This window comes from Symphalangus syndactylus, chromosome 5 (assembly GCF_028878055.3).
Source record: "Symphalangus syndactylus isolate Jambi chromosome 5, NHGRI_mSymSyn1-v2.1_pri, whole genome shotgun sequence".
NCBI lineage: Eukaryota > Metazoa > Chordata > Mammalia > Primates > Hylobatidae > Symphalangus > Symphalangus syndactylus.
The window spans coordinates 60020729-60092817 of NC_072427.2; the positions used below are offsets into that span (position 1 = coordinate 60020729).

The following is a 72089-nucleotide window of genomic DNA, read 5'->3' on the forward strand; positions in this document are numbered from 1 at the left end:
CTTTCCTGGTACAATGATATGTACTCATAAGTTTATGTCGTTTATTAAATCAATTAAGTTAAATGAAACTACCAATTGGCATTTTATTATGCACAACACTGTGAGAATTTTTTTTTTATCCTCCTGTGCCTTTCTATTTCTCTTCTGTGTATTCTTATTGTTTTAGAAGATTGTACCTGCATACACTAGGACTTTTTGCTGAGTAGGCAAGGAGAAACATATATAATCAGATTTTTTTTTTTATGAGACAGAATTTCATTCTTGTACCCCAGGCTGGGATGCAATGGTGTGATCTCGGCTTACTGCAAACTCCATCTCCCAGGTTTAAGTGATTCTCCTGCCTCAGCCTCCCGAGTAGTTGGGATTACAGGCATGCACCACCACGTCTGACTAATTTTGTATTTTTGGTAGAGACGGGGTTTCTCCATGTTGGTCAGGCTGGTCTCAAACTCCCGACTTCAGGTAATCCTCTCACTTCAGCCTCCCAAAGTGCTGGGATGACAGGCGTGAGCCACTGGGCCAGGCCCTAATCAGACTTTTAAAAATTAAATTAAACCCAGTACTGGGAATTCACAGTGCTAGTCTGCTGCCTCTACTGATGCATGGGCAGAGATTTCACACCTTGTAGTTCCCTAGTGGAATGCTTCCCATAGTGTCATGTCCCACCTTTCTAACGCTGGAGATGTAAGGTGTTAGACAACAAGATTGCACTGGAAGAGAAAGCTTAGAAGTTAAATACTCTCTATCATTTATTCAAAACTATTTATTTAGAGCCTACTGTGTGCCAAGAACATGCCAAATTTCTAGTGTTTGGAGACACGTAAGTGAAAAAAATAGACAAGGTCTCTTCTGTTACAAAGCTTATATTGTGATGGGGTCGGGGGAGAGAGAGACATTAAATGAGTAAATAAGCAAAAAGATACTTTTGAAGGGTGGTGAGCTGTATGAAGCCGATAGAATGATAATGTGCTGGATGTGGATACTCAGGGAGGGTGTCAGTGGAGTGGGACTGCTCTAGCCAGGTGGCCTCTGGGCTGAGCAACCTGGGGAGGAACCAGCCTCGTGAGGGAATGAGGGAAGGGCTTTCCCATCGAGGGAACAGTGAGGGCAATTTTCATCTTGTGCCTTTCCCACTGGGTCCTCAAGTAGCCACAGCCTGAGGTGTAAGGCAAGTTCTAAGCTTCCCCAGGTGACTGCAAGACCCATGGCCGGGTGTTTTATTAGGAAGGCCCAAAAGAGTGTGCCTATGTATAAGAGGACATCAAGGAAAAATCAGTGAGGAAGGGGAGAGAAGAGTCACATGCATGCTTTTATAAGAAGTTATGCACTTGAGTAAAATGACTATTTTGTTTTCTTCTTAAGATTTAAAAGAAGGTACTCTTAAAACTGGACGTGAAATCCAAAATAACAAAAATGGCCCTAAATTTTAAGGGGATTTAATTGAAGCTTGCGCTCATCCTGCTTTGCCACTAGAGAGCAGTATTGCCTATCAAATGCACCACAAGGCCCATGCTGCAGGCTGACATTTAGACAGAGAAAATCAGTGCCACAGGTAAATCTCTTCTCTCATCTTGATTTCCCGCTCCTCCCCTCCCCTCCTCATAATTCCACCCCTTAACTCCCTACTGTTTACCTATCACACACATAATCTCAGTGTTGTGGATAAGCCTTAGGTTTAGAGAAAAATCTCTGTTTTTTTGTTTTTGTTTTTGTTTTTTTTCCCGAGTCTCCCTCTGTTGCCAGGCTGGAGTGCAGTGGCGCGATCTCAGCTCACTGCAACCTCCGCGTCCCGGGTTCAAGTGATTCTCCTGCCTCACCCTCCCGAGTAGCTGGGACTACAGGTGCGCGCCAGCATGCCCAGCTAAGTTTTGTATTTTTAGTAGAGACGAGGTTTCACCATATTAGCCAGGATGGTCTCGATCTCTTGACCTCGTGATCCGCCCGCCTTGGCCTCCCAAAGTGCTGGGATTACAGGGGTGAGGCACCGTGCCCAGCCTAAATCTCTAATTTTTTAGCTAAGAATAAAATTAGCACATTTAACCATGTTGGAAGTATTTTGACTCTTCCCTCAGCTGGAGTGGCCAACAGCCCTGGGTCTAGGTAGCATTTGGAGCAGTAGTGGGTTCCTTTTACCCAGTTCTTTAGAATTAGACCCCTTATCTGGGGGAACGGGTTCACATTTTTAGCCTAGAGAGCAAGGAGTGTTGTTCCTTCCATGTGTTGTTAGATCGGCTGTCTGCTGGTAGGTTGGTGGCCAGCAGAGACCTACCCTGCCCGATGTGGCCTCAGTAGGTGCCAGGACCTTGCTTCCTCCTTCCTCAGCAGCCCAAGCTCCCGCTTCCTGAGTGGAAGTCTTGTGTTCTATGTGTTGGTGCCTTTTATGAAACAGTATGCAAGATAATGGGTTCACCAAGAGAAAAAGAAAGAGAAAGGGGTGACAGAATTTTAGCCATAGCCACACAGGCAGAGCAAATGAAAGAATTTCAAATATGGTGTAAGAATATATTCCAAAAGAGGTAGGAATTTATAATATGGTCCCTGCTTTCTTCCATAGAAAGATTTGAGGCATGCTATAGCAAAAATACACATCAAAATCACACATCGCTTGGAACATAATTTATTCATCCGAATTATATTTACTGCCCTACTTTCATGTGCTAGGAGCTAGGTCTATACCTGAACAAGATGGACACAGACCCTGTTCCTATGCAGCTTCTATTGGAATTGAGTAAGGTTACAAATGAAATCAGAAATCACACAAGAAAGTTTGTGTCTGTTGGGGTGGTTCAGAGCTGGAAGGAAACTTAAAATGATCATCTCCAATATTCTTTATCTTATAGATGAGGAAATAGTGGCTCAGAAATATTGTAACTGATCCAAAGATGAAACAATTTTTTCATCTGAGCATGAAAATTTGCTCTGAGGAAATAGGAAAATACCTATTACCTAGGTTTCCTGGCTTTCGGTGCTTGATTAAGAGAGAATAGTTAGGGAAAGGAGACTTCTTTGGGGGGATGCTAACTTATGAAAAAAATGATCATATGGATCCTTATATCACAGACATGAAGAGACAATGAAACATTCTTAATATGACTATATAAAATCATTAGCCCTTCATGAAATTGAGCCATATAGTATTGTGTTGTATTTTAGTGAAGAGATTTCTGTATGGGTTTAAACTACTGCACAGTTGAAGACTGTAACTTTGTTTAATCTAACTTGACATAAGAATGTAACCAAAAAAATCTGGAAAAATGTTTAACTCTTTTAAAGTCCAGCATTGAGCAGCCACTCAGCCAATATGATGACTGAAGCTCTTCAGATGAAACCACTGCCCCCACTCAGCTGTCTGGTCCAGTCAGGTCCTTTTTTAATAGCATGTTTTGGGGTCCTAAATTATCTGTGTAGTTGTCTCAGTAGAAGGGAAACTGACAAGAAACAGGGATATTTGAATATGTTGTTCTTACTTTTATTAGAACATAAACTCCTAGAGCTGGAATTGTATCTTGGATTTTTGGTTCCTCTGGTAGCACACTGTGCTCAATAAAAATTAATCCATCAATCAACAGGACAGAAAATCCCATCCTGCCAGAAGCATATACCTCTTGTTTGTCCCATACAAAGCCAATTAGAGTGTTAGGATGTTGTAATGGAGACAGAAACTAAGGAAAGCAGTAAAAATAAAAAAATGCCCCAAAACATCAGATAGAAAATGTAACTGGAAAAAAACAGGTAACGGTGGAAAGCCACTACCCAATTCCATTTTCTCCTTGACACTCTCTTTCAACTTATCCTCAATGTAATAAAAGTTTGAGGCCGGGTGCAGTGGCTCACGCTTGTAATCTCAGCACTTTGGGAGGCCAAGGCGGGGGATCACGAGGTCAGGAGATCGAGACCACAGTGAAACCCCGTCTCTACTAAAAATACAAAAAAATTAGCCGGGCGTGGTGGCCGGCGCCTATAGTCCCAGCTACTCGGAGAGGCTGAGGCAGGAGAATGGCATGAACCCGGGAGGTGGAGCTTGCAGTGAGCCGAGATTGCGCCACTGCACTCCAGCCTGGGCAACAGAGCGAGACTCCGCCTCAAAAAAAAAATAAAAGAAAATAAAATAAAAGTTTGACTGCAGGGTGGCATCTTGGACTGCCCCCATTTCCTGGTCAGGGTTGGGCAGGGGAAGCCGTCTGCCTTCTTAACAGCTCACCCAGAGGGCAATCACTGTGGCACTCCCAGCAGTCTTGCCATCTACCTGACGCCCCACCAGGGCACCAGCTCCTGAGTTCTCCTTGCTCAGCTTTGCTCGGTCAGAAAACAAGAAAGACAATTCATCTGGGAAGGGATAAATAGGCAGCTGGCAAGAGAGAGCAAGCTAGTTACTACTGATAAGGGAGGGTGGATGTGGGAAGGAAAGCGAGACAGGCAAATTGGGAATTCTTTGTGTCATGAACCCTCTTGAGAATTGATTAAAAGCTACCAAGGCTTTCTCCAGAACACAACCATGTGCATATGTGCACACAATTTTGCATTCATTTCATGAGTTCCCATCTCACTTTCACACAAACATACCTCTTGTTCTAAAAACATAAACTCTAGAGGCTATAAGCTTCCAAATCTTACTAACCAAGAAATTCTGAGAACCTTTTTAATCATGTCAACGTTTTAATATTAAGGATTCTCCAATTGTAGTCTTATATGTTTCAAATATAATCAGTTTCAAAAGCAATTCCTAAAACACTAAAAATGGTCAAAATGGACACTTATGGTAAAAAATACTTGTTACCAATGTTTCTTCTCATGTTGCAAAGCATACTGTATTTCAAGTTTCTACATATGCATTTACATAAAATTATTATTTTTTTTGAGATGGAGTTTTGCTCTTGTTGTGCATGCTGGAGTGCAATGACGTGACCTCAGCTCACTGCAACCTCTGCCTCCTGGGTTCAAGTGATTCTCCTGCCTCAGGCTCCCGAGTAGCTGGGATTACAGGCGTACACCACCACAAGTGGCTAATTTTCTGTATTTTTAGTAGAGATGGGGTTTCGCCATGTTGGCCAAGCTGGTCTCGAACTCCTGACTTCAGGTGGTCCACCCACTTCGACCTCCCAAAGTGCTGGGATTACAGGTGTGAGCCACCACGCCCGGCCTATTATTTTGTTTAAAGAAAAAAGACTTCCAAATCTTGGATGGCAGTTGGGCAGTGGGGGTGTCAAGTCGCCTGGTAGTTGACTATTCAGGGCTCTTTTAGGGAAATAAAAAACACAAAAGTAAACAAAACAGTTTTGTCCATCTACCAGGCTCATATACTCTGTGTCCTGAAAGGAGGGGGAACATCTCTAAGTTCAACTAAAAATATGCTATATGCAAGCTGGGCGCGGTGGCCCACACCTGTAATCCTAGCCCTTTGGGAGGCTGAGGAGGGCAGATTGCTTGAGCTCAGGAGTTTGAGACCAGCCTGGGCAACATAGCAAGACCCGTCTCTAAAAAAAAAAATGCTAACTGCAAATTGCACATTCTGCAAATGGTTCAGCGTAGGAACAGAAGGCTCTTTCTGATCTTTTTTTTTTTTTTTTGAGACAGAGTCTTGCTCTGTCACCCAGGCTGGAGTGCAGTGGCGCAATCTCGGCTCACTGCAAGCTCCACCTCCCGGGTTCACGCCATTCTCCTGCCTCAGCCTCTCCGAGTAGCTGGGACTACAGGCGCCTGCCACCACGCCCGGCTAATTTTTTTTTTGTATTTTTAGTAGAGACGGGGTTTCACCGTGGTCTCGATCTCCTGACCTCCCGATCCGCCCACCTCGGCCTCCCAAAGTGCTGGGATTACAGGCTTGAGCCACCGCGCCTGGCTCTGATCTCTTTTTGAAGGTAGGTCCAGGGCCTTTGGCTTATCTTCTTTTCGAAGACCATACAGGAAGAGGTTTTCAAACAAGGATGGAGCAAGAAAGCAGCGGCACTTGGACCACCTGCAGGCAAAGACACAGGAGAAACTCCACCTGCCCTCAGAGAATGTGGGAGAGCAGAAGGGGCAGAGATAACCGCTGGCAAAGGGAACATGTGGGAGAAAGTAAGGGGCAATCAATAAAACAGAGATTAAAAAAATAATGTGCTTTCCATGCCATGAAGGAAAGTCATGATGAAGGCCCAAGTTAACTCCCCAAATGCTTTCAGGGATCACAGAAATGACACTGTCAAATACAACATTAGTTTTCTGAAGCCTACGGGCTGAATTTTATTTATGTTAACTCCCATTTAAAAAGATAGCATATTCTACATCAAAGGGAAAAAAACTTTTCCTAATGTATTCATTTCTCTTCTGAAGCATAAGAGCTGTCGCTATATAATGCTTTGTGGTGTTTTCTCAACTATACTTGCTTTTCTCTGTATCAGGAAATGCACAGTAAACAGGCTCAAGCCTGGGTCTGCTGCTTCTCAATGCCAAACTGGCAATCGTTTGATTGTGTGTGTGTTTTTAAATGCATTGTTAGTTTTAACTAAGATTTATATATGTTCCATGAATAATGTTTCAAAGCAGGAGGGAAAAAAGAGGATCAGGCATCGCTGTAAAATCAGTTCCTGGTAAATTGTGTAAAAGTGCAAACCATAAGCTGTCAAGAGGATTGGACTGGGGTGGCCTTTGGGGAATGATTCAGGTTTCTGTGGTGACTATTTTGTTCTCCCTGGAAGTTCAGTTGGTGATTTCCTGGGTCTGATCAAAACTTCACCACCTGGTGAAGATAAGCACTAGCTGTCTACCAGCTTTCTGGATATGGTTTTCCTGGCTGTGAGAAGAGACTAAAATTACCATCTTTCTGAATTGCTGGCCTTCTCGTTGTTCTCCAAATAAACTTTGCTCATTTCTGAGTCTGAGTTAGTTTGAACTAGTTAGCTAGTTCTTTTCCGAGTCAATTTTAGTGTAAACACAGTGGATAAGACCATGGACTACTTGGCAGTGGGATGGCCTGGATTAACTCCCTGGTCTGCCATTTACTGGCCCATGTCTCAGTTTCCCCATCTGAAAATGGGGATAATATGATTATCTACCTCACGAGGGTATTAGGAGCAAGTAAGTAATATGTAAAAGTTATTTAGAATAGTACCTGGTACATAGTGAGTTCTTTATTTTAGAGTGTTTGCAATGATGATGATTGTTGTAGTTGTTATTTTTCTGGTGACCTCATTGCAGTTTTTTTCTCTGGGGAGCTGACCTTGTTCTGACATGGCTTAGATGGAGCTGACCTCACCTGCCTCTGTTCTGTGGGTGGACACATAGCCCAGACCTGACCAATCAATGAATTCTATCCTCCCAGCTACAGTGATTGCCTCAGGGATAGGAAAATGATATAAATTGGTCCAATCAGGGGATCACAGGAGTGTGTTTAGAACCGTTGAGAAAGAGAGCTTATCTTTTGTGTTGGGGTAGTTAGGGAGTAGGATGTAAGCCAGAAGATGCGAGGGGCTACTGTGTGCAGTCAGGCTGAGACTGAAACCAGTGTAGAGGAAAGCAGAGCCAGGTGATGAAGGGAGAAAGAGGAATCAACTGAAATTATAGGACCCCATGGCTCTAGCCACGCCTGAAGCCCTAGGACCACTCTTTCTGCACAAGTCAGTTTGCGTTGGGTTTCTCTCCTTGACTGTATTAACTCAGGCTCCCCTATGACACAATCTATCTCCTCTACTCATTCATATGCAACCCATCCTTTGAGGCACTGTACAAAGCCCACTCCTTCAGGAAGTGACGCTTCCTTTTCTAAGTTCCCATAGTACCTACCCTCTGGGCCATCAATCTAGTACTTATTATTCACTTTAGAAAGTATACCTTTGCCAATGCAGCTATGGCATCTCTTCAGTGCTACAGATGGACTCCGTGTTTTACTGTTTGGTGATCTCCATAGCCATTTGCACATCTGACATTTTACAGCAAACTTGCCAGTATTTATTATTTTAATTTCTTCTATCCTCTTATATCCATCAGAAGTGGATTAAATACTTCGGTACACAAAGAAATGTAAGCATAGGAGTACATGAAGTAAACTGAAGATGGGGCAAACAAAGTTATATTGTTCATGTAGGTAACTTTCAAGTGAAGAGCTCACTCAGCTCCTTGTCACCTGTGAGAAGCAGCAGTAGGATGCGGACTTGTTTATATTTGTCCCATCAGGTTGTAGGCTTCATAAGAGCAAGGACTAGCTCTATTTTTTAAACACTGTCCTTAGTGCTTGGCTCAGTATGTGGCACATTGTATATGCTCAGTAAATACTTGTTAAGTGAAGGCTGTGTGTTGTGGTACAGGGGGCTTCCATTAACAACTAACCCTTACCAACATGTAAAGGAAATGAGCTAAGGAACTAAGAAAGGAATTGCTAGTTCCGTGAAGCCAACACCTTCTTCCATTATTCTGAGCTCTTTCTACCATCACCTCATTTCTCCAAATTACAAGAATAAATTTAGGCATTCCCTAGGATGACAGATGAAGTGTAACGACAATAGTATGTTTGGAATTTCCAGGTCTGTAAGAAAATTGGTATGAATTCCAGATCCAACAAGGAAAGGCTTACGATCTTCAGAATGAGTGAGTGGAGGAATATGAAAGTTGAATCACAGGTTTATAAAAAGGCACTGTATTGAAATGTTCATTATATACACAAAAAATTCTGGGTTTGGATCAGTCTTATTTTCATGGTATCATTACACAGCATCAGTTCTATAGAAGCTTTATGTACTGTAAATTGAAGAAAATACATGCCTCTTTTCCTGTAAACTAGTTGATTTTCTCCCATAGAAAATATGAATATATTAGTTATTCCCTTTCCCAGCACAATATTTTTTATTCATCCTTTATTATTCACATGTCAAAATTATCATCCTAAAAGCTCATTTTATTAGGTCAATAGTCTTGAAAACATTGTTGCTCCTTCACCATAAAATGCAAGGTAAATCAGACAGCCAAGGCCTTCAATAATTTGACCCCAATCTACCTTTCCATAGCTGAACTTTTCCCCTGTCCCCCATACAAACCTCTAATCCATTTACCTTTGTCTATTTACTGTCTCTCTCACTTGATTCATACCTTTGTTCTTCTGAATCTTTCTGCCTATTCAAACATGTGTTTTCTTTTAAGTAACATTCTTTAATCACTCCAACTGGAGGTAGGCTGTAGCATTTATGACCTGCATCACTAGTTCCTTGTGTTGTCTCAGCATTTCATGTGAATGTGTTCTATGTCTTTTGCTGTAAACTTTTTAAAGGCAGGGATCACACCTTAGACTTACTGCTATTTTTCTTTCTTTCTTTTCTTTTGAGATGGAGTCTCACTCTGTTGCCCAGGCTGGAGTGCAATGATGCAATCATGGCTCACTGCAGCCTCAACCTCCCTGGGTTCAGGTGATCCTTCCAACTCAGCCTCCTGAGTAGCTGGGACTACAGGTGTGTGCCACCATGCCCAGCTAATTTTTCTGTATTTTTGGTAGAGATGGGTTTTCAACATGTAGCCCAGGCTGGTCTCAAACTCCTGGACTGAAGCACTCCAGCTGCCTCGGCTTCCCAAAGTGCTTGGATTACAGGCGTGAGCCACTGTGCCTGGCCCCTCTTTGCATTTTTCTTTACATATAATATAAATTATTTCAATGACTATTATGGTAATAACTCTGGTAATACATAGCTAAGGATTTTCACTGTTCATGTCTGGGGAGGTTTTGCTCTTTCTCAGGCAGTAATGCCAAGTGCAATAAAGTTTTCAAATTTATAAATATCCTTCATGATTGAAGTTAATCAAAATTGCTTTCCAAATTTTCTGTTTCACAAAGAGCTTAATCAACTGAGAGCTTTGCAAACCAATAAGCAAAAGACAAAATACCTAACAGAAAATTGGGAATGGGATCTTTATAACTTAATAAATAGCTACTAAAATATGAAAAGATGCCAATCTTTACTTAAAATTAAAGGTGAGGAAACAAAAAATGAGATTCTGTCTTTCCACTCTGAGACTGATGAAAATTTTTAAAAATTAAAATTGCCAGTTAGCAGTGTGGGGAAAGGTATAGGGAACTAGGAACCTATATACACTGCTGGTGGGAGTACAAATCTGGTATAATGACTTTGGAGGGCTATTTAGCAATACATGTGAAAATTTAAAATTCACCTAATCTGGCCAGGTGTGGTGGTGCACGCTTGTAATCCCAGCATTTTTAGAGGCCTAGGTGGGTGGATCACCTGAGGTAAGGAGTTCAAGACTATCCTGGCTAACATGGTGAAAACCCATCTCTACTAAAAAATACAAAAATTAGCTAGGCATGGCGACAGGTGCCTGTAATCCCAGCTACTCGGAAGGCTGAGGCAGGGAGAATTGCTTGAACCCAGGAGGTAGAGTTGCAGTGAGCTGAGCTTGTGCCACTGCACTCCAGCCTGGGCAAGAGAGTGAGACTCTATCTCGAAATAAACATAAATAAAATAAAATAAAATAAAATTTACCTAATCTTAGATTGAAGAAGTCTACTTTTGGGAATATATATATGTGTGTATATATATGCATATATATATAAAATTATTTAAATACATAAATATATGTATATGTAAAAAGTTGTCCATTGTAGTATTATATATAATAGCAAAAGACCACCTAATGCTCTTCAGTAGGGGATTAATCCGAGGTTAAGTAGCAAGCTGTGGTGGGACTAGGATTTGAATCCAAGCTAACTCCACATTTATAAATGCAACGCTTTACTGCTGTCAACTGAAATAGGGCCATTTTCTTAGAAGCTCAAAATGTTCTATTAAACGTTGTTCTGGGTTTTGGCCAGAAGGAAGAGTAGTTAGAAATATGTCATAAACATTACTAAAGTCATTAAACCAGTCAGTAACAGAGACAAGATTAGAATTCCCATGTTCTTGAGTCTCAATCTATGAAGCACCCTGCCATTTCTCATCTCAATTTTGAGTTGACACACATTTATTTAACTTAGTTGCATGTCTGTAAAAAAAAATGTTCTAATGAATCTTTCAAGGTGTTCTGCTAGCTGCTCTGTTTTGAAGTATATCTGATGCATGATTTAGATATTAGATTGATTAAAAACACGTCCATTACTTCGGGGCCTTGGTGGATTTTTAAAGGAAGAATATGACATATTCAAACCAGCAGTTAAGATTCTCCACAGGTCTCCCGCCGGCATCAGCAGTGGCGGCGGCGGGTGGGAGATGGCGGAGTATCCGGCCTCCATCTTTGGTCCCGAGAAAGTCAATTGTTCATTTTATTTCAAAATTGGAGCATGTCTTCATGGAGACAGGTGCTCTTGGTTGCACCATAAACCGACATTTAGCCAGACCATTGCCCTCTTAAACATTTACTGTAACCCTCAAAACTCTTCCCAGTCGGCCGACGGTTTGCGCTGTGCCGTGAGCGATGTTGAGATGCAGGAACACTACGATGAATTTTTTGAGGAGGTTTTTATAGAATTGGAGGAGAAGTATGGGGAAGTTGAGGAGATGAATGTCTGTGACAACCTGGGAGACCACCTGGTGGGGAACGTGTAAGTCAAGCTTTGCCCTGAGGAAGATGCGGAACAACCGTTGGTTTAACGGACAGCCGATCCACGCCGAGCTGTCACCTGTGACGGACTTCAGGGGAGCCTGCTGCCGTCAGTATGAGATGGGAGAATGCACACGAGGCGGCTTCTGCAACTTCATGCATTTGAAGCCCATTTCCAGAGAGCTGCGGCGGAAGCTGTGTGGGCAGCGTCGCAAGAAGCACAGATGAAGATCCCGATCCCGGGAGCGTCGTTCTCGGTCTAGAGACCGTGGTCGTGGCGGTGGCGGTGGCGGTGGCCCAGGCGGCGGCGGACGGGAGCGTGACAGGAGGCAGTTGAGAGATCGTGAAAGATCTGGGCGATTCTGAGCCATGCCATTTTTACCTTATGTCTGCTAGAAAGTGTTGTAGTTGATTGACCAAACCAGTTCATAAGGGGATTTTTTAAAACAACAACAACAACAACAACAACAACAACAACACAAAGATCGGTTTCTGAATAAAATTTGTAGTGATAACAGTTAAAAAAAAAAAAAGATTCTCCATAAATAGGTCGGGCGCGGTGCCTCACGCCTGTAATCCCAGCACTTTGGGAGGCCGAGGCGGGCAGATCACAAGGTCAGGAGATGGAGACTATTCTGGCTAACACGGTGAAACCCCGTCTCTACTAAAAATACAAAAAATTAGCTGGGCGTGGTGGCACACGCCTGTAGTCCCAGCACTCAAGAGGCTGAGACGGGAGAATCGCTTGAACCTGGGAGGTGGAGGTTGCAGTGAGCCGAGATCACACCACTGCACTCCAGCCTGGGCGACAAAGAGAGACTCTGTCTCAAAAACAAACAAACAAACAAAGAAATTTAAAAACCCTCCATAAATAGTGGAGGGGTGGCTCACCTTTTGATGCCAGATCAGAAAGATGCTCTGAGTGGTGGGAGGGTGGGAGGAGAGTGAGGGACCAGAAATTGCTTAGTATGTACAAGGTACACTATTCGGATGATGGCTATGCTAAAAGCCCAGACCTCACCACTATGCAATATATCTATGTAACAAAACTGTCTTTATACCCACTAAATCTAGAATTTAAAAAAAGCTCTGAGGAGATAAGTAGACTTGACCTCTCTAACTCAAGATGCAGAAACAGAGCTACCACAGTCTTGCTTCCATTCCTCATGGCTCAAAACTTCAAACTTCTTTTGCAAAGGCAAGCAACTGATTCTTCTCCTGCCGGGCTTGAGTTATTAAACTCCCATTACATTTAGACAAAATGCAATTCTCAAAATAGGATGCAAGCACAAGCGCCAATGTGCCTAGTAAACTGATGGAAGGAAGAATAATTGAAAGTACAAAGATCTTTCAAAATCAACATTGGGTACAACAGATTCATAATTCCTTTTAGAAGTTAGCTCTGGAATGGGCACTAGATGGATAGAACATAAGGGTTCATTTCTGTCTCCATGACTCTGTTTTTCAATTAAGTTTTAGGACTTGCCAAAAATATTCTTGGGTTTGGAAGAGAAAAAGGTAAAAAGGTTGCAAGAGTGCAAGATTTCAAGATTCATCTTTGAAAGCTAGGCTAATATATCAACCTGGATTAGTCTGCCAAAAATATGAAAATATAAAAACATTATAAATTAGTCAGATGTCCATGGCTGTAATCTGTTTGCCTGATGCCAGATGTACTTATGATAGGAAAAACAGGTGGCTTAAAAATAGCTAGAAAATATTAAGTACTTATATAACACATTTTTTTGTTTTAAGTATCAAATGGGTTGTTATCTTATTAGGGTTTCCAGTAAAAGAAGTGCCTATGATTTAACTTGGACCAATGGTAAGTTTTCCCATTTTAGGATTTCAGTGTTCATTTAGGGAACTATAATACCATGTAGTACAAATCCTTTATTAAATCAATGCATTCATTATCTGAAATAAAAGTTTTATTCAATCACTGTGTTTTGATAGACTAGACTATCACACACAGGCAGGAGATAATGGATTGAAGACAGTGTCCTTGAAGGAGAGGAGCTCACACCTCCTTTCTTATACATTCCCAGGAGACAGTCCATTTCTGAAACCATCAAGATTTCAGAAGGCTGGCAAGGACTGTGAGCCAGCCCTATGTGGTATAACAAATCAGCACGTGAAGGAGCTAACCATGTAACTAGTGAGAGGAAAAAATGAAATCACTTCTGCTTAAAATCTCTTGATGTCGTCTTTTAACCTATTTAAGGTGATCAGCTCAGGTGGCTTTATGGCGACCCAGCCATGTGTATGGTAAGGAGTCACTAGAAGCCATCATCAAAGTTAGTAAATCTATTTCTGCTGTCTGCAAGCTATACTCACTTAGATTGATCTGCCCATCTCTCTTACTGCCCAACAATTAGGGAAAGAGCAGGAAGTGCTCTTAGGAGAGGGAGGAGAAGGAATATGAGGGCTACTAGGCAGATATGCACAAACAGAACACAGATCCAGAAAAAAGATGCTAATTGGTATTTTTACAGTTGGTATGCAAGAGGGAAATCAAGGCCCATTTAAAAAAATGCTCACTTTCTGAGCCTGGCGTGGTGGCTCATGCCTGTAATCCCAGCACTTTGGGAGGCTGAGGTGGGTGGATCATGAGGTCAGGAGTTCAAGACTAGCCTAGCCAAGATGGTGAAACCCTGTCTCTACTAAAAATACAAAAATTAGCCAGGCACGGTGGCGGGCGCCTGTAATCCCAGCTACTCCAGAGGCTGAGGCAGAGAATTGCTTGAACCGGGAGGTGGAGGTTGCAGTGAGTGGAGATCATATCACTACACCCTAGCCTGGGCAACAGAGTGAGACTCCATCTCAAAAAAAAAAAAAAATGTTCACTTTCCCATAACTGCCTATAACTTTGTGCACTGCTAGGGTCTTACATACTTTTGTGTTTTGGATGCTGGAATAGTCATCAACATATGCTAATTTTGATACTGATGATTTCTAAACTCTTCTGGCAAGAAGGCATGATTAATAAAAGTAAAAAAAATAGAATAAAATGGATTCATATATATGTGTGTGTGTATATATACATAAATATATATACACACACACATATATATAATGTTTAGAACTGAAATCAAATATGTATTTGTGTACGCTAAGAGAAAACCTTGTTAGTTAAATATTGATGTGAGGGTCTGTCACTTAGTGGCAAAAATTCTTCAAATTTCAAATCTTAAAGATCTCTTCCTCAGTTGCGGGTTTCTCGCAATCGTGTGCTGGATGCATACACTACTACAAAGATCTCTGGGAAATGCTCTTTGGCAGCGGGACTTGGAAATTATGATGAAAAAACACTCACTAGCACAAGTTGTGTAAAAAGATGTTGATGCTACTTTCTGAACATTTAATAGCTGTTTGCATTTATTTATACACATAAGTGGCATCACCATATTAATATAAACTGTTTCTATCAAAAATCGAAGGAAGTGAAAAGGAGAAGAGGGAGATTCCTAGAGAAAAAAGGGAAGCACACAATCAGCAGCCTCTACCTTCCAAAAACATTTCAAAAATCACCCTACCCATCAGGAGGATTTTAAATTTTCCTACTTTATAAAAGGAAGGGAAATAATTCTCGATTGGAGAGAAAGTGACCTTATGATCAAGCCACTGCATTGTTTCCCCACTTTCCAACTTGTAAAGAGGACAAGACATAGCTACCCACCTTCTGAAGCAAGGCAGGCCTGAGGTTGCACTTGCTTCATGTCCGGGTCACAGTCAATGTCGCATCTACTGCGTCTTCCGCTTGCAGCTCAGATGCAGTCCTGAAATGCATTGGATGGCACATGATGGCTTTTTCTGGGTATAGTATCAGAGTGATTTATAAGAAAGGAATCAGAAATGGGTTGAGTCTTGCAGTGCACAGTGTCTTCATACCCCTGACTAAAATGCTAATAAGGGAACTTTGCAGGGCTGTAAAACAGCTCTTAGTCATACTGTAGTATATACAGTGCTCCCCACTTTGGCCTGGGATTAAGATGCTTTTGAAAGGCTGGGCATGGTTGCTCATGCCTGTAATCCTAGCACTTTGGGAGGCCAAGGCAGGCAGTTCAACTGAGGTTGGGAGTTCGAGACCAGCCTCAGTGTTTTTTTCATATGAAAGGAGCCATTCACATCAATGGGTGCTTTGCAGGCCCTGGGGTCAGAAAATAGGCAGACGTACAAGGCAGTAGGTACCCGTTTCCATTCTTAACTAGGCTAGCATTTTTCCAATTGAAATGCCCAACACATGCACCTTTAAATGCCTTACTTAGGCTTTGAATGACTGCAAAAAACAAGTTTTGGTTACAAATTTAGTTTTCCTGTTTTCTCAGTGCTAGGGAAGGAGCACGTTCTTCTTCTACTGACAATGAGGCTCAGCTCTTGACAATTTAAACTCTGTAAGAAACTCTAGAATTTTGACGCACTGTTGTATTCGCTCATTAAGGAACAAAGCCCCTTTCCTAAATAAATAGACTTGAGGTCCAGATCATGAAGGCCTGAAGGAGTAAAGTTAGGTGCAGAAGAGCCGTCTTTTGAAGAAGTTCACCATGAAAATAGTGCACGGGCACAGAGTGGCTGCAGCTATTGCTTGTGAGGATAAATGAGATAACGGATACTCATGGGCTGAATTGTGTCTTTTCCCCACAACCCCTGCCCCAAATTCACATGCTGAAGTCCTGACTCTCAGTACCTCAGAATGTGACTGTACTTGGGGATAGCGCCTTTAAAGAAGTAACTAAGATAAAATAAGGTCATATGAGTAGACCTTAATACAATATGATTGATATCCTTATAAGAAGAGGAGATCAGGACAGAGTCTGCACACTGAGGAGTGACCGTGTGAGGACACAATGAGAGGAAACCATCTACAAGCCAAGGAGAGAGGCCTCAGAAGAAACCAAACCTGCCAGCACCTTGATCTTGGACGTCCACCCTCCAGAACTGTGGGAAAATAAATTTCTATAGTTTAAGGCACCCCATTTGTGGTATTTTGTTGTGGCAGCCCTAGAAAACTAACACAGATTTGAAAGTATTGATAATTTATGAAGTATTATACAAATGTTAGTTATCTTTATTATTATGTGATTATGTTGCACTGGAATAGTGTTATTATTCTAAAAATAAGACTGAGGGAGCAAGACATATCATGAAGGAGCTAGGGAGTGGAAAGTGACCTGGATGTTAAAAAGGAACGTAGTTGAGTAAAAACAGATTGAATGCTCAGTGCTTGGTTGTACCAAGAAGAGTCAAGTATGCATTTTGACCCCTAGCAAATGTCAACATGATAAGGAAGATGCTGAAAGAAGCTCGGGGAGTGGGGGAAAGGCAATTACTTCTTGTTGGGTGTGATGAGTGGAGGTGGGGAAGAGGGAGTTTGCAAAGTTTTCATAAAAAGAAAGTAACATTTAAGGTTCAAAAACGAAGACTTCCAAGTCAATGAAGTGAAGGCAGAGGAGAAAGCAAGTTCAGCGGCACTGTTACATGAGTGTGCCATGTTCCTGGGAAGAGCACACACTGTGCGGCAGGACATGAAACAGAGGGGACAGTGCTAGGGGGTAAGGCTGAGAAATGGTCGGCATCAATTTGTGAAGGGCCTCGAATGCTGTGTGAAGGGACCTGGACTTTACCATATAGACAATGAAGAAGAAAAGTATATATATGTTTTATTCTCGCAATAGTTCTTTACTTTCAGATTTTATCTGTTTTTCTCACTTTCATCTTCATACCTTTACCCAGACTTCAAGTGCTGTCTCTCCCAGTCTACTGGGTTCCATCAGCCAAATGCTCCTTTAAGTCCATCTTTTCTGAAGACTTAACTGATTTTCTATTGAGTCCATTGTTGAAAGCTAATCAGTAACCTGCAAGCTTTGTCACCAATTTGATGGATCTTTTAGGAAAAGTCATTTTAGCAATTTGTTAAGAACTGACAATAATGGTCATTTACAGAGGTCTTGTCAGCCAAAGTGTGATGGGCCCAAAACACAGATTAATTGGGAGAGTAAAATGTGTCTAAAAGTTGACATATACCCTGTTGTCTAGTCTGGGCATTCTCTCCCTCTCTGTATCTGAATTAAAATAACATCCATCAATTATGGAACACGGCCAAACAGTGAAATATAAGTTATGAGATTAATTGGAAATGCATGCCAATTCTTGAACAAGTTTCAAGAGAAACCTTTATTGATTCATGTTTATATATCACAGAGAATAATGAAAGTCACATTCACCCTTTACTTAAAACAAACCCTCATCACATCTACTTAAATAGCTCTACAGAACATTTTGACTATGGTGGGTAAGCTGTAACACTACAGAATATGTATCTCACCAATTATCTGGTGAAAAAATTGGCTGAATGTCTAAAAAGGCAGAATGCTCTCATGTACCAACTTGTAAATTAGAAGTAAATGTACATGCCTCTGATTTCAAACTCTATCCTCAGTACACTAATAAAATGCTTCCATATTGGCCAAGAGTTAGTTTTTATATTTTTAGAATTTATTCTTCTAATAAATCTAAAAAATTTAATACATAATTTTAGTTATAGAGATGAAATTCTTAGAGTATCAGTATAAATGAAGTGGTTAGGAATAAGAACTTTGGTGTCAGATTACCGAGGTTCAAGTCCTGGCTCTCCAGTTTGTAATGTCCTTGCCCAAGTCATTTTTAATCTCTTTGTACCTTAGAGAATTACCATGAAGATTAAGTAAGGTAATGCAGGTACAATGCATGCATAGCACAATAGTGGGTAAAAACAACAAAGTGCTATATAGAAAAAAATTATTTTCTGCTAGATGCTGGGTCTCTAAATAGATTTTGAAAGCGCTAGTGTACACCTGTCTCTTTCCACATGGAATGAAGTGAGTTGACAAGGAAGTCATACAGAATGCCTAATATGACTCCCATCTACAACTATAACTCCTCTGCCAGTGGGCAAGAAATGATAATGCTGATGTAATTGATAAGTCACAACTGCAGAAAAATCACTTCATTTACAAGTTTCAACAAGTGGCTCAGAAGAAGTTGACTTTTATGCAGCTCTAAGCATGGAGGTCAGGGAGTTTGTGTTGACAGAGAATACTTTTGAACCTTTGAAGCAAAACAGATGTTCATACCTAGGCAGAAAGGTTTATTTTGGGTCTTACCATTGAATAAAAGAGGTGCAAAGTGTAATATTAAAATTCTTAGTCCAGCTTTGCACCAGGAGACTATGCTGAGAACAGTTGGAGCGAAGATCTCACTCCTCAAGCTGGGTGGTGGAGTTGTTGTTTGTTGATTGAAATGTTAAACCAGCATGCCGCATGGATAATTTCTCCTCTGGGTAAATGGGTCACAGATACCAGAAGCAGTGCAGGTGCCATCATGTCCATCTGTGCTTCCAGCAGTGTCTGGAACTCTTAAGAGGCCAAAATAGAAAAACAATGAGTTTTCACTGTTGATCTTGAACAGAGCAGGTACACAATCAACAGCTGTTCCACAAACTCATCTACCACTGCAAAGTTGGTTTCTTTGGGGGTGAGATGTGGATAAAGATTCTCCTGTCTTTCTGACACTCAGCACCCATTTTGTCTGGTCCTATGGTATGTTTTGCTTGAGGAATTTTCCATTATCACATCAAATAAAACTAATGTTAAAATATTTGCCATGTCCTCAACTTTTCTGGTTTTTCATTTTAGCAGAAATTCTACTTATAATATGATTGAAATGAAAATGCCTTTCTCTAATTCTGAAAATGATATTCAGGTTATGGTTGTCAAAAATAAAGAAATGGAACTCTAAATAAACATTTAAGACAAAATCTAATGATGATAAAAATCAGCAATATCAGAGGGCACTTGCTGTTAATTTGATGATGTTAATCGGAGAGGTGAGGCATATGATATGGCACCTTATAAACATTGGGCAGGGGAAAAAGTATATATTTTTATTAATAAATAATAAAACCACAAGAAGAAAACAAAATTCTTTTCACAATACCGTTCAACTTACAAGTTCAATAAAAATTTCTCATATGGCAGTTTCCTGTCTAAACTGAGAACTTCTCTTGTAACTAAAACTGTCATGAAGTTGCCACATTAGACTAATGATCTTTAGTTATAATTGGATAATCAAATTTTAAATTGTCAAGAAATGGAACTGAAATTCATGGAATTTGCCAAGAGAATAACTCTTTGATACACATTTGACAATCTGAAAAATACCACAAGCTTCTACTGCATTATCCAAGGGCAAAGCAAGCACTTGAATATTCTTTTTAAAAGCATTTCCCTCCATGATCTCAGGATTAAAAAATATCTCAGCCACGTTTGATGAATTTGTAATACATTTGCTTCAAGTTTTCTCTGGAGTAATTTTATCAGAGATGATTTTTCATGAATCCTGTCCTTGGTATAGGTTAACTTACAGCTAACTTCTTATTGTAATGACATTTAACCACATACTCACAATGTTGCCCAGTCTCCAATTATTAACTAAGAATATGGAAGAAACAATTCTTGAACTGGGTGAAATTTGTAATTAATAGGAATTAAACATTTTTAATGTGTGTGGATTAAGAAGACTATCCTTTACTGAATTTATTTCACATTGAACTGTTGACATTAGAGGTGATATTGACAAAAGTGGGGCTAATCAATATTGAACCCTAAGGGTCAAAGGACTTCATGTTTGGTATAATAAGCAACTTAGTTTAGGTATTACAGTGTTTCAGCAAAGTAACAATTATTAAGGGTCAGGGGAGCTTTCCATTATAAACTGTAATTTGGGAGGCTTACATATTTCCAGCCTCCAAAGGAAAGTGATTGTATGATCAAGCAAGATGGTGGCTTGGAAATAAAGAGAAAGTGAGTCATTACATTTGATTTTGAGGAATTAAATTATTTCCATTTTTTAGATTCAAAACCTTTCTTTTCTTACCATCTCCATAGATCTTTAATGAAATCACTAAACCCAGGGAACTTTGGATGAAAGGTAAATCTCATTTAAAATTTTAAATGGCTGGAAATCTTTTCTTGTGAAAATTGTCTATCACATACAAGAAGTCTATAAATTATAAATACTACCGAAAGGAGCTCTGTATCAATTCAGCTAGATATGGTTCAATGAAACATCTTCTACACTTTCCATTTAGTCCCTGTGTAGAATGTTAGCACCATATGGAGATCATTACTCTTCACTCAAACATACTTGATCATGTTTGCCTACTCAATTGCTTAAGATTTCATTTTTCTGCAAGTATTACTGTTTATTTAACTAAGAAATAATGCTTTAATTATTTACTTAAAGTTTTGTGTTGGACGCATTGTAATTTGAACTTCAGAAAAAGCAAACAATAAGGTAAATATAATATATGCCAAATATTTTATAAAAAATAATGATGAAATAAAAAATAGGTAACTTCTTAGAAGTAGATATTGCCTGGCTTAGAATTCAACAACATAATTCATTCCCTTATTATTTTGTTAAATTAACATGAAAAAGTTTAAGATTATGGACTTTGGGTTTAATAAAAATTGCATATCTGAGCACAGAGGAGGAGGCCCTAGAGTACTAACTCCAGTACTGTCTGTCTATACTGGGCCCAAATAAACAAAACTTCTGAATCTTCAAGTCCTTCCTTGGGCAGACACTAAGTGCTCTGCCCTCTTGTGACACTTCTTTTTGAATTTAGAATGTATAGATACATTCAAACAACAGAAGTGGGCATTGATGAGTCGATGAGTCAGGGAAGAAGCCATGCACTTTCAGTTTCCATTACATTAAACAAAATACTCATTAGTGCTTGGCATTTTCCCAAACAGACACAATCAAGGTGTCCACTGAGGGCTCATTGTGCAGTTAAGAAGTTTAAAAAGACCTTCTAGACATCAGCTAGGGACAATTAAGAGATGGGTTAAACTACTCCGGGGTAAGAAGGCTGGAATTACCGGAAACAAACACATGTAGAAAATCAACTGCAAATAGACAAACCACTTTATTTTTAAGATCAGTTAGATATTCAAAAAGAGAAAGACTAAAGATTTCTCTGCTTAATAATTATTGCCCTCCTTGATGAAATCACAATACACTTTACTATGGGAGTATTCAGGTACATTAAAACTAAGTCACGTCTAGATATGTGGCAGAAAAAAAAACCTGATGGAAATCTGTCATCACAACATAATTGTTCCTATCCTTTACTCAACAAGCGAACTAAGTGCTACTACTACTAACAGGTCATAATAATGTAAGTTAGCTCAGAAATCCATATCCATTAAAACTGTTGAAACATGTTTTATGCTAAACATCCACCCCCAGATCCTCTTAGAACAGCTTCTAGAAAACATTACTGAGAGCAAATACTTGCATGTAGATCAGATCAACTAAACTGTTTTTTCCAGGTGTTTCCTTCTTTCTTTCCTTCATTCTCTTTCTCCTTTTGTCTCTTTCTGCCATCCATCCATCCATCCATCCATCCATCCATCCATCCATCCAACATTCATTAAGTACTATCTGCCAGGCACTGTGACACATACAAAGCCTACAAGAGTGAACAGGACAGACAAGGGTTATGCGCACATGAAGTAATAGGCTAGCACATGCTGTAAAAGCTTTTATATGACCTTTGTTGCTGTTGGTATTAAAACAACTACAGCTGAGAAATCTTAATTCAAGACTAGTATCATAAGTTAAACTTCAAAAATCATTCATGTTACCTGTTCACTCTCTGGGTAGGGGAATGAGAAGCAATGCTTTTCATATCAAAACTTCTCTTATTATTTCTTATTTTTATTTTTTTGAGATGGAGCCTTGCTCTGTCACCCAGGCTGGAGTGCAATGGCATGATCTCGGCTCACTGCAACCTCTGTCTCCCGGGGTCAAGCGGTTCTCCTGCCTCAGCCTCCCGAGTAGCTGGGATTACAGGTGTCCGCCACCACGCCTGGCTAATTTTTTTGTATTTTTAGTAGAGACGGGGTTTCACCATGTTGGCCAGGCTGGTCTCAAACTCCTGACCTCAAGTGATCTGCCTGCCCTGGCCTCCCAAAGTACTAGGATTACAGGCGTGAGCCACTGCACCCGGCACCTTCTCTTATTTTAAGGTGACATTTATCTTTGAACTTTGGCTGATGCAATCTAATTTACCAGGAAGTTCTAGGAACAAATGTTAAATATAAACTGTTTCTCAAAAGGATGCTGTGGAATCTTTTCACAAGGAGTGTACGAAAGAATAGGCAAAAGGAAAGAACGCGTACTTAACATGGAACATGGAAACCTCCTTGAGTTTGCCACAGTATACTCTCCCTGCTTTTTAAGTCAAAGACGCTATTCTATCAGTACTTAACACGGATCTTTAAATCCCAGAGCTAATAATGCTTCCCAGCTACAGCTGGATGCATCTGACAAGCAGCATGTAGTAGGAAATCTCACAGGGGATAAGGTTCCTAACAGTCAACTAAGGGTTCAAATCCCAAAAGAGATGCCCCTGGAGTGCAGAGCACTTAACCCTTCGACCAGGACCAACATGACTATTCACAAATTATTGATGCTGCTAAATCCCTGGCAGATTGCAGACAGTTCTTGTATCCATTGAAGCTGAAGCATATGGCCACTAATGAGATAGATTTTTTAAAAATACATATACACATTCAGTCTTTGCTACATGAATGTAAATCCACTGAAATGCTAGAAGGTGATTGAACTGGATGGAACACTGTTAAATACATGCTTAGTCTCATGTTATGGATCATTTCCATTGACATCTATCTGCATCCTCAGTACAGTTTAATTAAAGCTGTCTGGAACAAGTCTGCCCTCTAAATGATCAGCAGTGCAATGAAAAGGTGAAATTTGAGGAGGCTTGAGGCCTTTTCTGTAAAGCATTCAAATGACTGTCTCTGTGGTTGAAAACAGCAGCAGAGAAGAAATTCATTTTCAAAATTAGCCAGCCATTACACATTTTTTTTTTTTTTTTTTTTTTTTGCAAAAAAAAAGCAAAGCTTCTTCTGATGTCATCTTGAAATACCAGAAGCTGAGTTAGTTAGTTATAGCCGATCTTAAGAACTCAAACTGGACCATGTTCTGGTCCCAAATAAACATGTTTTTTTTGGCTTGAAAACAGTAAATACTGTAGCAAACTTTCTTATTAGTATTTTATTTTGCAAAACAAAACCCTCAAATTGAACAATTTTGCATAAAATAATCCCTTAAGATAATTTTGCAACTAGATGGCAGGAACATCATCTGTTAGATATTTTCAAACAATTAAAATGTTTATTGAATCTCTGATGTTTCCAGCACTTAAGGTATCAGGGGAAAAAGAATAAAATGTGGATCTAGGGCATAAGAAATGTGAGACATGAAAGACTGGATTTTAAATTTATTAATTTATATTTATTTTCTGTGGCATTTTCCTTTGTTATGATTTTATTTAAATATATGTAGATCATATTTGTTCTTTAATTCCAGAATTAATGGTACTTTATAAAAGTATCAAAAAGACTGTCATATTTAAATATTTTTTTCATTGGCTTTTCCACACAAATCCATCAGTTATGGTGTAGGCTTTTTCTTTTCATTTAATATTTATTTGATATCTACTTCATATAGGACATTGAATTACACTGTGTGCCTAACAGCCACTACCTGCCACCACAAAACAAAAATAGTCTCTCCCTGTCTATTATAACTTGTTCATCCAGGATGGGAAAAACTTAAGAGTAGCACTAACCCAAAAAAGCATCCCTGAATTCACTCCATTCAGGAGTACAGATGATTTTAGCCCTGATGTCTCATAGAAATTAGTCAGACCTAGAAGATATTATATTGAAGCAAATAAGCAATATTTATTGAGTGCTTTGTGTGCATTGGCACTGTGGTGGGAACTCTGGGGAATAGGATTCAAGTACAAGCTTCCTCAATGAACTTACAAACTGGGAAGATAGACACATTGAAAGTCACCAAGGAATGATAGAGTCAGGTGAGAAAAGCTGGAGTGATGCTGAAAGGCATTTTGAGGAAGATGAAGCTTGAGCTGGGCTTTGAAGAATGAGGCCAGAGGTCCAGGCCAGAAATATCATAACAGGCACATAGGGGCTGAAGGGCCAGGTACAAAATTGCCTGGCCTGGAGTGGATGCTTTGTGTTGAGAACAGCTGGGGTCTAATCAGAACAGAAACTACTTGAGTTTATTTTAAATAGAAGGAATTTAATACAGGGAATTTACTTTAACGGTGATCAAAGGCTGGGATGATGAACAGGAGACAGTATAGCAATTTAGAGACGAGCAAATTCAGGAAGCTGCCAGTAATGCTTTGGTTGGAATGACAAGGGAGAATACAGAGTTTCTGGAGCTCAGAAACTAGGGTCACTTAGAGGATGATGGAACTAGAGAAGGCTTAACCAGTTGGATCTGGAGCAAAGGAGGAATAAAAATGCAATCATTTCCAGAGATCTGCATGAAGCAGAGAGAAGGAGAAATAACTTGACTTCTGCCACCCCCTAATCTCCCACCAATGTCTCCTATTTGCCAGGCCCAGTCTGAAGTTGACAAGGAGCCTAGGAAAAACATCCTGCAGGGGTCAGCTTCCCTATGATACAGAACAGAGTAGGGGAAGGCGAGGACTACGTATGACAAACAGGCTAATGATTAAGAAACAGAGACTAATGCAAAATTAGGTAAGATTATTATAGTAGGATCCTTTTATATAATGGGTTATGAATGTCAGGGAGAGGAATTTAAACCAAATAGGCTAGAGGAAGCCATCTTAGGTTTTTGAGAAGGGGGAAGATAGAATGAAATTGAGATTTCAGGAATATATGGCCAGAGTATGAAAAAAGATTTGAGGCAGGGTGACCAGTTGGGAGGTAGTTACAGATTGAAGATGGCCACAAACTGCTTGAAATTCCTCCCCTTGAAAGGTGGGGTGTATTTCCTTTCCCCATGAATCTCAGATGGTCAATGGAAGAAGTGACACTGTGCTGGTAGGCTTTAAGAGGACTGGGAGATTCCATTTTGGTATCTTGGAGTCCTGAATTGCCATATGAGAAGTCTAACCATCCGGCAGAAAAAGATCATCTGGAGAAGCCCAGAGAATATGGGGCAGACAAAAGGGCTCAGCTGACTCCAGTTGTCTAGCTGTTGCTCACCAAGGCACCAGACATGTGAGTAAAGCTGCCTTAAACCCTCAAGACAGGCCCAGCTACCAGATGAATTCCAATGACTGACTGTTGTTAAGGAATCATTCAGCTGAGCCTTGCCTAAATTTCTGATCCACAAAATAATGAGTTATAATACAATAGTTGTTGTTTAAATTCACTAAGTTTTGGGATATTCTATTATGCAGCAGCATATAACTAGAATAGAGGCCATGCAGTAATATGAACATATCACGATAAATCCCCAAATTAAAGTTGTAGTAGGAATGGAGAAGAGGCACATTTTTTGGAAGAGATCCTGAGTTTTTTTTGTGTTTATAATGGGTTGACAATTTTTTTTTTCTGAAGATGGTCACGTAGCAAGTATTTTTGACTTTGTGAGCCAACATATCTTTGTTGCTACTACTTGACTCTGTCATAAGGCAAAAGAAGCCACAGAGAATATGTAAATGAATATATGTAGCCGAGTTTCAATAAAACCTTATTTACAAAAACAGGTGGCTGACAAGCATTGGCTGTGGGACATACATTGCTGACCTCTGGTTTATAAGGTTTGAAGTAGGGAGGAAAATTCAACTGGAGATATGTTACATCTAGATAACACAGAGGAATGGAGCTTTGTGACGTGTCAGGGTGGGAGTATAGATTGAAGAATAGCTAAATATTCTGGAAGAGGGACTACAACATTGGTGTTATATCTTTTTAAGGTTGCTTCTGCTTTGTTGTTTCTTTTTTACAAAATAATATTTTAATAATATATGAACATGAACATGAAAACAATGTAAACAGGTTAGAATTTTTGATGTGATACTACAAATGTGATTTTGATCGTACACAACTGGTAAAATTCTATGCGAAACGATTAACAAGGCATATCATAGGAAATCACTTTGCCCAATATAAGCAGTTCTCAGCACATATTCAAATGCACACAAACATGAAAATCGGAAATAAAGGAATGTTAAAAAAATAACTTGCGCAGACACAAATAAAACCACCCCACTAGTGTATGAATGATGCATGTTTTTATGATCTTAATGACATTTAAGGATTTAAAAAATGCCACTGATCTCACAGTTTACAATATCCAAATCTTCAAACCTGCTGGAAGAAGTCCACAGCGTAGCCTGGAAATTGCATCCATTGCATTCTCTCGTGCAGTTACCTGCTTATGGGCTGTACCTTCTGCCTTGATATGTAGTAACTTTTCTTGAAGGATGGAAACTTTCTTTTGCAGAAAATTAATCTGTGATTTTAGGGAGGAGATGGTGTCTTCAAGTTCTTGTCTTAGGGATGCTGGCATCAATCCTTTCAATTTTGTTTCATATTCTCGTCGTATGTCAATTATCTTTTTTTCATAGGTGTGTTTTAAATGAATTTTCTCCATTTGAAACTTATTTTCTTGATCCCTTAGTTGTTCCTTTGTTTGAATTTGTGATTCTTGTAACTGCTGTTTTAATTGACAGACATACTGCTGTAATTCTTCAATCATACTAGATGCCTTTGTTAGCCTCTGAATATTCTTCTTATAAAGAGATGACAAGAATTGCTTCTCCAGCCCCATGTTGTTATCGCGAGTGAAGGTTTCACTGTGCTTATTCACCAGGTTTTGGAGTTCTAAGGGGTTGTTGGTTGAATACACTTGTGCTAACTCGTGGTATACATTGCTAAGAGGCTTAATGAATCTACCCACAATTTGAGATGTATATTTTGGTAGCTGTTGTACTTTGCCAAGTAATATCAAAGACACTAAAATATACTTTTTATATGATTCCAACATGATATGACTGACCGCCATGGCAGGAGTAGTTATAGCCTGTTCATAAAAGTAGAGAGCTCTTTCAAAGTTCTTCAGCCCAGTATAGATCATCCCTCCATAATAATAGTAACAGAAAAAGTGCTTTGCATCATAGGCTCCATTCTCTTTACAGATATCCATCATATCCACGTCAAGATACGGAAGGGCAGGCTTGAAGCATTTTGCTAGCAAACAAAGCTGGCAGAGATCAGCATGTATTGAGGTCAGCTGGTTTGTATTCAGCTGCATCTTGTCTATGGCTTGCTTAAGGATGACAATTCCTCGCAGGGGCTGTTTTCTTTCCACAAGTGCATTTGTTAGCTGATGGCATAAGCCCAGCAAAAGTGTCTGTTGCATATCGAATGTGCTCCCCATTACAAGTACTGATGAAGAGCCGAACCTGTGAGAATAGCGTTTCCAAGTCAGGAACACTGGGCATAGAAAACTTCACAAACAAAACAGCAAGGACGCCCAAGGAGTGTTCCTGTACATCCAGAGCCCCGAGCACAGTGTCCAGATGGGATAAGTTCTTCGCAAGGAGTTCCCCACTTTTGTTAATCAGTTCACAAAGCTGTGTCATTTGCCCTTGAGCCGAGAGCCGTGGGACACTGTTCACGAACTGTTCCAGGGCAGACGCCATGTTTTCCCCCCGGGCGGCCCAAGTGGCGAAGGCAGCACACTCGGGAAAAGGCTGCCGCTCTTTTGTTGTTTCTTTTAAGTGACATTAGGATAGTTAGTAAACGCACTAGTGGGCTCAGGAATTACTTTAATCTATAAGATGGTTCCACTGAGCCAGGGAACTTATAATATGGGGACGATCAGAGAACAACATTAAGCAGACTTTCAGTTACATCTAGGTCTGCTCTCAGTGGTTTTCAGATTTGTACAATTTCAACCCAATATATTTTATGAGTAAAGTGGACTATTCTAGAACCATTTTTTTTTCTGTGTGTGGCTAATACCATTCTAATTTTTAATTTATATCACATTCATGATTTATTTGAACAATTATGAGTTTGGCAATATTTCTTGCTCATATTTGAAGAGCATCTACAACATTAATCTCAAAGTATTTATATCCTAAACTATCCTGAGAATTCAATGGTTATTTTCCATAACTTATTATATATTGAAGGCATTTTGTCATGCTATTTACTGTTATGTCATGGGAAAAAAGCGTGACCTTTGAAGAAATAAAACAAGCAGTTTTTTAGTTCTCCTGCATATCTGTTAAGTTTACGGATATTTAGGCTTTATAAAGCTTCTATCAGGCTGCTAAACAATTTAGACTCACACAGCATGTAAATTCTATCAAACAAGGGCTCTTTACCCTTTCACCTATTGCCCTACATGTGCTTGGCACAGTGGTACAACTATTCAGAACAAACACTAATAGTCTGCTTAAAATCTTTAACATAAGTAATGCAGGCATGCTAGAGGATTCTAGTGAATATTGAAAGGGGTTTTTACCCATTTAAGGCAGAGAATGGCTTGAACAGTTCTGTCTGGAGCCAGAAAAAGAGCAACTTGGTTCAGAGGTGAAGGCTTCTTATAGTTCCTGTATTTGATAAAATACAGGCCTTGTAGCATTCCCTCATAGACCTGTGACCTCAAGCCCTGGCCTTTAGACTTTTTCCCTCCTTGAGAATGAAATGATTAGTGAGGTCCTTCTATTAGATATGTTAGCAGTTTCTGCAAAAAAGAGGATTTTAATAATACTAAATTGCAAAGAATTATGAGGCAGGGCTTACTCCTAGATACTAAGACAAGCCCAGTTGAAGCTGACTACATAAGCTCCTATGCAGGGCCATCTGTTTAGTTCTAATAGTATTTTCTTTCTTTCTTTTTCTTTTTTTTAAAAAAATCTTTGTAGCTTGTTTTCAAACCCTGTCTGGGACACCTGCTCAATGTGAAATGAGACTGGCGAGTCTCAGTTCATTTGTGGCTGGCTGAAATTTTCCATCTTACTTTCCAGAAAAATGGTCCATAAGGAAATTAAGTGAAAAGAGTTAGACGTCACACATGGATTCACGTGTAGGTGTACTGAAGGCCTAGAGAATCTTCCTGTGTGAAAAGTACAATATAAATTCAACACTGGTTCATTGGTTCATCCACTTCTCCTCTCAGCAGCTCTCTAACACTTGAGGTCTCTGATACCCTGAAGAGGATGCAACTTTAGGGACATCTTTTTACTATTTTAAGCCACTGCATAATTTGAGCTGAGATTGTAACATGGTTTGAAATTGGCTGTATTTGCTGCTTCATTTAAACAGGAATGGTGTATGAAAATAGTATAAGAGGTACATGTTCTGTGCTTTTCTACATTATGTAAATAGATTCTACATTATGTAAATAGAGATTTAAAGTTTCTCTAAATAATAATTGAAGAATATTCATAGTTTAAGAGGAAACAGATTAGATGCCTTCAGACCATATATTACCCAAGAGAGAAGGCGGACGACCATAATTTATTATAACCCAAGGCAATATTACCCTAAAGTGGTATGAATTTTGATTTCAAAAGTCAATAGGGTCTTTTCCATATAAATTTAAAGCCACCAAAAATTTCACTGAATTTACTAAATACACAATTAGTTTCTTGTTACAGATAATTTCTATTGATCCAAATCTGGTTTGTCAGCATGGACTAATCAAAATCGTCAGGGATTGAGATCTGCATGGCTCAAGGGATCAGTTTCTAGGCTAGGAGCCTCTCACCCCCAGGTCACTATTTCCAATGCATAAAGGAGTTTTGAAAGGCCTATTTAACAGCTGGTGTGAAACCAACCAGCACTTTCAACTAAGTCTCCTGCATAGATTCATTGTCCCTTATATTAAAAGACATTAGCACCTACTGTCTGAGGGTATATGTAAGGTGAAAAATGATTGCATTGTCAGCAATCTTAGTTATTATTCATAGATATGTCCGTATTTATAATCTCCTATGGTAAGCAATAGCAGTTGCTATCTTCAAGGCCTGCTGTATCTAGTTATAAGATATTTATCTCTGTATGACATTTTTCCTGTAGTTGAAACCAGCTGATCTCTGATAGGCCAAGCTATTGTATATTCTTTCTTTTCTAGAATAAACTGTAGAAATATTTATTTTCTAGACAATGTATGTGTGTGCAACTCCTTTCTTTGTTTGCCTTTCAGGTCTTCCCTAAAGTGTAGGTTATAAGGTTCTAATCTTTTATCACTACATAAAAACTTCAGGCCCAGGTCTTCGCCAGGCTTCCCTAAAGAAAATACTGTCCCTGGCAGTTCCTGGGTTAGATGATTGTCCTTCACTTGCTCACAGTCTTTAGGAGGCTTTTAACCCCACCTGGGCATCCATAATGATCTATTGGGTAGATCTATGGGGTAGATCAGAGTAGTACATATGCCCTGCTCTGTGGCCACATATTTCATCACCCTAGGTCAAAGAAACCATCTGAAGATTCTCTTCCCTTCAGCCCTCAACCTGTAAAAGCCCTTAATAGCCTTGTTAATTCAAGGTGAGTCAGGCAACCTGGTCTTCAAGAGTTTTCTAGTTCTAGTCCCGTAGATTTTGTTGTCAGGGACCAAATAACCTGTTTCTTTCCTGTCTTTGTAGAAAAATGAATAGCCTTTTACTATAAAGATATTAGCCATTCTCCTAGTTAGGAAAGAAAAAAAACCCGGTTGCCCTGAATTAAAGAAAAGAGGTTCAAGCCATGTTGGATCATGTATTAAGTTTTGCTACCTTGGCTGGGCGCGGTGGCTCATGCCTGTAATCCCAGCACTTTGGGAGGCCGAGGTGGGCGGATCACCTGAGGTTGGGAGTTTGTGACCAGCCTGACCAACATGGAGAAGCCTCGTCTCTACTAAAAATACAAAATTAGCTGGGCGTGGTGGCGCATGCCTGTAATCCCAGCTACTTGGGAGGCTGAGGCAGGAGAATCACTTGAACCTGGGAGGCGGAGGTTGTGGTGAGCCGAGATCACGCCGTTGCATTCCAGACTGGGCAACAAGGGCAAAACTCCGACTCAAAAAAAAAAAAAAAAAAGTTTTGCTACGTTTTCTTTACTAAGGTATTTTAAACATATGGTTCTTCTGTGAAACTATACATCTAGGAAGCTCAACATAGTGACTGGTGCCTATAGTGACTGTTACACTGTGAATGCAAGTTCACGATTCTTATTCATATAAAGCATGAAAGGCCGAGGCAGGCAGATCATGAGGTCAAGAGATTGAGACCATCCTGGCTAACATGGTGAAATGCCGTCTCTACTAAAAATTCAAAAATTAGCTGGACATGGTGGCAGGTGCCTGTAGTCCCAGCTACTCGGGAGGCTGAGGCAGAAGAATTGCTTGAACCCGGGAGGCGGAGGTTGCAGTGAGCCGAGATCGTGACATTACACTGAGCCTAGGTGACAGAGTGACTCCGTCTCAAAAAAAAAAAAAAAAAAAAAAAGGGAATGGGGGCCGGGCACAGTGGCTTATGCCTGTAATCCCAGAACTTTGGGAGGCCACGGTGGGCAGATCAGTTGAGGTCAGGAGTTCAAGATCAGCCTGGCCAACATGGAGACACCCTGACTCTACTAAAAATCTACAAAAATTAGCCAGGTATGGTGGGGGGGCACCTGCAATCCCAGCTACCCTGGAGGCTGAGGCAGGATAATCACTTGAACCGGGGAGGCAGAGGCTGCAGTGAGTTGAGATCACGCCACTACAATCCAGCCTGGGTGACAGAGTGAGACTCTATCTCAAAAAAAAAAAAAAAAAAAAGAATGAAAAGCATGTAGTGTTTTCTGATCTATTCTCAGAGGGGGTCATGGTGATCTTTGGATGTTGCGTAGAAGACAGTATAGTTATCTACTACTGGGCCATGTCCATACAATGAAGCCAGCTTGGCAGAATGTCTCAGTGATAGAGGTCATGCCCACAGGAATTGGTGGCTTTGTTACTAGTTATCCATACATCTGTGACTACTTAATTTCAAGTACCTTTGCTGTGGGATCAGAAAGGAAGGTGTGGGGGATCTAATTAAACCAAGAAATTTGCCTTCCTGGATTCCAGATGTCAGGGAAGTAGCCCAAGATAATTATCTTCCAACTCCAAATTGTTGACCCAAATTGCTCGAAACTGACTTGAGTGCTCCTGGCCATAAAGCTAGAGGTGTGGGAAGAAGGAGAAAGCTCCTTTGGTTTCAGGTAAATGAGTGGAGTTGACCTAGCTAAGTGGCTTCCTTCTCAGTACAGGGAGGGGGAGGCAGACAGTTACATTCATAGAAGGTCTTAGTTGAGGGCAAAGAGCTGCTGGAGTCACCCTTAGGGGATTTACTGTTGCCCTAGAGAAGGCCATCATTAAGTAAAAACACTGAATTCTTTGGAATTTAAATTTTTCCAGTGTCCTCATAGCACCTTGTATACATTCCAATTACATCATCATAGTGAACTTCAATCATTCACCAGTTTTCCTTCCCAATGAATAATAAAGGCAGTGACTACAGATTATTTATCTTTACAGAACAAGGATAGAATCTGATATATTACCTGCACTCAAGAAATGTGTGACAAATGAATGCATGGGAAAACCCAGAGAGGAACATGACATGTTCCATACTTCTTTTTTTTTTTTTGGAGACGGAGTCTCGCTCTGTCACCCAGGCTGGAGCGTAGTGGCGCGATCTCGGCTCACTGCAAGCTCCGCCTCCTGGGTTCATGCCATTCTCTTGTCTCAGCCTCCCTAGTAGCTGGGACTACAGGCGCCCACCACCACGCCTGGCTATTTTTTTTTTGTTTTTGTGTTTTTAGTAGAAACGGGGTTTCACTGTGTTAGCCAGGATGGTCTCGATCTCCTGACCTTGTGATCCACCCACCTTGGCCTCCCAAAGTGCTGGGATTACAGGCATGAGCCATTGTGCCCAGCCACCATACTTCTTTCTTATCCTATTCCTTCCTTTTGGTGATGGTGATTTAGAGATGGAATCATTACATTATCCGTGTAGTAGAGTTGGTAAGCCCTCAAGTGCCCTGTGCTTAATTTGAATTCTGATTTTTAATACTTTTTAGTTATGTGATTTTGAACAAGAATTAAATCTCTTCATCTGTAAAATCAGAATAATGCTTATTTTATTTGGATGTTGCAAGGATTAAATAACATACAGTTCTTGACACCTATAAGTTACATTATTAGTAATATCACTGCCATCAAAGTGAGAATATGTCCAGCTTGCTGCTGTTGAGTCTCAGTGAGAGGGAGAAATCATTTACGGCATCAAGTAAGAGTGCCTGATTTATTGTCTTGGATCATGCTAAAGAATGGACTAACCCCCAGTTATTGTGCATCCCCTGGGCGATTCGATTTACCAGGTAGAAATATGTGTCTTCCCTGTTCTAATTCCCTTTAGAGAAATAAAATCTGATTATTTAGTCAAGGAAATTCCTTTTTTCTTCTGGGTGGCCAAGGTGTGTGTGTGTGTAGGGGGGAGGTGGGTGGAGCCTGATATGAACCATGTTTCAGTGTCCAGCAATCCTGGGGGCACTGAGGAAGAGTGTGAGTGCATAAATATGGGATGCTGCCATTCTGAGCAAGCCAGAGAATGCACCTAGATTCCCAGTGTGGGCTAGAAACACAAGGGAAAGGAGGCACTGATTAACAGAAAGTTCTGGAAGAAATCTGACATTGGAAGGGTAGACTTTCCAATGGAGTGAATATGGAGGACGCCTGGAGAGGAGAAAACATCTTAGCCTAGAATCTTTGCACACAGTAGCAGAATGGTAGTCTGCTAAATAGTAGAGGTAATAAGTGCCCATAAAACCAATATAAGGTAAGAAAAAAATATTTCTAAAAACATTAGACGATCTCTAGAGTCTAAATTTCCCTGGGGGAAATGTAGTTATTTCATATTTACTAGGTTTCCTTTCATCAAAAAGAAACATTTACTTGAGTCTACATTACCTCTTTTTTTCTTAGTTTATTTGCATTTATAACTCTGCTAAAATAAATTGATAACTTGGAAATACACAGGTACCATTTTTTTCTTGCCAGTGGCCAGTTCTAAATTATCAATAAATAAAAGAACTTCTCATACCCAGACCTTGATTTGAAAGATACCCTGAAGATTTACAATATGCTAAACCAGGGAAAAACTTGGGAGTAATCAGTACAATACATTTTGCTCTCCATCATAATCAGTTTTTCAGCCTCCATGTCGATAAAACTTTTTCTCCTTTTTCACAATGGTTTACAACTTAAATAATTTAATACAATAGCTGTTATATTTTTATTGCAAGCTTATAAAACCGGTACCATAAGTCTTTTCTATGCAATATATTACCAAAAAGTGACAGTGGAGAAGGGGAACTGATGATTACTAAAACTGTAATTCAATCTTCAAGTTCTGAAGATGTCATAAAAATGTCTTCTGCTTTACTTGCATATGGCAGATACTATCAGGATGCCTCAAATGAACTCTCCCTGGATATTCGATCTCTCCTTAGGCATTATTTCCTATACAATAAAAAAGAGACTTCACAATGCAAATGCAACTGTGATTCAAGCCCAATAGTTCTGTCAAATAGGATTTTCTTTTATGAAGTTTCATCTTAGAATTAATTTTGATATCAATGCCTGTCAAGCTGTGGAAATTGAGCTGAATGAAGTGAGTCTATTCCTCTTTGTGCTGACTTGTAGGAAGTGGTAATTAGAAAAAATGCAGAGATTTTGTACTGTGCTAAAGAAAATTTAACTCATCATTCTACATATTGTCAATCTTGTCCAAAGTATAGAAGTGGTACATAGCAACATTCTATAAATGCCTATTTTATCATATGTTTTTTAAATCCCCTCTTTACTACTTTTCATCTTATATTAGTTGCATGAAAATTATTTTCTAATTCTGACCAATTGCTGCTATGATCTGAAAGGTCTGTGAAATTAAATAACAGATTCCGATAGTGTTTATGATTAACAATGTTCTGCAAAACTTAGGACACTAGCATGGAAGAAAACGTATTTCATTAGATAAAGAGGATGGTTGGTTATTTGTACATTCTTGCCAACTTCTCATTCAGCGGTCTCGTCACATGTGTACTGACTTCAGTCTAAAACAAAGAGGCATCGAATTCCCCAGATCTCTTCTTTGAATGTCCAACATATAATTAAGCTAATGATGTTGCAAATAAAATTAAAGAACTCTTATCTTTCTATTAACAGAGTCACTTTGCCTTCTGTATCAATGCTCTAAAGCGATACTTTACAAAATCCTTTAAAAATCTTCCTAGGATGAGAATAAATTAGTTTTTATGGGGAGGTGGAGGAATTGAACTTTCATAATATGGCTGCCTGGAGAGCAACACATACAGTTGGAAGGTAAAATTTTCCATTTATCCCCCAGCCTGAGAGAGTGCAGGTGGCGCTCTGTGGGTTTCTGCACTTTGTCTCCCAGCCAGTGCAGCCCTGGCCGACTCCACAAGGGGTGAAAGGTCACAGACGCTATGTGAGTGGTGTTTAATTCTCACCACAACAGAGGCTGCTAATCACATAACATTAGGGTGAATTATGATAATTATAAAAAGCTGAACAGAGAGATTCAACAATAACAACAGCACGACCACAGCTGTGATGGTAGTGATGAAAAGGTGGTGCTTTCACGGCCGATGGTAATGGGTTTGATTGAGATTCTGGAAACCTTTGGTGAAAGACACTTTGCCCCTTGCAGGTTAGCTTTTTCTAAACCACCTCTATAATAAGTAGAGTAAAAATAACCCATTTGAACAGTTTCTAGTGTTGGAAGGAGCTCAAAACTTTCTCCTCTAGCATGCTGAAGTCCTATTTATCTACAGAGTAAGAATTTATTTCAGAGTCACTGCTTTCCAGCGGGTCTCAACTTGTACAGCTGTTAGCTTCTGAGCCTTACATGAAATTTTAATTTGTCTGATCCCATTTTACTCTTCTACATATGTAACCGCCTGTAATGGATTTTATTTGCCCTAGGAAAATTTGGAGAACAATAAAGAAGAGCCTATTTTTAGGAGTTTTCAAATTCAGGAAAAATTGATTGCACATTTTGAAATAGGAAAAAGTCAGGCAGTGGATATGAAGTGCAATAAAGAAAAACTAACTGATATAGTTAGTCCCTACTGATTAGTTTGCTTTTCACATTTTGGGGGCAAAGAAAGCGTCATAGCCTTTTGTTGCTCACCAAATTGAAATGCCTTGCAATATTAGTTGTTTTACTGAATCAAGAGAGGCAGAGATATTTAGAAGCCATGAATTGCAAGGGGAAGTTGGGCCACCATTAGCCCCAAAGTTTAGCGTTAGGGCTGGCTTCTAAGTAGCACTTACTAACTGCACTCCTTGAATATACAGAAGATGCAGAATGTTTAAAATAAAAACACAGGGCTTCAGCCATATTTATGTATTTATTTATTTGAGACACAGTCTCGCTCTGCTGCCCAGGTGTCGCGATCTCGGCTCACTGCACTCCTGGGTTCAAGGGACCACTTCCAGATAATTTTTGTATTTTTAGTAGAGATGGGGTTTCACCATTTTGGCCAGGCTGGTCTCGAACTCCTGACTTCAAATGATCCACCCGCCTCAGCCTCCCAAAGTGCTGGGATTACAGGCGTGAGCCATCACACCAAGCCATATTTATAAGCTAATGGTAGCACACCAAATCTTACTAGGAAGTGAAAAAGTGTCCTGGTTGACAAATAAATGAAATGATACATATACTCTATGCAGATAATGCCATAAAGCAAATAGTCTCATATGTTCTAGGTAAGGCATCTGGGTAGTTTTTAAAGACTTTTTTTCTTCTTAAAATATGATGCAATGATCCAGTGTAGTGCTAATGAAGGTGGTAAAATCTACTATAAAATCTGAGTCACGAAGAAAAAGTTCAAAACTCTTTAACACAGTTCAATAGAAGAGGCACCAAGTGCCTTTAAAATACCACGTTATCAAGCCCAGCTGCTATGAGGCTGGATAATTCCAAACTAGGGTCTAGGCAATTTATCCCAGTTGCATACTAGTAGCCCACCTATTCTGGCTGATTTGATATTAGCTTGCAAAGGCCGTTTTGGGCTAAATAGTGCTGGAGCTTACAGTAAGTTCATTTTAAACTTTCAGCTGACATGAAAACATTTATATTGAGAAGTTACATAACTACATAGGCAAATAGCTACTTCAATGCATGCATCTTTATTTGATTCCTGAACCACAAGAGGTAATGATGATGATAACCATAATAATGACAAAAACTAACAGTATTTAATATCTACAGGCACTGTATTAGGTATATTGACTGCATTATCTCATTCTCACAACATCCAGAGGCCGCCTTTTGTTATTACACCTATTTTACAGATGAATAAATTGAGGCTGAGAGAAGTGAAAAAACCGACTTTCTGAATTGGGTGAAAATTTGGGCCGTACTCAGTATCAGAAAGATTCTGGGACAACAAACGGAATCATCCTGCTCTGCTGTGATTATTGGCTCTTAGCAGCAGTGCAGCTTTAGGAATGAATACAGTGCACGAGTTCTATAAATGTGCCTCTTAATAAGTTAATAAAACAGAGATAGTCTCATTGCCTCTCCATCAAAGTTTCAGGGGAAAAATGAGAATATTAAATGCAGTAGGATAGGGAAGATCTGCTCCATTTGCTCTGCAATGATAATCTTTTACAAAAGAGGATTTTTATTATTAATTCTTTGCCTTCTGGGGATATTATAATTTTCTAGAATGTAGAACTGCCTTAAGCACAGTAATTTGCTGAGCTAGACTGAATCTCAAAATGTTTCAAACGAGCTGATAAACAACTGCATAATTAGCCATTAGTAGATCAAGTCTGTATGTTACTGATATCCAGATGAACAAACCAATGGGTAGGCAAATTGTAGATATAGTTTTAAAAACTAAGAGCCTGTGTTTTATTTTTACATGCTTTGTAACTTGCTCTTTAAAGAATTAAAAACCACATTTCATTTGCCCTTTAAAAAAAGAAATTTAGATTATTCTACCAAATAAATCCTTAGAGATTTAATCATTAAATACATACTGCCATGTATGAATAATGAAGAATTTGTGTGATGAATGCAACTCATGCTCAAAAAATGACTAGATGGTGGGATTTTTCTTTTCAATTAAAACTGGCCTCAAATCTGTTGCTTGCATGGGTAATGCTCTTTCATCCTCCTTTTGAGTTTTGGTTTAAGTCCAAAGTATGAAATACATTTGGCCTTGATTATGAAAATAAAAGGTTTTGCCTGTTCAAATAAGAAAAGGAAAATACAGCCAGTTTTTAGGCTTAAACGCACATACCTTATTCAAGTGGCTGGCATCCAGTCCAAAATGTATCCATGTTACAGTTAAACCTCTCTTTCTTCTCATTTTTCAAGAACTTCTCACTGGATCGTAAAACACCTGAGCTGGAATTTGTCATGCAGAGTTACAAGCTAGGTGTAAGGTTTTTGTTTGTTTGTTTTAATATTAAAATCAACTCAGCAGTTTCGAGGACCAAATAAAGAAAAGAGGAAGATTTAATTTAAACAAGGTTGTACTTTATGTTCTGAACTCAGAGGTCACAAAGCCAGACAGATAAATGTGCCAGCAGAAAGAAAAGCAGCAGCAATTTTCCTGAAGATTTACAAATTAGAGAATTCATGTTTTATCTTAAATGGCTTAGGTGTCCTCCTGTATTGGGGGCAGACCAGGTATAATTTCCTGAGATTCTTTGCAGATCAATTATTCTGATTTTTGTCTATTCGTATTTCAGATGTCAGAGCATAGTAAAATGCTAATTTGAAATTGTCCAATGGGCACAAGACGATGTGTGAGCCTAGCTAGAGAATGGATTTGTCACATTTAAAAAACTATTTTGACCTTTGACAATTTTAACAGCCTCTAAAATTTGTATACGCTTCTTATGCTTCCCATTATCACTGATCCTCCATTTGATGCCAACTAAAAGCCTTATGTAAAATTTTACTGTTGTTGGGCTCAAGTTCTGCTATTATTACAATGATTATTTATCCACAATCTGATTTCTATTTTAGTCTCAGCCTTAATTTATTACAGACCTTGAGTCCCTGTTACTGTTTTTATATTTACATTGATTCAACTAGCCCTTTCATTTTATAAATTGGCATTCATTGTATTTGCATATTTGCATAGTTGCACAAATAGACCATTTATATCCTCTACATTAGAGGCATAAGGTCATCTAGGTTCTCAGTCCAACAAGGAGTGCCAATTTCTTTTTCCAAAAGTGTGCCGGCTGAACTCAGGTCACAATGAATAAACAAGACCTTTGATTCATAAGGTATCAGCAATAATTGCTTTGGTGTTTTTTGAAGGCACTGGAAACGTTTTCAACTATTTTAGAATGTTCTGACTTTGTCAGGAACATTTTGCCTTCATGTATTTGATAGGTAATCTTATCTGTATATTTTGTATCCTTTTGTTCTAAACTCATAAAAATGACACCAGTATTCTACAACATCCAAGATACCTCATTAGGATTTTATTAATGAAGCTTTTAAAGGCAATTCCTCCCTAAAAGGGAAATTACATTTGGTTCAGAATAAATGAACTTACACAATTAAAGATCTGAGTTGATTTAAGGCTATGCAGCTGAGAAACTTATGCAGATTTCAAATTTGGAGCAATATACCGTCATGGCCCCAGATAAGAATATTCTTCCTAATTTGATTATACTTTCACAACATGCAATGCTATATTTTCAGAATTAGGTAAATACAGAAATATGGGTCATTACTGGGTTTCAGTTTTATGCATAAATAAAATGTTAGGGAAAAAGTTTCACTGAATTTTATTTTAATCCTCTGTCACCTCATCTCTCTGATATTATTATAAATCCCACTGACATGATTATAAAGCAAACCACAGTTTTGCTATTAACAAGACATACAAAACAGCTTGTCTGGCATTTGATTCCTATAAAAACTTTGAGGTCAAAAGTTATTTCTCACAAATGCATAACTGTAATGGATATTGAATACTTGGGCTAGGCTTTTGATCTGGAAGGATTTTGAAAAATCTTTATAATGGACAATGTTTGTATTTTTACATTAAAAGACTCATAAAACCAAATGAAAACAATTGACAGTGCTATAATCAAAGGAGGAAAAAAGACCTCCAACCATTTAAGTAAGTTGTTTCCTTACAAATATAGATGGAAAAATACTGCAAAATAAACTACCAAAATCAAAAGTTAACAGACCATGATCATAACTGTCATTTATTTCTGACTTGTATGAGGAAATAAGCAAAATGTACAGGCAAAGGAAAATGCAAACCTAAATTCTGATGAACAAATTTCACAGTAGATAATTCTTCTGCTTTTGGATTTTTGCCATCAAAATACAGGTAATAATTAAGAGTCAGAGGGCATAAATCACCAAGAAAAATCAATGGACAGTTTCCAGAGAGAAAGAGAAGAGCACATATGGCTATAGATATCCTGGACTGGAAACAACGGAACTTTTGCAAGATATTTACTCCACCAAATAAGTTATTTTTTAAATTTATTGTTTATTTATTTAGTTTTCGAGATGGAGTCTCTTGCTCTGTCACCTAGGCTGGAGTGCAATGGCGTGATCTCGGCTCATTGCAACCTCTGCCTCCCGGGTTCAAGTGATTCTCCTGTCTCAGCCTCCCAAGTAGCTGGTATTGCAGGTGTAAGCTGCCACGCCCGGCTAATTTTTTTTTTTTTTTGGTATTTTAGTAGAGATGGGGTTTCACCATGTTGCTTAGGGTGGTCTTCAACTCCTGAGCTCAGGCAATCCACCCGCCTCAGCCTCTCGAAGTGCTAGGACTTTATAGGTGTGAGCCACCATGCCTGGCTGCGAATAAGTTATTAAACAGTGTGTGTGAATTTTGTTTTAATTATTTTACTAAAACCAGCAGTGAGGATAATGATTACTTGCATTTAAGCTTTGCTGCATTAATCCTTTTTTTTTTTTTTTTTTTTTTTTTTTTTTTGAGACGGAGTCTTGCTCTGTCGCCCAGGCTGGAGTGCAGTGGCGCGATCTCGGCTCACTGCAAGCTCCGCCTCCCGGGTTCACGCCATTCTCCTGCCTCAGCCTCCCGAGTAGCTGGGACTACAGGCGCCCGCCAACACGCCCGGCTAATTTTTTGTATTTTTAGTAGAGACGGGGTTTCACCGTGTTAGCCAGGATGGTCTCGATCTCCTGACCTCGTGATCCGCCCGCCTCGGCCTCCCAAAGTGCTGGGATTACAGGCTTGAGCCACCGCGCCTGGCCGGCAAGCTGCATTAATCCTATAAAAATATTCATGTTGAAGTATGGTGGTTCCATAAAAAATTAAACAGAATTATCATATGATCTAGCAGTCCTACTGCTGAGTATATAAACAAAAATAACTGAAAGTAGAGACTTCAACAGATTTAATTTTTTTTTGAATTCAACAAGTATTTATTGAGTACCTATTATGTGCTAGATATTGAGACACATCACAGAACAAAACCAAGAGTCCTGCCCTTGTGGGGCTTACAGTCTAGCACTTACTGCCAGGTCACCTGCAGGCTACCTGGAGCCCCGGGCAAGCCACCGCACCTCTGTTCCTCCGTCCGTAGCTGCCTAATGGGAGAATAAGCAGACCTGGCTCAGACGTTTATCACGTGCCTGGTGTACTGCAGATGTCAAACTGGATTCCCCACAACCCACCACCCAGACAGTAGGTAGGGCTGGAAGTTGATTTTTAATGATAAAGTACAATGGAGGGAGGGCAGAGGGGCTAAGCCAGCTGTCTGGGGAGCTGTGGTGGTGATGGGTTGGCTACACAAATTGCTGCTACTGCTGCTGCTTCTTGGTGGCCGCCTTGCTGGCTAGGTCCTTGGCCTTAGCTGCCAGGGCCGTCTCCTTTGCCTTCTCCTTGGCTTCCCTGGCTGTCTTAACAAGTGTTTTGGAAGCGGCCTCGCCTTGCAGCTTCGCCAAGGTATATTCAAAACCCTTCAAAGTCTTGGTCACGTTGCTTTTGAACTGGGCAAGACCAAATTCCCGGACAGCTCTGGAGACACCACGTAAGCTAGAGGAGACCCACGCTTCCCGGCGGATTTCGGTCCAGCCACTGTTGTCAGAGTTCACACAGTCAACACATCGTTCCTCCACCACCATCGGCTGGGCGTAGTTGATGTTCCAGGTGAAGGTGGTCATGGTCTGATTCTGTGGGTCCACAACAGAGTCCTCCACTATGTATGTACACCGAGTGAGCAACATTGGCAGGAAACAGTCGCTCGGCCCAGCGGGGCATCCCGTCGGTCTTGGTGAGGAGTCGCCGGGACAGCAGCTTCTGGTCAGGGGTCACCTCCCGGTGTACTATGTCTTCCGTCAAGATATGTTTGCCACAGGGATTCGGGTACCGCTGCCAGAAGGCAGCGAACACTTGGTCCCAGGAACTCCAGAGCACGCTCTGGCCCAGGAAGTACTTCACCATCGTTCGCACCCGCTCAGCGTCAGGGGTGTGGAGCCCGGGAGTCACCCGGGGGCCGGGCCGGGCGGGGGCTCAGCGCACACCCGCCGCCAGGCTCGTAGCTCGGTCACCTCCGCACCGCGCCCAAACAGCTGCCGCTGCCGCCGCCATGAGTTCAGATATTTATTTATTTTTTTCTGGTCAGTAGACTGGACTCAAATGAACAGGTATTTGTACATCAATAGTAAGATTATTCACAATAGCCAAAAAATAGAAATAACCCAAATGTTCATTGGCAGATGAATGGATAATCAAAATGTAGTATATACACGCAATGGAGTATCATTGAGCCTTAAAAAGGAATAAAATTATAATTCATGCAATAATAACCTTAAAGACATTATGCTAAATAAAATATACGCCACACAAAATGAGGAATATTGTATGATTCCATTTATATGAGGTATGTAGAGTTGCCAAATTCGTAAGAGACAGCGTGTGGAATAGTGGTTATCAGGAGCTGAGGGGAGGCGAGGACTTTGAGTTATTGTTTAGTGGGTACAGAGTTTCAGTTTGGGCTGATGAAAAAGTTCTGGAAATGGATAGCTGTGATGGCTGCACAACAACATGAGTGCACTTAATGCCAGTGAATTATACACTTAAAAATGACTAAAGTTGGTCGGGTGCGGTGGCTCACGCCTGTAATCCCAGCACTTTTGGAGGCCGAGGTGGGTGGATCACGAGGTCAGGAGTTCGAGACCAGCCTGGCCAACACGGTGAGACCCCGTCTCTACTAAAAATACAAAAATATTAGCCAGGCATAGTGGCGGGCGCCTGTAATCCCAGCCACTCGGGAGGCTGAGGTAGGAGAATCGTTTGAACCTGGGAGGCAGAGGTTGCAGTGAACTAAGATCACGCCACTGCACTCCAGCCTGGGCGACAGAGCAAGACTCCATCTGAACAACAACAACAACAACAACAACAAAAGACTAAAGTTACACATTTTATTATATTTTACCACAGTGAAAAATCACAAAAAACATTCACGTTGGGTAACAAAAATTATTTAATATTCAAGCTTTTTAAACAGTGGTAGAACTCTGAAATTTACAAAGATTTGGAGATCTTTGTGAATTCCGAATTTTATAGGTATGAAAGTGTTCTGACTTTATTCTAACTTCCAGCTTTCTCTCCCTTGATAGTTCTTTCTTATACATATCCTCCCAACACACAAAAAACAAATTCAACGTCCATTGACTTTTCTTTTCCATAGTATGCATTTATTGCATTGTTAGGGACAGGAGAATTTCTCCCTGAAATGGTTTTCTTTTGCTTTGCCTAGAAAGTTCTGTGAGTTCTTTCATGTTACACATCTGATCTGCCAACCAATTCAACATGCTACTATTTAATCTATTGAAAATTTCTATTTTCAGGCTAAAACAGATTATTTCTCTGAATTACTTTCCTTCCTCTTTATTTCTATCAAGAGCTCTAGCAGTTGGCTTTCTTCTTTGAGCCAATTTTTGCCCATAAATCATCATGACAGTTACTATGAGAAACAAGTAAAAAACAAAGATGAATAGTAATGAAAGTGCTAGATGATAAGATATGAATACTGGACAGTCAGCTAGTTTCATTGGCTGGTTAAATGATGCTTCTTGAAAGTATCTGTGATTCTAACTCTTGCTTCAGGAAAATTACAAATCAGCACTAATATAGGTTCATATTTGTAAAGTTCTAGGAACAGTATCTGAAACATAGTAAATATATAATTTTAAATACAAAATACATGTTGGGGTCTTTAGCAAATCAGAATCAATATACAAAGATCATTAGACCTAAAAAATACCAAAGCTGAGTTTATTGCTGGACAGACACGGAGGAGCTACATCACTGAGATGCAAGTTAGGGGGTCTTCCCAACCAGGAACTGAAAGGCTAGATGTAGGGCAAAAAGAGAGAGTATAACAAACAGGGAAAGATTCTGAGTTCACATTTCTGATTGACCCATAATGTGGATGGTTAACTCTTCTTACGATTAATATATTCGGGTTCCATGGCATCCATACTGAGAAAACTGGTTTCAAGTAAGTCTGGGTGAGTTGCATAAGATTCAGTGGACCTAGGTTCATTCGACGGATGTCTTAAGCATATGAACATGCTTGAAATTTAGTGTGTTTCTTATAACCGAAGTGTCCCGAAAATGTAAAAATTATTAACATTTAATTTATGATTGCTGAGGATCTATGCATTTTTCCAATAAAAATATTGATAGAATAACAGTGAGAAAGTAGCTAGGGATTTACAGATGCTCTAAAAAAGGATATGAGGAGCTTCTAAAAGCTTTCGACAGGAGTTTCTGAAGTCTGCTCTATCTTTTGATGAACCCACATAATTAAGAAGTTCCCTGGTAAGAGAAGCCATGAGCACTTAGGAAGAGTAGAATTTACTCAGTGGGCTAACCCTATTTAATTGAAATTGCAACAATGTTATGAGGATTTAGTAACATTTCTCTATCCTCCTAGAACACCAGATAGAAAGTTTCAGTGTTTCATTCTGCAATGTACAGTAATTTTTGTGTGTGTGTCAACATTCCCCAGCTTTACTTCAGGTCCCTGAGCTATCTGTCTAGAATACATGCTCAGTAAATACTAGCTGAATGAATACATCAATATATGAACAAACTGACATTTCTCTTTCCTTTATTCACCTACAAACAGTAAGTAGGAACTGACCTATTTGTTCCTTTTGGACTGGCACCAAAAAATCTAGTTTTTTTCTGAGTGGAATGACCATTTCACAGAGGAAAGCTCCACAGTCAGAGAAGCCACAAAATAGAAACTGATTGAAACTGGAGAGTTAGGGGGGAGAAAACACCAAAAGTTGAAATGATGGCATTAAAAAAATTATTAGAAAAGTTAAGATATGTCTAATAGAAGGAAGGCTTCCATGGAAACAAAAAATGAATCTACTGTTTTACCAGCTTTTTCTGCATAAAGGATAGATTTAAAAATTATGCTTAGAAAAATAATGAGTAAGACTGTAGAGATGGAAACATTGCATTTTATATATTTAATTTAAACATTTTAAGAGAGTGAATTAAGGCATTATTTTCCCATTAAAGAATGTCTCCATTTTAAGCTTGGGGGAATAGCAGGTTTTTCTTGCCACCTGGTAAGTGATTCTTATGCTATAGCCATTAGAAATTCCCCCATCATCCCTGAGTGGGTAATTATTACTTGAAATAGCTCTTTCAGAGTGATTATTATAAAATATACCTGTCTTCTGTTGATCTACTGCTTTATTTATCTCATGTTAAAAGATCTTTAGAAACGCTTCTATCATTAATGGACAAATTCCATTTTACAGATACATCCATTAGTTGCCAGGAATAATTGTGATCCGATTAAAGTATAACCATTTAAGACAAATTCACACATTAAATGCTTACTACTGTACATTGTTAAAGACTTAAATCTTCAGACCCAGTTTTTTTTTTTTTTTTCTTGATAGAAGACAATGAGACCTCAAATAGTGGATGGATCTTCTCTTGTCGAGACTGGAGGAAAAAAGGTCTAAAAAATAAGGATATTGCTTGAGAAATCCTTCCAGAAGGGTGCTCAAGGATCAATGTAGATATTATGAAATAACAAAGTATTATAGATCTCTTTGAGATGGAGGGAACCTCATTAAAAAGAAAAACAGAAAGAATAGATCTCAAATGGGTGTTTAAACAAACTATTTCTTATATCCATGAGGTGATTCTCAGAAAGATTAAACCTAATTTGTTATTCTCATCATAACTATTTCCATGTGATTAAGATCATGAATAGAATTTGTTTTCACAAGGGGCAGTATTAGAGAGGCAGAAAGAGAAACATGCTAATATTTAGCAAAATTTATGCATTAGATTGTAAACACCTTGAAGGCAGGGGCCTAATTAATTCCATGCCTCATCCTCAGAGCCTAAAGTTGATTTTAACAAATGTTATTACTCAATAAATGCTTGCTGAATGAATAATTTAAATTAGCACATGACAGTTTTCCTAATCTCAGTGGAGAATCCATAACCTTCAAATGTGCTAAATTCCAAAAGGATTTTGAGGCAGATTGCAACTTAAAATACATGTCTCCACAGAAAACGATATCATGGATGGTGCTGGGGTTGGAAAATCAGCACATGAAAGTCATTTAATCCACAATGTAGCAGAAACATTACATATTTGAAATGAACAAGTAGCAGGAAAATAATACTGAAGCAATAAAACCAAAGAGAGAAATCATAAAATTAAATAAAAAGTTAAATTTTTCTTGTCTCTCTGTGCTTGGAGAGAAGTAGATTTAAGTATAAGAAGATGAAGAGATATATAGAAATTGTCATGGAGAGGCTTATATTCTCAAGGAATTTTAGAAGCTGATGGCTCTTAAAAATTATGTAGAATTTCCCTTCAAAACATAACCCTACTTATTCATGATAAAAGTCTTTGATAATACTATTTTAATGCTTATCAGTCGAGAATAAAATGATTTTTTAAAACTCAAAAGTGGAATGGTGAGAAGGGAAAAGAAACAAGTGAGGAAAAATCAAGTAAAGCAACAACAAAGATGAAAATATTATAAAACATATTAATCTAGTACTCCCTGTGCTCCAGACACAGAGGATAGATACAAAAGTGGATAAAAACAGTCCCTGCCCTCAAGAAACTTCAAGCATAGTAAGGGAAGTCAAACTCATAAAAAACTAAGTGTAATAGTCATTATAAAAACTACAAAAGAGGTAACTGGGGTACAATAGGGCCAACAAGAAGGTGGCCAGAGCCTCCTGAGACTGTTGGTGAAGCAGGCTTGTGGTGAATCTTAAAAGAGGAGGAGTTTCTTTGCTGGCAGATAGAGTGAGAGCAATTCAGGCTCAGGGAAAAGGGTGAGCCGAGGAAAGTGTGCGAAGTGCAGAGGCCGAGTGGAAGGGAGGTGATGGACTGGGACATGGGAATGGAGGGGCAGGCCGGGGCTGGAGCAAGAAAGGGTTCTGTGGTCCCCATGGGAAGCAGCCTGTCTTAAGTCTACAGACCCCTGGAAACTTAGGGAGTTTTAAGCATGGAAATAACATGACCAAGTGGACATTTTAGAAAGGTCACTCTGACATTATTATGGAGGATGGGTGGTAGGTGTGAAATACTGGTAACAGAGAAACCTGTTAAAAAACTTCATGGGAATGAAAACTGGGAGTAAGTAGCAGAGTTAATTATAGAGAGAACCAGGAGAGCCATTTGGTCTGTATTCATACTCGTGAAGAGCCTCAAATTTAGATTCTTGACATTATCTTCTACTGAGGTTATCCACTGTCATTAGAATTCATTGTTAGGATGGAACATTTAAAATATGCTAAAAATGTTGTAACCTTGCTTTAATATGTCTTTAGTTTTTAATACACTGAGAGTCTTGATAATAAAAAGGATCCAACAATGGGGAGGAAATCTCCATCTGAGAAAACTATTACCTTGCTGTGCCTGGTTTGTTCTAAGCCTTCTTCTCAAGATAGAGAATGGCAGGACTAGAGAAGAGATGACAGCTAGAAAGTTTCCATAACTGGCATCAATTTAGGTTTTTGCAGTTGGGTAAAGAGAGTGTGCATCTCTTTACTTACAAGTTTTTGATGTTTGCAAGATGGGTGCTCACAGCTTTGGAGTGCCTGAACTGTTATTAAATAATTCTCTCTTTACCTACTTACAATATAGACGAAGGTGCAGGATTTGAAATATTTAGTAAAAGGTATTATGCTTCTCTAAATTGTTCTCAATTTTCCCGACATAGAAGATTAACTCTGAGAAATGACCCAGGGTTAATTGTTTTTAAACTAAATTATTGAAAGTGGCTCTTTTTCTCATATTTATGTCTCTGGTACTCTACTTTTTAAGACTTTATGAAAAGCATTATAATCATCTGCAAAAAAATCATTTTGTGGTTGTTGATTATAAAAAATGAAATTTAATTTTTGCTTTTTAAACATATTGGATTAGCTATTGTTGAAAGGAAGACTAGATATGCAGCACAGTTAGTTAGGGGCTATTTATTTCCAGGTAATCACAGCACAATCACCCTGATGAATAAAGTAAATAATAATACAGCAGATTTAAAGAGAGTTGAATTTTGAAGTTTTTAAAAAAGGATTCATTCATTAAATGCAATTGGTTTTTTTTTTTTATTTTTATTTTTTTTGAGACGGAGTCTCGCTGTCGCCCAGGCTGGAGTGCAGTGGCGCGATCTCGGCTCACTGCAGGCTCCGCCCCCCGGGGTTCATGCCATTCTCCTGACTCAGCCTCCCGCGTAGCTGGGACTACAGGTGCCCGCCACCTCGCCTGGCTAATTTTTTGTATTTTTAGTAGAGACGGGGTTTCACCATTTTAGCCAGGATGGTCTCGATCTCCTGACCTCGTGATCTGCCCGCCTTGGCCTCCCAAAGTGCTGGGATTACAGGCGTAAGCCACCGTGCCTGGCCAAATGCAATTGGTTATTAGCCCTTTGCTAAATGATTAACATATGTCTAAACTTAATAATTATCTATCACTCACGAAGGGTCCGTACATATATCTACAAAAATAAAAACACACCTTCAGGACAAAGTGGCATAATTATAAGGCCAAACTTGATTGAAACAAAATATCACAATTTAGTCTTGTATAAATTCAGACTGTAAATAAATCTAAATTATTCCTTCTGAGTTCAGTTGTCCCTGACATGTAGAAAAACCAGGAAAATATATCTCTTTTCAGAAAGAAAACTTTTTTTTCTTTTAGTGCACGACTAGATCTTTATCCATGTGTGAGAAAGCAATAAAAATGATAGCAGTATTACAGTATTAAAATGAAGAGAGAGGGTCTTCATATTTCTAAAGTTAGCCATCTCATACAAGTCAAGGACACAAAAAAGCTCTTTCTTTTTTGGAGTATTTGAGTCAATGTTTATATCCAATGCTCTGATCCTCCTGGTAGGGATATCTTCTTTCCTCTTCCTCTGCATTGGACAGTCCCTAAACAGCTTGGGCACTGAGGGGACCAAACAAAAGAAGGCACTGGTAGTATGCTAATTAGTGCTCTGAGACCTGAGAGAATCTAAGTGTCTTCGAGAGAAGTCAGTTTACTCCCTTCTTATTGCGGGGTCAAGCTTATCATAGTTCTGGTAGTTGGCATTGAAACGTGATTATCTTATGCAGATACAAAGTTGTACACAACTACTTTTTGGCTGAAAGCATAAAGAACTTCAAGATCCTTATTTTAATATTTGATTGGGATTTGTTCAATACTAATTATTAGCATGCTTTAGAAAGTTCAAGCTGTTTTCCTCATGAGGTATCAGTTTCCTGACCTACAATTCCTATAAGGAAGATGGCCTAGAACAGTCATCTATGAGGCACATTCTGGTCCTCTTTTATGTTTAAATATGTTCTCTTCCTTAATGTTTTGATCTCATCAGACATTTTTTTGTGGGGGCGGGGGTAATGATGAGGGAATTGTTCCTGTCAAGTATGCTGCCTTACTTTGCTTTTTTTTTTTTTTTTGCAAGATAGACTCATAGCTTCCTTGATAGGAACAATGAAGTAATTGGTATTGTACCTCCCACTTAATTAATGCGTGACCCAAATTTTGTGGCATAAGTTTTCGATGAGTAGTTTCATTTTTTTCTGCCCTTTTAAAAAATTGGGGTCAACATGACTTCTTGTTCAAGTGGGGAGAAAACAGAAAGGCCCAGTCTAAAGAACAATTCACACAGAATCTTCTAATACAGTCCCTTTAACTTTGCAGTAAGCTCAAATAAAAAATCAGAGCTTCCAAAATGGTTGTAGTGAAGCAAGCAGTCTCCTGAGTGTAGTTGTAGGCATGTTCTAGTACTCACTTCTACCAGCGGGCCCCTCTTCTTTGACTTCTTTTCTCATATGACAGTGGATAACTGAAAACTGACAAGAAGAATTTGGGGTTTTATGATGAAAATTCTGTAAGTATATGTTAAAGATCTATCCATGGTGGGAAGGGATAGTTTACTTTTGGGTATTCAACTCACTAGGTATTCTAAACGTTAGGTTTGCCATAACACAAAGGCACAGAGGCTAACATGTGCCAAAAGTAGTGCCATGTTTAAAGATTTCTTCTCATGAGTAGCATTTACTGGCCTCAGCCCATCTTTACATTAAAAAAAATCTGCTAAGTATGGATTCTATATTCTAAAGCCTAAGAATTATAAATAAAATCCGAACCACGGAAAACTGAACAACTTTCTAAGATGTTTACCAGAGACATGTGCATTCAGATCTTTCCTCAAATTAGATCTCTGGCATTCCTTTCTTGCTTTCTAGCATTGCTCCAATGCCATATCTGTTTCATGGCTGGGAGGAAGCCAATTTCAAGGATTTATTGCACAAAGAACTATTTACTGAGGCATATGGAATGCGTTCACTACAAAATAAACAGGAGTAACATGTCTTTAATATAGATTTTGACAATAAGAAATGAGACTAATTTGTCTTTGCACCCTCATGCTCTAGAATACAGTGGCAATATCTTTGCTATTTATTATAGTGCAGCACCTTCCATGGTTTTGGAAGCACATAATTTTCTTAGCTTAGTCTCACACTTCACCTTTACATATGCCTTCGCATTTTTTTCCAAAAGGTGAAAATATATTACCTTATAAGTTTTTAAAATGAGAAGACCTTTTCATACTAATGCACAAGTTTTCTATGTTCTACCAATGGTGGCATTATTCTCCCTGCCTGCCAGATTGAAAACTTAGTCATTTTGACTCTTTTCTGTACGTCATAAAATTCTGGCAAGTTCTCTTGAGTCCCTCAAATATAGATCTCACTTTAGTACTTCCATCATTTTTCCTCCCGTAGGGCAGTCATTCTCAAACTTTAGTTTGCAGATAAGGACCTGGGAAACTCATGACATACAGATTCTTGGCCCCAGTCTTAGAATATTTAGTAGGTCTTAGGAAAGGCACAGGAAACTGAATTTTAATAAGTCACTTAAATACAATCTGTGGTCTAGATTTTGAAAAGTCTATTCTACAGTCTTCTTATCTCTGTTGTATCTTTCAAACTATTTCCAAACAAAGCATCCTACAGATTATATCATGCTTACTCACTCATTTATGCCTTCAACTATTTGTTGAACACCTTCTGTGTTTCAGTACTCTTCTACATATTGGATTCATAACGGTGACCAAAACAAACATCCCTGATGTCATAGAGTTCATAGTCTATGTTTCCCCAGGTTTAGGAAGAGGCTTCTATAACTTACCAGATTTGATCCATGTTCTGAGTCTGATGTTAAGATTTTACTAACTTGTCTCTTACTGTCTTTCAACAAGGATGTTCCTCTCTAGTCAGGTCATTTTCTCTTGCTGTTTTTTAGCCTTTCTGTCTCCATACAAAGTCAATCTACCTCTGGTCTTCGGTCTTATTATTCTCCATCAGAAATATTGTTTGGTATTGTGGACAGGGAATAAAGTTGAGAAAGCAAGATTCATTTATTCAATTACATACATATTTATTGTGAGCCAAACACTATTCTAGATATAAGGAAATTCAGCAACAAACAAGACAGAAAACAACTATACAAACAAAAAACTCCCAGAAATATCAGATAAATGCAACATAGGGTGTGACAGTGATAGTGACCCAGAAGCTACTTCATATAGGGTAGTTAGGAAATACATTGAGGCTGAGAGCTGAATGACAAAGATAGTGGCTGTGCCAAGAATGGATGCTGGTGAGAATGTCGAGGAAGGGTAACCCTCGTATGCTGTTGGTGAGAATATAATTTAGCACAGTCATTAGGGAGAACAGTAGGAAGCTAAAAATAGAACTATCATATGATCCAGCAACCCCACCTGTTGGGTGTACATCCAAAAGAAAGAAAATCACCATATCGAAAAGATATCTGCACTCCCATTTTTATTACAGCACTATTCACAATAGCCAAGGTGGAATCAATCTAAGTGTCCATCAATGGATGAACAGACAAAGAAAATGGTAATATGGATATGCAATGGAATATTATTCAGCCATGAAAAATAATGGAATTCTGTCATTTACAGTAATATGACTGGAACTAGAGGCCATTATGTTAAGTGAAATAAGCCAGGCACAGAAAAACGAATATTGCATGTTCTCACTCATGTGTGGGAGCTAAAAAAAAAGTTGAACTAATGGAGATACAGAATAGAATGGTGGTTACCAGAAGCTAAGAGAGTAGTAGGGACAGGGAGATAGAAAGGGGATTGCTAATGGGTACAAAAATATAGTGAGATAAAAGGAGGTAGTGTTTGGTACCACAATAAGGCAACTATAGTTAACAATAATTTATTGTATCTTTCAAAATAACTAGAAGAGTGGAATTGGAATGTTCTTAACACACACACACACAGACAAATAAATGCTTGAGGTGATGGCTATCCCAATTACTCTGATCTGATTATTAGACATTGTATGATTGTATCAAAATATCACATGTATCCCATAAATATGTACAACTAATATGGATCCATAATAATAAAAGATAAAAATTGTAATGTAAATGTAAATAAATGTAAAAAAGGAATTTGCATGTTTCCAATATTTTCTTTTAAAATATTTTAAATTATTTATTAAAATTAAAGGGCAAAATATAAAATACATTTTAAAAAGATGGTGGCCATGCAAATTTCAGAAGAGTATTATAGGCAGAAGGAATAGCTAGCACTAAGACTTTCAGATGAAAATGTTTGTAAGAAGAGGCCGGGCGCGGTGGCTCACGCTTGTAATCCCAGCACTTTGGGAGGCCGAGGCCGGCGGATCACGAGGTCAGGAGATCGAGACCACGGTGAAACCCCGTCTCTACTAAAAATATCCAAAAAATTAGCCGGGCGTGGTGGCGGGCGCCTGTAGTCCCAGCTACTCGGAGAGGCTGAGGCAGGAGAATGGCGTGAACCTGGGAGGCAGAGCTTGCAGTGAGCCGAGATCACGCCACTGCACTCCAGCCTGGGCGACAGAGCGAGACTCCGTCTCAAAAAAAAAAAAACAAAAAAAAAAAAGAAAATGTTTGTAAGAAGAATATGAAGAAAGCCAGTGTGGCTGGTGCACAGTGAGAGATGATAAGGCAGTAAAGGCTAGGATCAAAGAACTCCACGCAGGCCAGATGACACAGGGGCAAGAGTACGGATTTTATTCTAAGTGGAATAAAAGGTCACTGGAGGCTTTTAAGCAGGGGAGTGATGTGATCTGATTTATGTTTTAACAAAGCTCTCTTTGGCTTCTGTGTGGAAACTATAGACAAGCAAGAAGAAACCAAATAGAAATTTCTGTGGCAGCCCGGCTGAATGACAACAGTGGTGTGGGTAGGTAGTAGTATGAATGGATCGAAATGGATAGACTAGGCAGATGTTATGGAAGCAGTGTCAAAGGGTTTGGTGATGGATGGGATGTAGTGGGTCAAAGAGAGGACTCAAAGGTAATTCTGAAATTTTTCACTTGAGTCATTGACTGGGTGGTCATATCCTTCACTGATCTAGGGAAGACTGGAGAAGGTGCAGATTGGGGTGAGAGGGTGAAATCAAAAGTCTAAATGGTAGGTGATGTGGCTGAATATATAGCTGCTGGAGTCAGACTGTAAAAGGCTTTCAAGAAGAAAAAAATAGTGGCGGGCCCTATTACTATTAAGATTATCTAACAGGATGTCTGATAAAAATTATATATTGTAGCATTTTCAGAGCTTGAAATACTGGTTCATAAAAATGGGGAAATTTTACTCAGTTATGAGTTCTATTGCCAATGGGCAGTATCTCAAAAACAGGATGTCTGTAAAGATGATCTTTGCTGTGACAAGGAAGAAAAACTGTTGCTTTTTGTGAGAAAATGTTTCCAGTTTACAATTAATTTTATTTTTTGGACTGAATTTCTTTTCCAATTCCACAAGCCTGATTAATAAGAACCCTCCATTTAGAAATAGAGACAGGGAAAATCATCAAAGAGAATGCAAGTGATGAAGAAAATCAATGTGCTTACCTACTCTGTGTTCACTTTTCCTTCATTTTCCATTTCTTTTGTCTTCATAAAAACTTGGGCACTGAGGCCAAGTGAACCATTGAAATGTATATTTTTTTCCTAAAGAAGCAAATTTTGCCTTATGTGTGTCAATTTCAAAAGTAGCTGCTTCTTTCCCAGATGAGCCATTTTCTAAATAAGTGATTTTGTTTTTTTGTTTGGCAAGTTGAGTAATTTTGGCTTTGTCAATAGTTGGTATTATCATCAAATAGGAGGCAAATTATTCACTGTGAATGAATTAATATCTTGAAGAACCACAGTTATTTATGCCCTGAGTGATAAGCTTGGGAACGGTTAATCAGCGCACTGACAGAATTTGTCAATGAGATCAATGCATCACTGTTGGGGATCTTCCAGGAATGATGCAGGACAGGAAACTACCAGAAGATTAGATTCATTCATTTGCTTGCTCCTTCTTTCTTTTTCTTTTTCTTTCTTCTGTTTCTTCCCTTCCTCTTTCTCTTCCTTCCTTAGCATATATTCATGATCTCTTCTGTGCTAAGTGTCAGGGATAACCTTAAGGAGACCATATACCGCAATGTTAACAATCTAGTGGGGAAAACAAATACATGAAGACATCAGACATCAATAGAGCACAGTGTACTAAGTACAATAATAAAGCTCTATAAAATGTTTTAAAGTGCAGATAAGACTCTAACTTGCCCTGTGGGGATTAGGAAGGGCCTCACTGAGATAAGGAAATACAAATTTGGTAAGTGGAGAAGGCAGTATTTTAGGCTGAAGAAAATATATGTGCAAAGCCATGCTCTTGTGAAAAAATATGATCACCACTACCACAACAACTGCAATACCATGTACTTACTTTACGTCAGGCACCATGTTAGGTGCTTTTCATAAATGAATGCATTTAATCATTACAGCCACTCCATAAGGTAGGTATTATTCCCATTTTTTTTGATAAGAAACTCAGTCCCCAAATGGTTAAGAAACTTGTCCCAAAGAAAAACTTTAGGGGGTTGCTTAGGGAGTTGTGACCACTTTGGTAGGTTGGTGTGTGAAGGGTATGGTGGAAAATGTCTAGAGACGAGGCTGGAAAGACCATCAGAAGTTTAAGAAACACTAAAGTACATTATTGGGTAGGGTTTAGGCTCACTCTTAAACAGGACATATTTTTCTATCTCTGTCTCCATCCACTCAGTTTTTGAATATCTGTTACATAAAGGACTTTAAGGAGGACACAAAAATCATACATAAAATGAATAAAAATGAGGGTGAAAGAAGAGAAAAGACAAGAAAATGTAATGGAGTTAGGAATAAGGCCAGCTGAGTAGACATAGTGAATCTCAGCAGACACTGGTGCTGTTTTACATCTTTCTGTGGAAGTTGAACCAAACCAGGAGAGAAGGCCAACCTACCCACTGAGTGAGCTGAAACTGTACCCACTGGAAAGGCCAGGATTTTCTGAAATAATGATTTCCAAAGTCATTTAATCAGATGAATAGTGAATAGATGCAAAATAAAAGTCCTGACGTCTTATTTCTTATAGCACATTTGATATGATTTTAGCTTGAAAAAAATTATAAAGGCCAGGCCACTAGGCCAGGCACGGTGGCCCATGCCTGTGATCCCAGCACTTTGGAAGGCCAAGGCGGGTGGATCGCTTGAGCCCAGGAGTTCGAGACCAGCCTGGCCAACATGGTGAAACCACGTCTCTACTAAAAATACAAAATTAGCTGGGTGTGGTGGTCCATGCCTGTAATCCCAGCTACTCAGGAGGCTGAGGTGGAGGTTGCAGTGAGCTGAGATCGCACCACTGCACTCCAGCCTGGGTGACAGAATGAGACTGTCTCAACAAAAAAAAAAAAAAAAAAAAAAAAGGAGATAGAACCAGATATCCACCTTAACCAAAACACAATCTTAATAAAGCACTCATGGAATGTCTATCTTTAATAATTCTACTGCTTGAACATCTGCCACAATAACCTGTGACATTTATACCAGTTTAACTAAATAAGTGAACTTGCTGGTTGGCTCATTATTTTTAAACCCATTAAAATATTCAGACACCTAACAAATATGCTAACTTTGGTTTTGGGAATGTTTGATGTATAGCCCTTCCTTTTGGTAGATTAGCTAGAGGAGGAAGTTGATTATTCAGACTACTCTTAAGTTTATAGGATTTAGGTTGTGCGCAGTGGCTCACATCTATAATCCCAGCACTTTGGGAGGCCGAGGTAGGTGGATCACTTGCGTTCAGTAGTTCGAGACCAGCCTGGCCAACATGGTGAAACTCCGTCTCTACTAAAAATACAAAAATTAGTAGGGCATGATGGCACATGCCTATAATTCCAGCTACTCGGGAGGCTCAGGCAGGAGAATCACTTGAACCTGGGAGGTGGAGGTTGCAGTGAGCTGAAATTGTGCCACTGCACTCCAGCCTGGGCAACAGAGTGAGACTCCATCTCAAAAAAAAAAAAAAAAGAAAAAAGGGTTTACAGGACTTAAATGACATCAGCCAAATAGTCTCTATTATAAGGGATCTTAATTGAATATATCCAGACATACTTATAAGATTATTTAGAAGCCAGTTCAAAAGAAGAGAGGAATAGAGCCAGAACACAAACTGTGGAAAAGTTAACTGTTCTGTTAAAAGATCGTCTCAAGCAGTGCCAACTCTAGTGTCAGTAATCCGACTCTATTTTTGTATAAACATTAATAGGGATAGTATGACCAGAGAGGTCTATACTGAGTTTGTTTCTTGGCCAATAACCAATTCCTGTCCACGGAAGCAGAAATTAATGGAAGCTGCACATAATCTGAAAATGCTCCTGGTAGATATCTGCATGAAGTGGTAAAAAGTACCATAGTGTGGTGAGAGGCTGTAGCATGACAGCTAGCTCTAAAGGCCACCAATTCCTTATGAGAAAACTGTCCTGAGGAACAGAAACTAATAATTGGTCAGGCATATGGGTTGTGTGTGATTCAAGTAAACTGTCAAGTGTCCTAGTAAGTCTATGATTTGGGGGCACGGAAGGTGAGCCTCTCTGAAAATGGAATAAATGACAATCTACCAGGAGGTACTGTGCCCCGAGTCAGTAAAAGTTTACAATACGCCATTAAAGAGGAGGGATCTCAATTCAGAAAAATCACTGAATAGCTCTGAGGGCAAAATGTCTTAACCAGGGACTTTATTGGTTTACATTTTCAATCAGCTGAACAGAACAAGGCCCTGACTGGTGGAAGTTGAGTCAGTTAGCTATGTCTTAAGGTGATGAGAACTGAGTCTCCCTACCTATCAGTGGGGTCCCCACAACTTTTCCCCCACTCATTTCATACCTATGTTAACTTTGTCTAGAATCCATGCTTATTGTCTAATGAAACCTAATGGCATGTGACATGGCTCTGGCTCTATAGGTCTTTTTGGAACCAAGGTTTTTTTCTGAGATAATAAAATGTGTTAAATAAGCTTTAAATTTTATATGGCCATAGTCTCCTGTTCAGGTTTTTTTATTTTTTATTTTATTTTTATTTTTATTTTTTTTTTAGCTACTCAGCAAATCTGGTCAAACTAGGTACTAGAAAAGTGAAAAGTGGGACCTGCATTTGTTTCGAAATGTGTTTTAAATTTAAATAATTTTTTTTGAAGTAAAATTGATGGTAAATTCTGCTGATCTGTGGAAAGGGATTAACTTTAGTTTCAAGTTCCAGAGGCAGAGATTCATCTGGTTCTCAGTGAATTGAAAGAGATTCAATTGGTCATCAGTGAATGTGGAAAGCCACTCAGTCAGCTGTGCTACTTTGAGCCCTCCTCAAACTCCTAGTCCAGTTGTCTATGCTCATAACTCACACATGTACAGTTATATCTAGGATTAACCCAGGACAAAAGCACTCGCTCATCACCCATTTAAAATATCCTTTCTATGGATGATGAGAATCCCAGAAAAATCTGTGGGGCTGGATTCTGGAGAACCATGGGTAACATTTCTAGATTTCCTCAATGTACTGTGATTAAATTTATCAGATAAATGAACATGTTGAGGAATTTTCCCTTGATTTGACAAATTTATCTCCAAGAGAACATCCCATAGTCATTCTGTTGGAGACACAGTCTTCATTTTTCATGAATTTCAGGTTGCCACCAATGTTTAGAGGGACTATTCAGCTTCAGGGTGACATACGAGCTATTTCCAAATATTTTGTAGGCTGTTATGCAGAGGTAGTACTACACTCATTCATCAGAGCCATATAGGTGGAATAACATCTTAACAGTCATAGAGCTATCCAAAGTTGAAATTACCTCAGAAGGCTTGACCCCTATTCCCCACTCCAAGAGAAGTTCAGTAAGAGCGTGGATATCATTTGGCAGGAAAGTCATGTGTAGAGAGTACTTGGGTCACATGATATGGAGCTCTCCGAACCTAAAAGTTATAAGAATGAGTGTTTAAAAAAATTGTTTTAAACCACTTTGTGGGGTTATCAGCTACATGACAACATCTGAGGAAGGACTTTTTGTTGGAGGCAAAATGTATGCTTATGTTTCACACTTCTAAGTTTTAAAATTGTTGTATTATTTATCACTTTTCAGAGAGCTTACTAGAAATAAATGTGAAAATTTCCTAAGATGTTGAATACTAATAAGGTCATAATTGAAGTTGGAATATTACATTTTTTCTTTTAGACATAACTCCCTGGGTGATATAGAACCCTAAATTTATTTATGTTTTACTTTTTTATTTTGGAAGAGTTAAAATTTATAAAAGTTGATAGACTAGTACAAGGAATGCTTATCTACCTATCACCTAGCTTCAAGAATTATTAATTTATAGGGCAGAATTATTAATTTAAAAGGCAGAATAATGACCCCAACAAAAATGTCCATGTCCTAAACCCTGGAACTTGTTACTATATTAGGTCACATGGCAAATAGGAATTAAGGTTGCTAATCAATTGGCCTTGGGATGGGGAGATTATTTTGATTGTCCAGGTCAGACCAATCTAATCACACGAGTCCTTTTAAGTACAGGAGGGAGGCAGAAGAGAAAGACCAGAAGGATAGCAATGTGGGAAGGACTTGGCCTGATGTTGCTAGCTGAAGATGGAGGAATGGGATCCTGAGCCATGGAATGTGGGTGGCTTTTAAACTTGAAGAGGCAGGAATATGGATTCTTGTCTAGAACCTCCTGGAGGCATGTAGGCCTGCCAACACCTTGATTTTAGCTTAGTGAGACTCATTTCAGACTTCTGACCCACAGAATTATAAGATAATAAATTTTTGTTGTTTTAAGCTATTTAGTTTTCATAATTTTGTATAGCAGCCATAGAAACCAAATTGCTAAAAAAGAAAAAAGAATGTCAAAGTATGAAGAAAATGAAATAATCCTTAAGGATACAGGTAGAAATTTCTTTCTGTATGTTTTCAAGTAAAACAAGTATTTACAAACTTAGCAAAGAAAGAGAATGCTGTTATTTGTAGGGCTTTGAGTACAATAGAGATATAAGACCGAATACCTATAAATGAGGTTTTAATATATGCTACCAAAAGTTAAATAGACATTTAAATTGCTGCTATTATTAATTTTATTAATTATTTAAATGATTTAAACCTATTATTCTGATCTTGTGGTACCATTTTTATTAAACTACTTATCTCCATTTCTTAAATTACAAATTAGATAGGCTGGCTTATTTAAATGTCTATATTATGATTGCTATTGATGGCTTTTCTTTATATGCTATTTATCATCCAGTTTCAACCAAAAGCCAAATATTGGAGAAGGAAAATCATATTATTTTATAAAAGCTAGTGAAATTCTTTATACTTATTAAGATATGGTACTTTCAATAAAACCAATTCAAGTCTGGAATCATTTTTCAAAATCGTTGTTTAAATTCCCATTTATATTTACAGGTTTTTTTTTCTTGTCTTGATACATAAAGTATTTAATTTGAGTTGAAAAATCAAGCAACCAATCACTCAACCAATGGAATGACTCACTTTGGAAACATATCCATAAGTGAAAACAAAAAATAAAATGAAGGCCGGGTGCAGTGGCTCACAGCTGTAATTCCAGCACTTTGGGAGATGGCTTGAGCTTAGGCAACATAGTGTTACCAGCCCTGGCAACATAGTGAGACACTCGTGTCTGCAAAATATAAAAAAAATTAGTGTGGTGGCACATGCCGGTAGTCCCAGCTACTAGAGAGGCTGAAGTGGGAGGATTGTGTGAGCCTGGGAGTTTGAGGCTGCAGTGAGTCATGATTATGCCACTCCATGCCAGCCTCGGTGACAGAGCTAGATCCTGCCTAAAAAAAAAAAAGAAACAAAAACAAAGCAATTAAAATTTATAAGCAGTCATTTTTGAAAATGAATGCAAATGACTTGGATGGAATTTTTCATATGTATTTTTGAATCTTGATGGTATTAAAACAAAGGGTAAAAGATCAATGACTATATTACTGAAGTTACGTATACTAATAGATCATTCGTTTCTTTTATGTTTCAGGCCTTCCTCCTCTAAGATACCAGCTATATGATTCCGAATCTGGAGTGAAGTTTTATTAAATGTTATCATTCGAGGCAGATTCAGCTATAGTGTTTGAAATGTGCAGATTATATTTCTTTGGAAAGTTGCAGGAAAAATGTTGTGGCAGCATATACGTGCCTTAAAAGTGTAATTTAGAAACACATACCAATAATATTGAGCATATGGCACAAACTTTAACACCCAGGCACACGCTAAGTGACAAAATCTCAGGAATACATATAAGATTTGACATTCTACTTAATACAATTATTTTCAGAAACTTACTCTTTCCAGACACTATGAAAAACGAAAAGGTACAAAAGTGAGGGTAGTCTCTAAAGGTATTATGATGGTTAATTTTATGTGTGATAGTTAATATTATGTATCAACTTGGCTAGGCTGTGGTGCTCAGTTGTGTGGTCAAATACAAGTCTAGATGTTAATGTGATGTGTTGATCGTGTCGATGTTTTTAGATATGATTAGCAATTATAATCAGTAGACTTTGAGTAGAGCAGATTACCCTCTATAATGTAAGTGGGCCTCATCCAATTAGTTGGCCTTCAGAGAAAAGAATGACATTTCCTGAGGAAGGAGCAACTCTGCCTTGAAACTGCAGCATGCCTTGCTTGAAACTCCAGCTCTGCCTTGAAACTGCAGCATGGAAACTCTGCCTGAGTTTCCCACCAGCTGGCCCGCACAGCGGATTTTAGACTCAAGACTGCAATATCAACTCTTACCTGAATTTCCAGCCTCTTGGCATTTCAGACTTTCCAGCCTCCAAAATCATATGAGCTCTCTCTCTCTCTCTCTCTCTCTGTATGTATAAATATATTTATATCTCTAGCTACATATCCCATTGGTTCTGTTTCTCAGGAGAACCCTGACTAATAAAAGCTATTATTGCCCAAACACTTTTCAAATAAAATATTACCTTGATTACTTCTGAAATAAGGTAATTCTATAGTCTCATTGTGGAGACCTTTCAATGCCTTTATGTAAATTGATCCAAAATATTTTGTTCATTTTAACCCTAATTGATAATAACTTTTAAAAAGTTAAAAGGAATTTATTTTTTCGACCCAATATTCCTCTTCCCTGAGATTCTTTCCCTACCTCTGCCCAGTGTCCACAACTTCCCTATCCAGCCCATGAGTCATCTCTCACATATACTTCGTTTTTTCTAAATTATAAGATCAATGAAGAGTTTTAGAGACACTCTTAGTTTTGATTTTTTAAAAAAATCTCTTTCTGTGACCATCACTACTGTGTTCTGGTTTGTAAGTACTCCCCTTGGTGACTGTTTTCTATCATGTTAACAATTTATGTTTAGCCAATAGTTAAAAAAAAATGTGTGCTGGAATAATTGTTGAAATAAACTAAATGACTCTGGATCAATTACCATAAGGCTGTCTTAAGAAGACTTGTTTTGTCTGCCTTAAAAGAAGATCCTTTAATAGGGTTTAAGAGAAATCTGTGTCTTCATTTTATTTTTTAGGCTCAGAATAACTAATTCTGACGGAAACTCTAAAAAGAATTGGAAACAGCGGTTAATTAAAAGCCATATAGTCCATGATCAGGAGGTCCACATTCCTATCTAAGTAGACAGCATATTTCAAAATGTTTATTAATATAGGATTTTTTCAAAGCAAAGTGCAAAACTACAAAACTACTCTTTTGCTGTTGCTTAGGAGGGAGTTACCCCTTATGCAATTTATGACTCAGATTATCTTCTTAAACAATGTTACCCACATAAACCTTACTTGAAATCAACGGTACTGGCATTCAAACATTTTCCTTATATGGAGTTAACTGTGTCCTCTATCATCTGACTGAACCAACTAAAGTCATTTCTCTTAAAGACATCAACAGCTCAAGGAAAAAAAAAGTTTTCTCCCTAGGGCTGGGGGAGGACTTTTACTCTGCACTTTAAAATGTTTGCTCTGTTCCAAGAAGATATTAGGATCAGTTGACTGACAACAGGAAAAATTTTCCTGGCAGAGAAGGAAGCCAGAGGAGATTCACATGCAGACAAAATTTTAACTATCAGGCTGTTTGTGTACCCCATGTCTATTCTAATATGCCAAGCTGGGATAAATCAAATGGGCTCTAAAAATGGGAGATAAAAATGCGATTTCACAATAATTCTGAAGTTTACAGAATATCCATCTTAAGTAATTCTTTTTCACAGAGTTATTTATTACTGGGCAAAGCTAAACGGCTATTTAAATACATGCACTACTCAAAGAAAAAAAAAATCCCTGAAAACTCTGCATTTAAAAAGCATTATAAAGATACAACATATTCTCCACCTTTTATATATTGTGGTTCCCTCCATAGCCTTCCTCCTGTGGTGATCTGAAATAGTCCCATGACTTCAACTACCAGTTTTATTCGTGTAACAACTAAGTCTATTTCTCCAACATTTTCCTGTGTTCCAGACATGTATATGTATTCAGCTGTACCTCCACACTGTCAGCTATTAAATGTCCCCAAGCCCCTCAACCTCAACAGCAGAACTAGGCATTTCTTTCTTAACTTATCTATGCCATTTTTATGTTTCCTAACACTGCAGAGACACACATAGACTCAAAATAAAGGGATGGAGGAAGATCTATCAAGCAAATGGAAAACAAAAAAAGGCAGAGGTTGCAATCCTAGTTTCTGATAAAATAGACTTTAAACCAACAAAGATCAAAAGAGACAAAGAAGGCCATTACATAATGGTAAAGGGATCAATTCAACAAGAAGAGCTAACTATCCTAAATATATATGCACCCAACACAGGAGCACCCAGATTCATAAAGCCAGTCCTGAGTGACCTACAAAGGGACTTAAACTCCCACACAATAATAATGGGAGATTTTAACACCCCACTGTCAACATTAGACAGATCAACGAGACAGAAAGTTAACAAGGATATCCAGGAATTGAACTCAGCTCTGCACAAAGTGGACCTAATAGACATCTACAGAACTCTCCACCCCAAATCAACAGAATATACATTTTTTTTCAGCACCACACCACACCTATTCCAAAATTGACCACATAGTTGGAAGTAAAGCTCTCCTCAGCAAATGTAAAAGAACAGAAATTACAACAAACTGTCTCTCAGACCACAGTACAATCAAACTAGAACTCAGGATTAAGAAACTCACTCAAAACCGCTCAACTACATGGAAACTGAACAACCTGCTCCTGAATGACTACTGGGTACATAATGAAATGAAGGCAGAAATAAAGATGTTCTTTGAAACCAACGAGAACAAAGACACAACATACCAGAATCTCTGGGACACATTCAAAGCAGTGTGCAGAGGGAAATTTATACCACTAAATGCCCACAAGAGAAAGCAGGAAATATCCAAAATTTTCACCCTAACATCACAATTAAAAGAACTAGAAAAGCAAGAGCAAACACATTCAAAAGCTAGCAGAAGGCTAGAAATAACTAAAATCCGAGCAGAACTGAAGGAAATAGAGACACAAAAAACCCTTCAAAAAATTAATGAATCCAGGAGCTGGTTTTTTGAAAAGATCAACAAAATTGATAGACCACTAGCAAGACTAATAAAGAAGAAAAGAGAGAAGAATCAAATAGACGCAATAAAAAATGAAAAAGGGGATATCACCACCGATCCCACAGAAATACAATCTACCATCAGAGAATACTACAAACACCTCTACGCAAATAAACTAGAAAATCTAGAAGAAATGGATAAATTCCTCGACAAATACACCCTCCCAAGACTAAACCAGGAAGAAATTGAATCTCTGAATAGACCAATAACAGGTTCTGAAATTGTCGCAATAATCAATAGCTTACCAATCAAAAACAGTCCAGGACCTGAGGGATTCACAGCCGAATTCTACCAGAGGTACAAGGAGGAACTGGTACCATTCCTTCTGAAACTATTCCAATCGATAGAAAAAGAGGGAATCCTCCCTAACACATTTTATGAGGCCAGCATCGTCCTGATACCAAAGCCTGGCAGAGAGATAACCAAAAAAGAGAATTTCAGACCAATATCCTTGATGAACATTGATGCAAAAATCCTCAATAAAATACTGGCAAACTGAATCCAGCAGCACATCAAAAAGCTTATCCACCATGATCAAGTGGGCTTCATCCCTGGGATGCAAGGCTGGTTCAACATACGCAAATCAATAAATGTAATCCAGCATATAAACAGAACCAAAGACAAAAACCACATGATTATCTCAATACATGCAGAAAAGGCCTTTGACAAAATCCAACAACCCTTCAGGCTAAAAACTCTCAATAAATTAGGTATTGATGGGACGTATCTCAAAATAATAAGAGCTATCTATGACAAACCCACAGCCAATATCATACTGAATGAGCAAAAACTGGAAGTATTCCCTTTGAAAACTGGCACAAGACAGGGATGCCCTCTCTCACCACTCCTGTTCAACATAGTGCTGGAAGTTCTGGCCAGGGCAATCAGGCAGGAGAAGGAAATAAAGGGTATTCAATTAGAAAAAGAGGAAGTCAAATTGTCCCTGTTTGCAGATGACATGATTGCATATCTAGAAAACCCCATTGTCTCAGCCCAAAATCTCCTTAAGCTGATTAGCAACTTCAGCAAAGTCTCAGGATACAAAATCAATTACAAAAATCACAAGCATTCTTGTACACCAATCACAGACAAACAGAGAGCCAAATCATGAGTGAACTCCCATTCACAATTGCTTCAAAGAGAATAAAATACCTAGGAATCCAACTTACAAGGGATGTGAAGGACCTCTTCAAGGAGAACTACAAACCACTGCTCAATGAAATAAAAGAGGATACAAACAAATGGAAGAACATTCCATGCTCATGGGTTGGAAGAATCAAGATCGTGAACATGGCCATACTGCCCAATGTAATTTATAGATTCAATGCCATTCCCATCAAGCTACCAATGACTTTCTTCACAGAATTGGAAAAAACTACTTTAAAGTTCATATGGAACCAAAAAAGAGCCCGCGTCACCAAGTCAATCCTAGGCCAAAAGAACAAAGCTGGAGGCATCACGCTACCTGACTTCAAACTATACTACAAGGCTACAGTAACCAAAACAGCATGGTACTTGTACCACAACAGAGACATGGATCAATGGAACAGAACAGAGCCCTCAGAAATAATGCCGCATATCTACAACTATCTGATCTTTGACAAACCTGACAAAAACAAGCAATGGGGAAAGGATTCCCTATTTAATAAATGGTGCTGGGAAAACTGGCTAGCCATATGTAGAAAGCTGAAACTGGATCCTTTCCTTACACCTTATACAAAAATTAATTCAAGATGGATTAAAGACTTACATGTTAGACCTAAAACCATAAAAACCCTAGAAGAAAGCCTAGGCAATACCATTCAGGACATAGGCATGGGCAAGGACTTCATGTCTATAACACCAAAAGCCATGGCAACAAAAGCCAAAATTGACAAATGGGATCTAATTAAAGAGCTTCTGCACAGCAAAAGAAACTACCATCAGAGTGAACAGGCAACCTACAGAATGGGAGAAAATTTTTGCAACCTACTCATCTGACAAAGGGCTAATATCCAGAATCTACGATGAACTCAAACAAATTTACCAGAAAAAAACAAACAACCCCATCAAAAAGTGGGCGAAGGACATGAACGGACACTTCTCAAAAGAAGATATTTATGCAGCCAAAAAACACATGAAAAAATGGTCATCATCACTGGCCATCAGAGAAATGCAAATCAAAACCACAATGAGATATCATCTCACACCAGTTAGAATGGCGATCATTAAAAAGTCAGGAAACAACAGGTGCTGGAGAGGATGTGGAGAAATAGGAACACTTTTACACTGTTGGTGGGACTGTAAACTAGTTCAACCATTGTAGGAAGTCAGTGTGGCGATTCCTCAGGGATCTAGAACTAGAAATACCATTTGACCCAGCCATCCCATTACTGGGTATATACCCAAAGGACTATAAATCATGCTGCTATAAAGACACACGCACACGTATGTTTGTTGTGGCACTATTCACAATAGCAAAGACTTGGAACGAACCCAAATGTCCAACAACGACAGATTGGATTAAGAAAATGTGGCACATATACATCATGGAATACTATGCAGCCATAAAAAATGATGAGTTCATGTCCTTTGTAGGGACATGGATGAAACTGGAAAACATCATTCTCAGTAAACTATCGCAAGGACAAAAAAACCGAACACCACATGTTCTCACTCATAGGTGGGAATTGAACAATGAGAACTCATGGACACAGGAAGGGGAACATCACACTCCGGGTACTGTTGTGGGGTGGGGGTAGGGGGGAGGGACAGCATTAGGAGATATACCTAATGCTAAATGACGAGTTAATGGGTGCAGCAAACCAACACAGCACATGGATACATATGTAACAAACCTGCACATTGTGCACATGCACCCTAAAACCTAAAGTATAATAAAAAAAAAAGAAAATTACTTACTGTACGCAGTTTACAAACAAGATTCTGTTTAAAAAAGCATAAAACTATTCAGAAAGACTTCAGAGATCTATTATATTAATGATGTACTTTTTTTTTTTTTTTTTTGAGACAGAGTCTTGTTCTGTCGCCCAGGCTGGAGTGCAGTGGCGTGATCTCGGCTCACTGCAAGCTCCGCCTCCCGGGTTCACGCCATTCTCCTGCCTCAGCCTCCCAAGTAGCTGGGACTACAGGTGCCCGCTGCCACGGCGGGCTAATTTTTTGTATTTTTAGTAGAGACGAGGTTTCACCGTGTTAGCCAGGATGGTCTCGATCTCCTGACCTCGTGATCCGCCAGCCTCGGCCTCCCAAAGTGCTGGGATTACAGGCATGAGCCATCGCGCCTGGCCACCGATATATTTGTTTTTAAAGCTTTCCTTATTTTAAAAAATAAAGCTATTTAGGAGAAGCATTTTTTGTGCCTCAAAACAATGCAGATAGATAGAAATAAATGGATACACAGAAATTTTAAGTTTGATTTTATTAAACTGTGAATTTCCTAATGATTTTTCCAGTTAGAACTTTTTTAGGCTTATTTTAATGTTTAATTTTTTCTTATTTTGGGGACAATTTTCCAAAAAGCGTTACTTTCTGTTACTTCCAGTAAATGCATAGTATTTTATGGAAAAGCTATCTTTTGTTAGATAACTTTCTACCTCTTAGGAGGTGTTTTCTCTCTGTCTCTCATCTCTCAAAAATCCAAGTCAACTTATTTCAAGTAAGTGGCAATAAATTGAAAATTTTCACAAGTGTTAATCTGGCCTAGGTGTACAATACTAATAAACCAAGAGCTTCAGGAATTGAGTTATTGGCTTAGCTAAGACCTGACTAAAATGGTTTACATTTTTTTAAAGTACTAAAAAAAGCCTTTTCTATAATCACAGTATGCTGTTTTTAAGTCAATTTTGGTTTGTCTCTTCCATTTTTTTCTTGGTATGAACTTTGAATTTTTGGATTCTGAGGCAAAGGTTTTAGTTGATTTCCAAGTATAGGTAAATAACACTAACCTTATGATTAATTATATCTTCATTTCTTTTCTTCTCTAGATTATTGATTAAAATAAGTATTCTGTTTTTCTGCAATATGTTCTTTCTGCAACAAACAGAAATGTATAAAGGGAAAACCAAAGTCATTTATAATTCCACCATCTAGAGAGAACCTCTTTTTACATTACGATGAATTTCTTTCTAGTCTTTTGTGTGCATATATATATTTCCAGGTTACTTATTTTAGATTTCATAACATAGACATGCTATCTTTCATGTTTGGCACTTAACAGAGAGTTTCATTTTTTACTTTCCTAGTGTCCTTTAACTGAAATTCCTTTACATGTGAAGCAACTGTCCTAGAATTTGAGAAGACCAGTGACCGACAATTATTCTTCATTAGAGGAGTTAGAATATGAAAATACTGCTTGGGAGCTGGTTAGCTGATACAAACAGTATGAACATTCTGGGGAGCTAGCTCGAGCTGCATTCTTTAAGCTGGCAGGCTACTCTAGAAGGCTTACAATACACTTGCTCAGAAAACAAATGTTCCCTGTTCCTGTCTATGTGGGGTAGATCCCTTCAGTTTGTCAAAATTCTTCTGCCATTTCTCCCTTTGCTGGAATACAGTCCTGGACATGTAATGGACAATTATTGACTTCACTGGAACACACAGAGATGAAAACAGCTTCAAGTTCTGGGGTAGTAACCTTAGCCAGCCATCAAAGAATAATTTATTTATGCACTGTGAAAAGGATGGCTGGAGATATTTCTATCTGTATATCCATCCACTCCTCTCTCCATCTATCTATCTACATTGTTTTGAGGCACAAAAAATGCTTCTCTTAAATAGCTTCATTTTTTAAAATAATGTTTTAAAAACAAATAGTATATGAAACATTTAAATCCCCTCTGCAATAGCATTTGTGTAATATTTCATAGTTGCATACCCAAATAAACAAAAGCCCAAAATGTCGAAAGGCAACCACCAAAATGGTATATAAAGCTTAGATAAATGTAATGGGCTTACAGTTTCTGTTTGTGTGTGTGTGTGTGTGTGTGTGTGTGTGTGTGTTTATACATACATGCATGAGTACTTTATTCAAAGTTTTACTCATTGAATATATATTACTTCAATATCATATTACTTGAATGTAACATTACCTTTATGATAGATAAAACAAAGTAAGCTTATAAGGAAGAATTTTAAAAGTTCTCACTGCAATAATCTTCCAGTTGCGGTTCTTAATAGTATATTTGACCATAGAATGTATTTTAAAAATGTAATATCAAAACCTAAAACTGTCAAGACTATTTCTTTGCTGAATGTTATGGGTATTGCACTCCATGTTTTGTTTTAATATTTCATTTTCTCACCTTCTTATTTCCTCCTTTTCTCTCCTTCTTATAAATACTAGCATAGTCATACGTCTAAACACTATCTTTTACTTTGGATGTTATGAGGAGAGGGAGAAGAAAATTGATATGTTTTTACCTTTGCATTATTTCAATATGATCTCATATAGTTCTTTTAAACATTTTTGCCCTATATATGTTCTGTCCTTCTCTTCTCTCTCCATTTTCCTCTTTCCTAGAATAATCATGTTGATCTGCTGTATTGCAGAAGTAGCAGTAATGGTACTACTAAAGGTGAACTTGAAAAATTTTACAACATTTATTATTATTGTGTCTGGGCACTGACCTAGCCTGTACACTATTCATATATGGAACCTCTAAAAGTCTTTAGGCTTCTTTATTTAAAATGGTATTAATTTGGTGAATATCTACCATGACCTTATCACCCAACATGTTACCAAGCAGCTAATCAGGCTGTCCTGATGTCCTACTATTAAGGTTAGTCTATTTATAAATGTCTTGGGACAATTGTAATTGACTCTAGAAAAATCAAAGTGGGGGTGACACTCCTGATTTCTTTTTCTGGAGGAAACACTGGTTAATATATATTACATGTAACAGTGTCACATTTATTGAATACATTAAGCTCTCAAGTGCCAAATAGAGCTCATTATTGCCATCAAGCAAGCACTTACATGGTGCTTTCTATACGGCAAGCATTTGTTCTAAATGCTTGATGTATTTTAACTCATTTATTCCTCTAACAATCCTATGAATAGGTACAATATTATTCCTGTTTAACAGATGAGGAAATTGAGGAGCAGGGAGGTTATAGAAATTGTCCAAAGTCTTGTAGCTCCTAAGCAGCAAAACTTATTTAAAGCCAGGCAGCTTACCTTCAGAGGCCTTCTCAATCACAATGCTATCATACTTTATTATCAGTCTATATTTGATCATTTATTTTTTTAATATACAGAGCATTATCCATGCACAGGGAATGTAAAAAAATATAAAAGAGTTTCTGCCTTCAGGGTTCTTCAATCTAGTTAGAGTAAACAATATAAAATTGTAAACAATACTAGGCAGCAGAAGCAGTGACAAAGGAGTCATTCAGATGAGTTTTCTGGGATTTTTTTTTTTTGTTGTTGTTTTCTGGGATTTTTAAGGTGGCCTGGTAGGTGATAGCATGGGAAATTTGGAAAGGCTTCATATATCCAGACTTGTGAAAAATTTGGACCAAGGATCAAGATGCTTTTTAAGATCTTTAAAAAAAGTAATCTGAAATACAGGTACCTTAAAAATGTACTCAAACTCACTCAGACTGATGGTCTGAAATAATTTGAATTATCTGTGGGTAGAGTGAGTACTTGATTAAACCCCAGCAGGTGAGTGAGAATTACTAATATAAAACAATGGAATTTAAAACACAATTATTATGCCATTAATATAGAAGAACTAGAGTGATCAGATAATTCAGAAAATGCTTGCCTTGATGCCTTTAAAAGTGGGACGTGCAACGCCTTGGGCTGCAAACAATTAGTGCTTCATGTCAGAAGCTTGGGAGTGACAAGACCATTTGACAGCTCTGAACGATGAACCAGCGCCCAGGAGAACAGCAATCTAGAAACTGACTTGATTTGATACTTCTTTTTGCTTAAAGCAACCAACATTTCAGTGATCTATAGTACTCCAGGGTTATATTTATCTACAATTACTGTAATGCAATTGTTTCAGAAGAAATAATGGGTAAGTTAAATTACAAGACCAATAGCACCTCAGGATAAATAAGAATACAGGAAAATTTAATT

The 72089-nt window shown here is 38.6% G+C and overlaps 2 protein-coding genes, 1 long non-coding RNA gene and 1 pseudogene across 3 annotated transcripts; 1 reads left to right on the top strand and 3 right to left on the bottom strand.

The window, feature by feature from the left end:
• Positions 1-11183: 11183 nt before the first annotated feature.
• Positions 11184-11988, top strand: LOC129481781 (splicing factor U2AF 35 kDa subunit-like). The gene is given in 2 exon segments (XM_063639078.1): positions 11184-11545; positions 11547-11988. Coding segments are annotated over 2 exon segments (558 nt in total). The 3' UTR covers positions 11743-11988.
• A 14733-nt stretch (positions 11989-26721) lies between these two features.
• Positions 26722-28125, bottom strand: LOC129481586 (COP9 signalosome complex subunit 3-like). The gene is given in 2 exon segments (XM_063638498.1): positions 26722-27777; positions 27779-28125. Coding segments are annotated over 2 exon segments (1359 nt in total). The 5' UTR covers positions 28082-28125.
• A 14014-nt stretch (positions 28126-42139) lies between these two features.
• LOC129481782 (PRELI domain-containing protein 1, mitochondrial-like) lies at positions 42140-42887 on the bottom strand (annotated as a pseudogene).
• Positions 42888-53976: 11089 nt separating this feature from the next.
• On the bottom strand, positions 53977-69003 carry LOC134736634 (uncharacterized). The gene is made up of 3 exons (XR_010120747.1): positions 68947-69003; positions 59197-59317; positions 53977-55487 (listed from the first exon to the last, which is right to left on the bottom strand). It is a non-coding gene; the product is annotated as an uncharacterized lncRNA (long non-coding RNA).
• Between the last annotated feature and the right edge of the window lie 3086 nt (positions 69004-72089).